We start from the raw sequence: 72,089 nt of genomic DNA, 5'->3' as shown, positions 1-72,089 counted from the left end.
ACATATCGCATGAACGAAACGAATCCGGAAACATACCGATACTTGTTGAAGAAAGAGGGGATGCCTTCCGGGGCATCCCCAAGCTTAGACGCTTGAGTATCCTTGAATATTTACTTGGGGGTGCCTTGGGAATCCGCAAGCTTGAGCTCTTGCCTCTCTTCCATCTTCTCACATCGAGACCTTCTCAATCATCGAACACTTCATCCACACAAAACATCAACAGAAAACTCGGTAAGATCCGTTAGTATAATGAAGCAAATCACTACTCTAAATACTGTTGCAAACCAATTCATATTTTGTTTTTGCATTGTGTCTACTGTAATTTAGCTTTTCCATGGCTTAATCCACTGATACAAATCGATAGTTTCATCAAAACAAGTAAACTATGCATCAAAAACAGAATCTGTGTCATGGATTTGTCACGTCAGATGTCCTCGTGAAAGGACTTAGTTGTGGAGCCATCGCAATGGGTTATCTTAAAGGGGTTAAACCAGACAAGGGGACACGGGAGTTTATACTAGTTTGGCCCCTTCAATGAAGGTAAAAGCCTACGTCTCGTTGTGATTGGTATTGCTAGGGTTTCGAACACCAGGGAGTGAATCCGCTTTGTCTGGCTTTCGAGTTGTTGTTGTCTGTCCCTAAACCACGGCCGGGTCGTCCCTTTATATACATAGGTTGACGCCCGCTGGGCTACAGAGTCCCGAAGCTAGTTTATAAACATATCTGGTTCGGTCTCTCTCTTTCTATCTTACTATACAAGTTACATGATTGGGCCAGTTTACATTTACATATTTTACTCGCCCTTCGTAAAGCGCTAGCATCTTTACATCTTCATGGGCTTCTAGTCTTCAAAGAGTCAACCCGGCTACCCAAGGCCGGTTTACCTCCAGTAGTAATATCCCCAACATTAGGCCCCAGATTGGTTTGAACTTGTTCATGTCAATTTTCCATACTTTAGCAAAAAATCTTCTCTCTTGTCTTTGTTTTTGATCTTGTAAACCGCCGTGACGTCATACTTCAAAATTACGATAAACCGTCCTGACATCATCCATCCGTTGATATCGGAGATTTCTTCATTTAATATATATCCAGCTATCGAAGGGACACCTTTATTAACTTATCCATTTTTTGGACTCCTCGATTCCCGCACTTGCCATTTTTCACTTCGCCTTATAAATAGGACCGAGGGTTCATTTTCACCATTCCCCTCGTGTCTCTTCGCATCGTCTTCCTCGCGCCGCTCAACCTTTGGAACTCCGCCGCTGCCATCGACCATCGTTTCTGCTCCGACCTCGGCCGCTGCATCGCCCTGAACGCACCAGAGAACTGCAATGCCCTTCCGCTTCTTCACTAGCTCCGGTAAGCTCTGCTTTTTTCACCATAGATCTGTTCTAGGGTTTCGATATTCCTTGCAGTTCTTCCGAAGTTGATCAGTGCTGTTCTTCCATGTTCTTCCTTTAATAGATGGACACTTCATGCTTGATACATATCTTATTGTAGCTTACCTACCATAATCATCACAAATCTTTATGCGCAAACAAATGATCTGTCTGTCAAAAATTGCTTCAGTTCTGTACCCCTTCAAGATCCAATTATTTTTGCTTTTCTGTCTTATCTCTAGATCCGAAAGTATTATACATCACTGTGAGATCTGTTTCTCCTCACGCCAATATAAGCGATTTGACATTGGATAAATAGTCTATGCCATTAGCCCTCTGATAAACCGGAAGAGCATGTTACCTTCACAAATATACTCCAGTTTGACAGTGTCGGATCAATCCTGCGCTAGTATTATCTTCTTTCTCATTATACTAGTCTCTGGGTTGTACCATTCATTATATCAGTATGTTTCTTACTCCCTTGTCTCTTGTGTATGATCATGCATAATTTATAAACCGGCCTTTTATTTTCAGTTTGTTCGCTTTGCAAATGGCCAAACAATTCACTGCCTGCAACTGGGCTCGTTCCCGGGTTACTGAAGCTCAACTGGATGAGATGGTTAGCATAGGCTCTTTGCCTAAGAAAACCGAGATCAAATGGCGAGCCCCAGGAACTGAGAATCCTCCAACCCCAAGACAAGGCGAAGTGGTAATCTTTGTTGACCATATAAGCCGTGGTTTCAAAGCGCCAGGGTCGAAATTTTATCGAGATGTGCTTGCCAGCTTCCAACTGCATCCACAAGATATTGGTCCCAATTCTGTCTCCAACTTATGCAATTTCTAAGTCTTCTGTGAAGCCTATTTACAGGAAGAACCAACTGCCGAATTGTTCCGGGATTTCTTTCACTTAAACCGGCGCACAGAGTTTGTGAATGGCCCGAATATAGAGCTTCGTGGTGTTTCGATTCAAAAGAGGAAAGAAGTGGAATTTCCTCATGCCAAACACCATAGCCACCCAAAGGAATGGAACCAAACATGGTTCTATTGCAGAGACACTTCGCCTGAGGATGAGAATCCCCTCCCCGGCTTCCGAGATCATAGATTATCCAATACTCACCCAATGCCACAACGCCTGAGCTCCTCAGAAAGGGCAAAATATGCTCCTCAAATCGCCAAGCTCCGAACCTTTATGGCAAACGGTTTAACAGGTGTGGATTTTGTACGCTGTTGGATATCCTGGAGTATCTTGCCGCTAAGCCGGCGCCCCGGTTTAATGTGCGAATATACCGGTGAGGTTGACGATCCTCAGCGCCACTGCAACATCCAATTATTTGAGTAAGAAGTTACTGAAGGTGTAAAGAAGATTCTGAATGAATCGGAACTGGTCTGTAGTCAAACCGGCCTGAGTCCCTTCTACACCAAGAACAAACCGCCTGCTGTAAGCATCACACTTCCTCTTCATCTCTAATATCTTTGACTTATAAAAGCTGTAATCCTTCTTATTTATATGTATAGGGTGATGACCCCTTCTGGAAACGGAAATCCATAGAGAAAGCGGCAAAGCCAACTGGAGACAAAGTGGCCAAGCCAACCTGCCCGAAGACCAAAGCCGTAAAACGAACATCAAAGTGGAAACTGGCTGACCGGATTAATATGGAGCTTGATGATGATACTGATGACCCAGAAGATGAGGTAGAACTTGACTCACTTGGCTCTCTTTTTATGCATCTTGTTAACAATGATCTTCCTCAAGAGGAGGCCGAAGCTAGTCAGGCTGAGGACGTAGAGGTAATTACCCTTTCCTCCGGTTCAGACTCTATGCCAACACAAAAACCTCGCCAAACAATCCAGAAAGTAAGCTTTTCTCATCCTCTTGCTCACTTGGATCCAACATTTATTTTGAAGACTCAACAGCATGAGGCTCGCCGGACAACTCAGCACAGTGGCCAACCGGTCACCTCTACCGGTATACCTGATACTCCGGTTTGGAAGCATCGATCTGAGGTCTCTCCTACTTCTGACCATTCTTACCCCAAGGCAGGTTATTTCAGACAGCCTCTTAATCCGTCCGATTCAAATTATCAGGTGACACCTCCTTCTTCTTCTGGTGAATCGACATCAACTCAACTCCCCCCTTTGAAAACTGTGGTTGGGTGAGTTACGAAAAACCTTTCCTTTCGATGTGCCCTATATCTTTTGAACAGGATGTTAACCCTTTTTATTCTATTTGTAGGGCCAAAGCTAGACCTATCAAGAAAGCTTGGGTCACCAATCTGCCAGAAGACCCTGTTGCTGAAGTAGAAGAACCAAGAGTTGAACCGGAGCAAACAGGTGAACTGGAAGGCCTCCATCCTGAAACAACTTTTGATGATCTGCCCCTTGAGGGCCAGCATACTGACGAACCCATAGATGTTGAGCCTGCCGCCCCTGATGCTGAACCGGCAGAACCAAACTGGGCTAATCCAATGAATGACACTGAAATTCCATCATCCGCCCAAAATCTTGAAGGCCAAAGCGATGATGTTATTATTACCGGAGCCGGCCACAGTTCTCCTGGTCATCCCGTCATTTTGGCTCAGCATAGTGCCAAAGAAGAGCAAATTGCCAGGGATAAAGGTAAATGGAGTAGCGACTTATCAAACTATGCTCATCTTAACGCTGATGAGCTTCATTCCGGCTTCTTGAACCGTCTGCACTCAAACCGGGATTATGAAGCCGGTTTGGTGAATTTGATAAAGAACGATATGAGGTAAATTCTTCTCCCTTGCACATTGATTTATAGCTGAAATACTATTCCAAGTAGCCCCCAAGAGCTGTTTTCTGATTGTCAATCATAAACCGGGTCTTTATAACTCTTTAAGCATCCGATCATTAATCTTTTCCAAGGCGTGTCTTCAATCATAGATAAAACTCATGTTTGAAAAATGAGATAACATTCTGTAGCATAGCCCCCAAAGGCCGGTTTAACTTGGCAAGTTAATCTGGTTTTTAATCCATATCGCCAGTTAAGAACAAACATACATTAGCCCCCAATAGTCAAGGATGACGCTTGCATTGTTCTGGAGACTTGCATAGAAGGTAGTATTTGAGAGCAAATAAGCATTAGCCCCCAAGTATGAAGTGGATAACTTGTTATATGCTTTATACTTAGTGCATATATATGTTGTGTTGTTGAAGATACCTTCAATGTTGCAGGCTGAACTGAGAAGCAAAGATGCCAAAAACTCTGACTTGCAAGAAAATGTGAAGTCGCAACAAGCCGAAGCTGCAAAAGCCAAAGAGGAGCTGACCGAGGCCCTGGCCGGAATGGAAAAATTGAAAGAATCCTTCAATCAAGAGCGTGCTGCATGGGAAACCGAAAAAGCCGGTTTGACCAAAAGAGCCGTAGATGCCGAGGAAGCCCTGAAACCGGTGGCCGAAGAACTAGCCAGTTTGAAGCGGCAAATCAACGCTATGACCTCTGCTATCTTTGGTAAGTATCTGCTTATGTACGTTGCATCAAGCAATGAATCTTAAAACTGGCCACGATGTTGACAAAATCTTTGACAGGAACTCGGATCACTCATCTTGGTGCAGATATGCGGATGAAGCTCAAAGCGGCATACACATTGGTTGAGCAGCTATACTCTGGATCTCAGCGAGCCATTAGTACAACAGCCTATAACAAACCGGCACCAACGTTGATTAAGGAAACCCTTGAGAAGCTGGGCATGTTACCGGCGCATATTGCCGAGTTGAAGAGAGTCGCTGCAAGAGCCGGAGCATTAACTGCCCTTATTCGAGCCAAGGCCTGGATTCCAAATCTTGAAGCAGAGGATATCATTAAAGGGTATCCAGGCGTTAAGGAGGACGGTTCAAACTTTGACAATGATGATCTTCGGTGGTTGACCAAACAGATGCGGCCAGCGGCCAGCAAATTAGCTGAAGACACCGATTTATCCCATTTTCAACTGTTTTATGATGCAGAAGGGAAAAGACAGCCGGTCGAGATCCATGAAGTCGAAGAACTTGTGCCTCCGATTCGTAAGCACACTTATGCCCCTGATATTAACCCTTCTGATCTTATCCATGAAGAAGCAGTATTCCGAGCTTTAACCGGAATCGGTTGGTCAACGGCTGATTTCTAGCGGCTGGGGAGGGATGAAGAAGTGCGTGCACCAACTGATCCGCAACCGTTAAACCGTCGTGAGGAAAAGTCTTGATCTGCTCACCGGTTTAGATGGCTACTGTGAAAAACAATGGCACTGTTGAGCCGCTTTAATGCTTCATGTAATAAGATAGCTGAAACGTTGTTTATCTGCCATGCCATCGAGCATGCTTCGTAGCCCTTTGTGACAATCTGTGCCGCCCTTCAGGATATACTTTATGCATAATTGATGATGACTTTCCTTCCTGGGTACAAAAAACATAAAAGTGTCTAGCGGTGTACCGCTAAACATGTCATAATATCCAAGAAGTATATAATACTTGAGCTGAATAATCAAGTGTTTGTACAAAAAATAATGTACAGAACATACCTCCTTGAGTGAGAAAACGTGCATACAGCAAAGGTGTTTAACACCAACCCAATACATTTGATAATCTCATCTTTCATAATGCCGGTCTATCTATTAAACCGGACCAGTATACCTACCAGATTTTCGTCATAATACTGGTGATCTAGTCAAACCATACCGGGTCAGTGACCACCGGTTTATAACTGATCATGAGCCGACAACTGGTGGTTGGAAAGCAAGCCGGATCAAGGATGCCGGTTTAACAAAAAATACTTATGATTGTCAACAAACATAATTCAAATAGGAAAATATGCGAGGCTTTTTACGAGCTGCCAGGCTCCAAATCGAGGCTTTTCATGGGCCTCCAGGCCTCTGAGTTAAACCATTTAACAAAGCCTTTTAAGATGGGCCTCCAATTAACCAATCACCATTTTAACTATGACAAGTTCAGGGTCTGTAAAAGATTGACTTGTCAAGCATTCGATGGGTCATGCCAGGATTACCTGGATAGGAGTGGCTTACTTGATGAAGGCAGGTTAACCCGGGGTTTTAGGTGAATACACCAGGCTTCCAAGCCATGGCTTGATAGCCAATTACAAGGGTCCTTTCAAACTATTTGTTGCTTTGCATAAAAGAGCCCCCAAGTAACTTTGTGAGCGATGCTCGGCGTGTGCCTATGTTTGAGTTTGTACAGTGCACAATACTGTCTTTGGCTCCACGAATTTGTCATTGTGTGGCTGAAAAGCCTATCAAGAGGTGTAGCTGTGGTTCAAAAATGACCAAGCCCCCTAGTGATTTTCTTTATCTTTACGCAGTTGCTAAATCCGGTTTAACAAAGACTCCGCTTTGACCGTTAACTTGTAAAAGCACACATATGATATAAGAAAGAATAGATACCCCGCTTATAACGGAGGCTCCGGTTTATTATATGGTATATACACTGTCATAAATATGTACAGGTGAAAAAGCCTATGGCTTCAAGTATAGTAAGGCCGAAGGAGAGCTATGTTCCATGGCCGCTTTGTCTCCTCCTCTGATTGACGTGAGTCTTCACGCTCTCGAACATCAATGAGGTAGTAGGATCCGTTGTGCAGATTTTTGCTGACCACAAAGGGTCCTTACCAAGGGGGGGATAACTTATGCATATCAGTCTGATCCTGGATGAGCCGGAGCACCAAATCACCTTCTTGAAAGGTTCTAGTTTTAACCCGGCGGCTGTGATAACGTCGAAGATCTTGTTGATAAATCGCCGAACGGGCTGCTGCAAGATCCCGCTCTTCATCCAACAGGTCCAGAGAATCCTGACGTGCCTTCTCATTATCAGCTTCAACATAAGCTGCCACACGGGGCGAATCGTGACAGATGTCACTAGGAAGAACTGCCTCTGCTCCATAAACCATGAAGAAAGGCGTGTAACCCGTAGATCTATTGGGTGTGGTGTTGATGCTCCATAACACAGACGGTAGCTCCTCGACCCAACAACCCGGCGTCTGCTTTAAGCGAACCATAAGCCTTGGTTTGATACCCCGCAGAATTTCTTGATTTGCCCTTTCTGCTTGATCATTAGATTGGGGGTGAGCCACTGATGCTAGATCAAGCCGGATGTGCTCACGTTGACAGAATTCTTCCATCTCTCCTTTTGACAAGTTAGTGCCATTATCTGTTATAATGCTATGTGGAAAGCCAAACCGGAATATCACCTTTTTGATGAATTGAACCGCTGTGGCTGCATCACACTTGCTGACTGGCTCTGCCTCTACCCATTTAGTGAATTTATCAATTGCTACTAACAGATGGGTCTTCTTGTCCTTGGAGCGCTTGAAGGGTTCAACCATATCCAACCCCCAAGTGGCAAACGGCCACGTAATTGGAATCATCCGCAACTCTTGAGCCAGAACGTGCGCACGTCGGGCAAACTTTTGACATCCATCACATCTTTTGACTAAATCCTCCGCATCAGCATGGGCCGTCAACCAGTAAAAACCATGGCGAAAAGCTTTAGCAACCAACGACTTTGAACCGGCATGATGACCGCAATCCCCTCCATGAATTTCTCGCAAAATCTCACAACCTTCTTGAGGAGAAACGCATCGTTGAATCGCTCTTGAGACACTGTAATGATGTAACTCCCCATTGAGTCTGGTCATGGACTTGGAACGCCGAATTATCTGTCGAGCCAATGTTTCCTCAGCTGGTAACTCGCCCCGGTTCATGTAATCCAGATATGGGATCGTCCAATCCGGTATGGCATGCAAAGCTACCACCAATTGAGCCTCTGGATCAGGAACAGCCAAATCTTCTTCGGTTGGTATTTTGATTGACGGATTGTGCAACACATCAAGAAAGACATTGGGCGGAACCGGTTTATGTCGGGAACCAAGACGACTTAAAACGTTCGCCGCTTCATTCTTCCGCCGGTCTATATGGTCCACCTGATAACCTTTAAAGTGACCAGCCACTGTGTCCACCTCTCGTCGATATGCAGCTATGAGCGGGTCCTTAGAATCCCAAGTGCCAGACACTTGCTGAGCCACTAGACCTGAATCACCGAAGCACTTAACCCGGCTCAAATTCATCTCTTTAGCCATCCGAAGACTGTGGAGTAAAGCCTCATATTCAGCTGCATTGTTAGTACAAGGGAACATTAAACGGAGGACGTAACAAAACTTATCACCTCGTGGGGAAGTTAATACGACTCCAGCCCCCGAATCCTCTAGCTGTCTGGACCCATCAAAATGAATATTCCAATATGTATTATCTGGTTTCTCCTCAGGTGCCTGTATCTCCGTCCAATCGTTGATGAAATCTACGAGTGCCTGGGACTTGATCGCCGTGCGGGGTATATATCTAAGCCCGTGGGTTCCAAGCTCAATGGCCCACTTGGAAATCCAGCCAGTTGCCTCTCTGTTTTGAATGATGTCCCCCAGAGGAGCTGAACTGACCACTGTGATAGGGTGGCCCTGAAAATAGTGTTTGAGCTTCCGGCTTGCCATAAACACCCCATACACCAGTTTCTGCCAATGCGGATACCTCTGCTTTGACTCAATGAGCACCTCACTGATATAATAAACCGGCCGTTGAACCGGATACTCTTTGTCAGGCTCTTTGCGCTCTACCACAATGGCTACGCTGACAGCCCGAGCATTAGCAGCCACATATAATAATAAGGACTCTTTATCGATCAGTGCTACCAGTACGGGCGGTTCCACGAGCTGTTTCTTCAGATCTTCAAACGCCTTATCAGCTGCTTCACTCCAGACAAAGTTATCCGTTTGCTTGAGCATCTGATATAAGGGAATGGCCTTCTCTCCAAGGTGGCTGATAAACCGGCTCAAGGCTGTAATCCGGTCGGCCAGACGTTGCACATCGTTAATACACGCCGGTTTATCCAAGGACGTAATCGCTGCAATCTTTTTCGGATTAGCCTCAATGCCTTTGTTTGAAACCAGAAAGCCTAAGAGCTTGCCTGTCGGGACACCGAAAACACACTTCTCCAGATTGAGCATCATCTTGTAGACCCGGAGATTATCAAAAGTTTCCCGTAGATCATCTATCAACGTCTCCTCCTTTCTAGATTTGACCACAATATCATATACATATGCATGGACATTGTGCCCAATTTTCTTATGAAGGCAATTCTGAACACATCGCTGGTAAGTTGCCTGGGCACTCTTGAGTCCAAAGGGCATGGAAACATAGCAGAAGGCTCCAAAGGGAGTTATAAAGGCTGTCTTCTCCTGGTCCTTAACTGCCATTTTGATCTGATGATAACCAGAGTAAGCATCCAAAAAACACAAACGGTCACAACCCGCCGTGGCATCAATTATCTGATCAATGCGAGGGAGAGCAAAGGGGTCTGTAGGGCAAGCCTTGTTTAAATCTGTGTAGTCCACACACATGCGCCAAGTGCCGTTTTTATTAAGAACCAGCACCGGATTGGCTAACCACTCTGGATGAAAAACTTCGACAATAAACCCAGCAGCCAACAAACGGGCGACCTCTTCACCTATAGCCTTGCGCCTTTCCTCGTTGAAGCGGCGGAGGAACTGTCAGACTGGTTTGAATTTCGGATCAATGTTGAGAGTGTGCTTGGCGAGTTCTCTAGGTACACCTGGCATGTCAGAAGGTTTCCATGCAAAGATGTCCCGATTCTCACGGATGAACTCGATGAGCGCGCTTTACTATTTGGGATCTAGGTTAGCGCTGACGCTGAACTGTTTGGATAAATCGCCAGGGACAAAGTCAACCATCTTAGTGTCTGTGGCTGATTTGAACTTCAATGCTGGATCATGTTCCGTGGTCGGCTTTTTTAAGGAGGTCATGTCTGCCGGATCAACTTGCTCCTTATAGAATGTTAACCCCTCCATGGCATAAACCGACTCAGCATAAGCCGCATCGCCTTCTTCACACTCCAAAGCAATCTTTCTACTTCTGTGTACTATGATAGTCCCCTTATGACCTGGCATTTTAAGCTGCAGGTAAACATAACATGGCCTTGCCATAAACTTAGCATAAACCGGCCGCCCAAACAGAGCGTGGTACAGACTTTTGATCTTCACCACCTCAAATGTCACTGTTTCTGACCTTGAATCGTAGTCATCTCCAAAAGCTACCTCCAAAGCTATCTTACCAACAAGATATGCAGACTTACCAGGCACCACACCATGAAATACCGTATTCGATGGTTTAAGATTCTTATCTGTCAACCCCATATGGCGGAATGTATCATAATACAAAATATTGATACTACTTCCCCCATCCATGAGCACTTTAGTGAACTTGTATCCCCCAACTTGAGGGGCTACCACCAAGGCCAAATGACCTGGATTATCAACCCGGGGCGGGTGATCCTCTCTGCTCCACAAAATAGGTTGCTCCGACCAGCGCAAATACTGAGGTACTGCCGGCTCAACAGAGTTGACTACTCTTTTGTGAAGCTTCTGATCATGTTTGCACAAACTAGTAGTGAAGACATGATATTGCCCGCTGTTCAGCTGTTTGGGATTGCTCTGATAACCCGACTGCTGCTGCTGCTGACTCCCCTGATGGTTGTAACCTCCCTGGTTGCCTTGGTGTCCTTGATTGACGTGTCCGGTTTGACTACCTGGAAACCCTGAACCGGAACCACCACCTCCGTTACCCGGCCCGTGGAAACCTCCTCCTGAACCGCCGGGCGGGCCGTTGTCATATTGGAACATATTGGAATTCTTGAAATCCCGCATGATATAACAATCTTTCAGAGATGTGATGCCGGTTTCTCCTTTGATCCATGCTTTGGACAGGGCTGATTTAACAAACGCTCCAAATTGTTGCCTGGACCTCCACCCCTCTGGGGCTGCTTGCCTTTACGGCGCTGGCCATTCTCCTGCGTGTTGGTATTTGCGACAAAGTCCAAACCACTATCGGCCTTGCGCTTACCAGCGTTTCCATGGCCTGCCGGATTGTGTTGCTGGCCTTTGGCATTGCTGGTCTTCTTACAATTCTCCGGTTTGTCATCCTCTGAATCTGGATCCTTGGTATTATCTGAATCGGCGTATTTAACCAAAGCAGCCATGAGTGTTGACATGTCGTTACAGTGACGTTTGAGCCTTCCCAACTTCTGTTTCAACGGTTTGAAACCGCAATTACCCTCTAACGTTAACACTGCGGTGTCTGCGTTGATACGATCTGACGAATGCAAAATCGCCGTGACCCGTTTGACCCAATGGGTCGTGGACTCCCCTTCTTCTTGGACACAAGCGGGCAGATCTACAATTGACATCGGCTGCTTACACGTATCCTTGAAGTTCTGGATAAACCGGTGCTTCAATTCGGCCCATGATCCAATAGAGTTGATCGGCAAGCTCTTCAACAAAGTGCGAGCTGTTCCTTCTAACATCATGGTGAAATATTTAGCACACACCGCCTCATCCACATCTAACATCTCCATTGCCATCTCATAGCTTTCCACCCATGCCTCTGGCTGCAAATCAGCGGTATAATTTGGTACCTTACGAGGTCCCTTGAAATCCTTGGGTAGTCGCACATTACGCAAAGCAGGAGATAAACACAGTACCCCTAAGGAACTGAACATCGCCCTGTCTCCACGGAGGCAGTGGGGTGAACCGGAGTATGCTGTCGTGCCTCGTGTCTAGCTGTCAACTCGGCCTCTCGACGTGCGCGGCCATCATCCACAACATCTTGCGCATTAGCACCTCCCCTGGCCGGGTTGTTCCCTCGTGGCGAATTCCGGTGGCGTGCACTATTGGACACGGCTGGTTCGTCTTCCACGTGTCTGCTATAACTCCGGCTTGGGCGGGGAGTGGAGTGAATCCTCCCACGGCTGTGTGAATATGCTTGCTGTTGATTTAGTGCCATTTGAAGGAGATCCCTGGCCCGACATGATTCCACTACAATTGGTGCCTCGCCATCCGTTGGGAGGGCCGCCAGGCATGATGCAGCGGCCACAATGTTGTCCAACGGGTTGGAATAATGCCCGGGTGGTGTTGATGGCACAACGTTGTTCCGGTGAGGCAGGTCCGTCGTGCGCGGCTAAACCGGCGCTCCCGCTCCCGGCGCCCCCGCCTGGTTTAGTGTGGGTTGGTTACCAGCTCCTACACCTGGCGTGTTGAAAAGATTCTGCGGCTCATAAACCGATGGGAGACGTGATCGGGACCTTCTTCTCAGGACTTCCTCTGAAGCATTCTGATCCAGTCTAATCCGGTAAGCCTGCGCTTCCAACTCGGCCCGCTCCGTAGCCATCCTGGCGTTCTCTGCTGCCAGGTCTGCCTTGGCCTGGGCTATCTGATGTTTCACCTTTGCAATCTCTGCATCGTGCTGATCCCTGGCTGCTGCGTCTACCTCCGCGGAAATTAATGTTGCCAGAGCGTCGAACAAATCAGATACGACTTGGGACGGAGGTGGCGCCGAGCTTCCTGCCCCTGCTGGTGTGGCCATTGTTGAACCGGAGAGCATTTTTGCGGCGGTAGATGAATGAGGCGTCGATTGTGTGCCGGCCATGAAGATGGCGGCCCGGTTTGGCAGACCGGGGGAATCCGGAATACTGTTGCCCTCGGATCCTCCGTCAATCCGGCCGTCCTGCAACTGGTAAAGCGATTCAGTTTCTCCAAAAGACTCGTCATCAGAGCAGACTATGGTTTCTCCTTCGGACACCGGTCCATCCTCATGCCCTGACCATGGATGACACCTACGAAAAGATGCCTTGCCTCAGGCTGAACCGGTGAAGATCTTGCACGCCGAGCCGTTTCGATGATGTCGGTGCAGATGTCCGGCTCGGGGGCCGGTTCACCGATCTTGCCGATGAAGACGTGAATCCCACCAAAGGGGACCCGGTACCCGTATTCGATTGAATCAGCCTCGGGACCCCATCATGCGTTGTCGATGTAGAGCTTGCCGCGGCGACTCTTCATCATCCGGCCCACAGCGTATCCCTTAAGTCCCTCGAAGCTGCCCTTCAAGAATCTGTGTCGTGGGTTTGTCACGGCAGATGTCCTCGTGAAAGGACTTAGTTGTGGAGCCATCGCAATGGGTTAGCTTAAAGGGGTTAAACTAGACAAGGCGACACGGGAGTTTATACTAGTTCGGCCCCTTCAATGAAGGTAAAAGCCTACGTCTAGTTGTGATTGGTATTGCTAGGGTTTCGAAGACCAGGGAGCGAATCCGCTTTGTCTGGCTTTCGAGTTGTTGTTGTCTGTCCCTAAACCGCGCCTGGGTTGTCCCTTTATATACATAGGTTGATGCCCGCCGAGCTACAGAGTCCCGAAGACGGTTTATAAACGTATCCGGTTCGGTCTCTCTCTTTATATCTTACTATACAAGTTACATGACTGGGCCGGTTTACATTGAAATATTGTACTCGCCTCTGGGCCCTTTGTAAAGTGCTAGAATCTTTACATCTTCATGGGCTTCTAGTCTTCAAAGAGTCAACCCGGCTACCCAAGGCCGGTTTACCTCCAGTAGTAATATCGCCAACAATCTGTCTAAAACAGAACAGTCTGTAATAATCTGAACATTCACCATACTTCTGTTACTTGAACAATTCTGCCAAAATTAGGAAAAATAAAAAATGTGTATATAAAGACAGTGCAAAAAGAATCAGAACCATTTGAAGTTCCAGCTAAAAATATAAAATCGCGCACTAGAGCCAAAGTTTCTGTCCTGCACCGTACAAACCATCAAGCAAATGTAAACATCTCAAAGGCAAACCTTGGCACATTATTTTTATAATACAATGGAATTGTACAAGGGGATAATTATTTTTATTGAAAAGTTTCTGTAATCAAGATTCACAAAGTTTCCGTGAGCATGAACAAAGTTCAAGGAGCTCCCCCATTTCAACAATGCTTGTCTTTCTCACTTTCACTTTCCTTTTTGAAAAGGTTTTGGGTTCCCCTCTTTATTTTTATTGTTTTTAAACTATATAAAAGCACTCAACATAAATAAATGACTCTATAGAACTTCCGGGTTGTCTCCCTGGTAGCGCTTTCTTTAAAGCCATTAAGCTAGGCATAAAGTGCTCAAGTAATGAATCCACCCGGATCCCAAGGTATATCAAAGCCAATTTTAATTAACAATGATTTGTAATTTAGTAGTGAACACAAAGTAACATATATCATGCAACAATGAAGTCTAAATCTCTTCCTATGCATCGGCATGTCATAAAAGAACAATTCATGCACACATAATAAAGGCCAATGCATAGTATAAACAGTTTCTTGCAATTTTATCGTATTGGAAACATAGAGAGGTGGAGATATAGTTCCTCTCTCATAATAATTGCAAGTAGGAGCAGCAAGCACATGCATATTATATTCATCAAAATCATCATGTGTAATAGTAAGACGCAACCCATCAATATAATCCTTAATAAGTGCAAACTTCTCTGATATAGTGTAGTTGGGAGAATTCAAAAAGATAATAGGACTATCATGCGTGGATGCAATAGCAACAATTTCATGTTTAACATAAGGAACTATAGCAAGTTCATCTCCATAAGCATAATTCATATTGGCATCTTGGCCACAAGCATAGAAAGCATCATCAAAAAGGGATATTTCAAAAGAATCAACGGGATCATAGCAATTACCATAGCATTCATCATTCGGTAAGCACGAAGGGAAATTAAACAATGTATGAGTTGAAGGGTTACTCTCATTAGAAGGTGGGCACGGGTAGCTTATCCGCTCTTCCTCCTTTTGTTCTTCGCTCTCCTCCTCATCTTTTTCATCTAATGAGCTCACAGTTTCATCAACTTCTTCTTCCATAGATTCCTGCAAAATATTAGTATCTTCTTGGATAGCGGAGACTTTCTTAATAAGCACATTAATATAGGAATTATATTCATAATTATCATAGCAATATTTTAAGATAGCTAATCTTTCAGGCCTATAAACATCATCATCAAAATCTTCAAACTCTTTAAACATAGATTCAATTTCATAAGCACCCATAAAAGCAACAAATTCTTCGATTTGTTCCACATCATAGTAATCATATATACCATTAGCATAAGAATCTAAGGTTTTATTATCATTAAATTCGCATAAAAAGGGAAGGTGTGGAGCCTTCATCCTAGAGCAACAAGTATAATCATATCTCAAGCATAGTTGCCTAGCATACCAATTCAATATATGAATTTGATCCCATAATAATTTCCCTTTTTGTGTCAAGCAGTAATCCCTAAAGTATTCACGTTGATCAAACGTTACTCCCATTACATAATTGAATGGGGTTTTCTCAGGATTATTAAAGTAGTACAGAATATCTTTCACATAACCGGCATCGAGGGTTTTAGGAGGTTCCCCATCTCCATGAGTAGCAAGTACACCTAACTTTTTTTGGTATTTCGTGTTCCATATCCATAACTAAAGATAAAGAACAACAAATAAAAATTACTTAGAGATAAAGCAAACAAGCACACACGAGAATATTCACCCCACGCTATTGCTCCCCGGCAACGGCGCCCGAAAAAGGTCTTGATAACCCACAAGTATAGGGGATCGCAAACATTTTTCGATAAGTTAGAGTGTCGAACCCAACGAGGAGCTAAAGGCAGAACAAAATTCCCTCAAGTTCTATCGACCACCGATACAACTCTACGCACACTTGATGTTCGCTTTACCTAGAACAAGTATGAAACTAGAAGTACTTTGTAGGTATTGTTTGATAGGTTTGCAAGATAATAAAGAGCAATTAAATAAAAAGTAGGGGCTGTTGTAAGTAAAGAAGCAATAAAGTAAATATAGCGAGTGTGGAAAAGTGGTGGTAGGAGTTGCGAAATTGCCCCTAAGCAATTGACTAATTTACTAGACCGATAGCAAGTTTTATGTGGGAGAGGCCACTACTAGCATGTTATCCCTGACTTGGAATTCTATGCACTTATGATTGGAAATATTAGCAAGCATCCGCAACTACTAATGTTCATTAAGGTAAAACCCAACCGTAGCATTAAGATATATTGGCCCCCCTTCAATCTCGTATGCATCAATTTCTATGCTAGGTTGAAGTTTCTGTCACTCTTGCCCTCCAATACATTGTCCTATCAACATACAACTAACCCTATGGTGTGATCCACGCGCGCACTCATATGCTGGGCACCAAAGGACAGCAACATAACCACAAGAAAAACAAATCAATCATAGCATTTCGTCAACCACCAATAGGACAACGAAAATCTACTTAGACATCATAGGATGGCAACACATCATTGGATAATAATATGAAGCATAAAGCACCATGTTCAAGTAGAGGATACAGTGGGTTTCGGGAGAGTGGACCGCTATAGATAGAGGGGGGGAAGGTGATGGAGATGTTGGTGAAGATGGCGGAGGTGTTGGTGTAGATCGCGGTGATGATGATGATGGCCACGGCAGCGTTTCGGCGCCACCGGAAGAGAAGGGGAGAGGGGGGGCCTTCGTCTTCTTCTTCCTTGACCTCCTCCCTAGATGGGAGACGGGTTTCCCCTCTGGTCCTTGGCCTCCATGGCATGGGAGGGGCGAGAGCCCCTCCGAGATTGGATCTGTCTCTCTGTCTCTCTCTGTTTCTGCGTTCTGTTCTGCTGCCCTTTCACCGTTTCGTATATATATGGAGATCCGTAACTCCGATTGGCCTGAAACCTTCGCCGTGATTTTTTCCAAAAATTAGCTTTCTTGCAGCTGAAGAAAGGAATCAACCGCCTTACGGGTGGCCCACGAGGGTCAGGGGCGCGCCCCCTACCTCGTGGCTACCTCGGGCACCGTCTCGCGTGGATTTTTTCTTCCGAAATTTTCCAAATATTCCAAAAATAAGCTCCGTCCATTTTTATCCCATTTGGATTCCGTTTGATATGGATATTCTGCGAAACATAAAACATGCAACAAACAGGAACTGGCACTGGGCACTGGATCAATATGTTAGTCCAAAAAATAGTATAAAAAGTTGCCAAAAGTATAAGAAAGTTGTATAATATTGGCATGGAACAATCAAAAATTATAGATACGACGGAGACGTATCAACGGGCCGGAGGTAGGAGGTCACTCGGGGATTTTTGTGCAGACTGACATGTAGGTCCCACAACTTATAACACCCGGTCGAATAGAAGGCGTTGACTTAATGGGCGACATGGGCCCTGTTTGGATACTCTAAGTGAGAGGTTAGATTCTAACCCTGAACTAACTCTAACCAAAGTGGTGTTTTGATGGCAGGGTTAGATTGACAACAAATGTACCCAAACAGGGCCATGGGTTGAAATGTGCCTATAACGGCACTTTGTAGAGTAGTCGTTTCTTGGTAGGCTGGTTGGTAAGAGCATGTACAATGGTTGATAAGGTAGTCTTATCTTAAGTCTGCCACGTATGCAAGTGGTAGTAGTTTCTTGGCATTATTAGTGGTTTATTGCATTATTAGGGTTTTCTTGTAAGGATACTCATAGTGGGGAGTATCATATGCTAGTAACATGCGTATGATACTAGTGTATGATATTACCTCCATAGTGCATAGTATCATAAACTAGTATCATTGATGATCATATTTATTGCCATGCATGACACAAAGTAGCATAGAATTTAACATGATATGGTATCTACCTATGTTACTCTAACACTCTCTCTCTTCTTTAATTATGTGCCACATAAGCATGTTTGCTAGTCCCAAGTGCATGTTACCACTTATGTTACCCCCACTATGGCCAGCCTAAGGAACAATGTACTACTAGCGACAAAAGGTGATTCTAGGTTGAGTTGTACTCCAACGAGTACTACTACTAGTCGTGGGAGTGTATACCTCGTTTTGTGGGTTCGATCCCGGCTGAACGCACGGCGGTCTTTTTTTAAATAGTAAATTCACTATGAGCCAATATTTTACATGGGTAGTTTGAGTTTTGAAGTCAAACGGACGTGCGGCACCACAATCTGGGTGCACTGGATAGCCTAGCCATGTGAACAGGTTTTCCTTCCAAGCATCTCGTGGCTCACGTGCTCGCCCTAGCCGCACCTTGCTTGCAACTTCCTCATCAGCTAGTAGCATATTTAAACCAGCGCCTCCCAATTAAGCCCGAGGAGCCGGAAAAGCCTGGCGGGGCATTGGGAACTATGCAATATGGCTCTGTACGTAAAGTGCTCAACTACTACTCTGTAGCTTGTGGCCTTGCATGCATGGACTTCACTCCATTATCATCTCTACTATAAAAGGAATTCCTCTTGACGTGTTTTTTTAAAACAGAGGCAAAAGCTTTGCTTCATCTCATTCATAAAGAAGGAACTACTAACAAAGTTCAAGGAGATCCATTACACCTCCACAAATGGAAGCGACAAGCCTAGTCTCGCTGTATCAAATAAGTCAAATGTTCTGCCCCCGCAGTAACCGTCGCTGATAAACAGGCTGCTAGTGTGTGCGTGAGAGCAGCGGCTGAGTAGGCCAGCTACATGAGAGGAGAGGCTAAATAGAGCACCGAGAGTACCCACTAGGCCACTACGCAGGTGTACTTTCCCTGCATTGATAGTACAGCGATGGTTCTAGAGAACAGTAGTACCCTCCACTTCCAACTGTAGCTCCTTGGCCCTGAGATTCAAGAGTTCAAAACTGGTGCACTATACTAGAAGTACAGTACATAGCACTAGCAGTACCCTAGCACTACTAGTTGAGAAAGTAGTACTAGTACTGCTACAGTACGAGTACGTACTCCTCCGTCACGTAATGTAAGGCATTTTTTGACACTAGTTGGCGTGTACAAAAAATAGCAAAAACATACCCAAAATTTCTTAATCCACGCCAAAACTACTAGCTTACTACGCTCGACAGTTGGAAGGGACGAGGCCCTATGGTTACTACGCTGTTATCTCCTCCTTGCCAGTTCCCCTCCCCCCCGAAGAGAAGGTAGTTCATCGCTGCTCCCACGGATTCGCCAGGTGGTTCTCCTCCTCGTCGGGGCTGGGAGACCTTGGACGATGATCCTCTGGGAGAAATCGCATGCCGCTCCGACGTCCTCACCGCCGCAAGACTCGATGCTTCCTGCAACAACTATTTCAAGATGGTGCTAAAAATGGCTTGGGAAAAGGCCATGCTTCACTACAAAAAAAAGACACATCCGTGACATTTTGGGCCGAACGAAATTTTTTTCTGTCATACATATGACACTTCTATGACGATAATTGTTACAAAACCCGGTATCATCATAGATGTGGCGAGCTCCTACTTCTATGACAAAAAATCATGACAGGAAATGGGCTTTTCATCCTGGGCGGGCCGGAGACACAGCTGCATGACATTCTTTGGGCCGTCCATGACGGAAAAAACCGTGGTAGAAGCGAGGGGGAGGAAAATTTCGGGGAGTTCCCGGTTACGGTGGGAGGTCGGGGCCGAGCGATGCGCGTTTCTCTCGTACACGTACGCGCGTGTGTGCGAGGCATTGCTCTAACTGAACCCGAGCGAGGCGTTGAGATCTAACTGAACCCGAGTGATTGCACTGCAGGCTACGCGTTACTTAACTCGAGCGATCGATCGATGGACGTTAGCTAAAACCGATCGAGCGATTCCTTCGCTACTGCTGCTAACTGAAGCCGATCGATGATGTCTCTGGGATGAACAGTGAGCGTTGCGGGGGGGGGGGGCGGTTGGATGAACAGGGAGCGGTGGCATTGCCTTTGGATGAATAGGACCCCGTGGTGTGGTGGAGGGCTGGATGAACAGTAGACGGTGGAGGGGTGCCCGTGGAGGGGTGGTTGAACAGGACCTCGTGGTGTGGAGGGCTGGATGAACAGTAGACGGTGGAGGGGTGCCCGTGGAGGGGTGGTTGAACAGTAGCCGGTGGAGTAGCACGTGGCCCGTGGAGGTTGGAGGAGGTCGACGGTAGCCCGTGGAGGCTGGAGGAGGTCAACGGTGGAGATGAACAATATCCCGTGGAGTCCCGTTTTGCGGTACGCCACACCGCTCCCGATGAACAGGACCCCCGTTTCGACCGTAGCGCTCCAACACAAGTCTATTTCGTCTGTTTTGCGGTACGCCACACACCTCGCGATCAATAGGACCCCCGTTTCGACCGTAGGAGGTCCGTTTCATCCGTTTTGCGGTACGCCACACCCCTCCCGATCAACAGGACCCCCGTTTCGACCGGAGGAGGTCTGTTTCCTCCGTTTTGCGGTATGTCAGACCCCTCCCGATCAACAGGACCCCGTTCCGAACGTAGGAGGTCTGCTTCCTCCATTGTGCGGTACGCCAGGCCGCGTTTCCATCGCCTCTTCCGTCCAAGCCCTCCAGATGAACACGACCACGCATTCCGTTCCGACCCAGCCGGTTGGCTCCTACGCGTTCCGTTGCCTCCCGATGAACACGATGCATTCTGTTGCTTCCCCATGAACACGACGCATTCCGTTGCCTCCCCATGAACACGACCACGACGCTGTTTCTCCGTTCCGACCCCTCCTTGTACACGAGCCCTATCCGTACGTATGCGCGAGTATGCGTTCGAGACCCCGCCCGTATGTACACATACGTGGCCGTATTTTCTTTCTTGCACCCTGGCTATTGTACATACGTGTACATGCTACGTGGGCGCCTCTACTACGATACGTACGCGCCTCTACTACGACACGTGCGTGCCTCTACATCCACCAGTATATATGGACGTACACATTCGTGACCAGAATGACAACACTACGTACGCGTCGACCAGGTGGGTCCCGACTGTCCGGCACTTCCTTGCCTGCGAAGATGTAGCTAGTGGGTCCCAGCAGTCAGGGGGCGAATCAATTTTTTTGCCCAGACGCACTTCCTTGCATGCGAAGATGTAGCTGGTGGGTCCCAGCAGTGAGTGGCAAACATTTTTTCGCGAAATACGGTGGCCCATCCGGTGGGTCCCCGCTGTCAGGTGGAGGAATAATTATTTTGCACGTAATAAGGAGGCACTTCCTTGCTGTGGCTGTGGACCCAGCTGTCAGCCTCTCCACGTATAGTCCACGTCTGATGGAAGCCGTTCCTTGACCACGTTGACCACACCGCGCCGAGAGCACCAGGGCGGTGGACGACGGCGAGGACTAGGAAGGGGACGACACGGAGCTGGGGAAGACGCGGCAGTGGATGCCCACGCGTAGAGGAGTACGAGGGTTCACTGATTCACTACGGTGTGAGGATGCCGTCGCCGCAGAATAACAGGGGGTGTGGGTGAGTAGAGGGATGGCCTAGCCAGCGGTGGGAGTAGTAGGGGGCGGTGAGGCCTCCGCCGCATCGTAGCCAGCCACGGGAGGCAGGAGCACGAGGCACGACCGGCGCTGGTTTGGGCGGCTAGAGCAAGAAGACCAGAGGTTCAAGAAGCACTACGGCCGTTGGATGGACATCGTACGGTCACTGGAGCTAGAATCGTGCATATTGACTAAGTTGACAAAGCCCTCTGTCCCCGTCAACTTAGTAGGCCCACAAGTCAGCCTGCCACTATACTGGGTCCCAGCTAACAGGGGGAGTATTCATTTTTTTTCTTGCGTAATAAGGAGGCACTTCCTTGCGTGCGAAGATATAGTTGGTGGGTCCAAGCTGTCAGCGGCGGTAACATTTTTTCGCGAAATACAGAGGCCCTTTCGGTGGGTCCTAGATGTCAGGTGGAGGAATCATTATTTTGCGCATAATAAGGAGGCATTTCCTTGCGTGCGGCCATGGACCCAGCTGTCGGCCTCTCCACGTACAGTCCACTTCAGATGCATGTCGGTCGTTGGCCACGTTGACCAGGCCGCGCCGAGAGCACTAGGGCGGTGGACGACGGCGAGGCCTAGGAAGGGAACGATGCGGAGGCAGGGAAGACTCGGCAGTTGTTTCCCACGTGGAGGGGAGTACGAATTTACGAGGGTTTACTTGTTCGTCTGCCATCGCCGGAGAATAACAGCAGGTGTGGGTGAGTAGAGGGATGCCTAGGCCAGCGATGGGAGTACGGTGGGGCGGTGAGGCCTGCGCGGCAGCACAGCCGGCCGCGGGAAGGAGGGAGCAGGCAGTCCCGCTAGCGCTTGTTTGAGTGGCTGGAGCAGGAGGAGCAGAGATTGAAGAAGCACGACGGCCGTTTGATGGACATCCAACGGTCACTCTTGTGCGTCAACCTTTTTTTTAGGAAAGCCTCAAATCTGTGGAAAACAGCATACAACCCATCTGCCATTATTTCTAATAATTTACAGCCCATTTGCTATTTCTTAAGGTTTCTTTGGAGCCCATATTCTTTTTGTTAGCATTACATCCCATATTGTGGCCACGGTTAAAAAATTATACGAAATTTTGCATATTTTGGTGCGGTCCGAACTGTTTTTAATCCCGAAATTTCGACTCACATTCAAACTGATTTTAAAAATAAATGTACATCAATATAAAATCCAACAAATTCTCCACGCATAAAAATTAATGTAATTTAAAATCTCAAAATGAAAAAAAAGATATTTGAAATTAATTGCCAGTTGGATGTGTTTTAAAAATGTACAACCCATTTCTCATTACTGATAGGACATTTTCTTGGCCAGCCGAATGAAGCTCTCCTCGTCTTGAAAGATTTGCAGCCCAACAGGCCTGACAAGCGACTTACTTGGAAAATCACAAAAAAACTGGGCTGTGGCCATGGACCTAGCTGTCAGCCTCTCCACGTACAATACTCTTCCGATGCAAGTTGGTTGTTGACCACATTGACCACGCCGTGCCGAGAGCACCAAGGCAGTGGACGACGGCATGGCCTGGGAAGGGGACGACGCGAAGCCGAGGAAGACACGGCAGTGGATGCCCATGCGGAGAGGAGTACGAGGGTTCACTGGTTCGGCTGCAGCGTGAGGCTGCCATCGCAACAGAATAACAGGGGGTGTGGGTGAGTAGAGGGATACCCTGGGCCAGCGGTGGGAGTAGTAGGGGGCGGTGAGGCCTCTGCCGTATCACAGCCGGCCACGAGAGGCAGGAGCACGCGGCAGGACCGGCGTTGCTTTGGGCGGCTGGAGCAAGAAGACCAGAGGTTGAAGAAGCACTATGGCCTTTGGATGGATATCGTACAGTCACTGGAGCTAGAATCGTTCATATTGACTAAGTTGACGAAGTCCTCCATCCTGGTCAACTTAGTAGGCCCACAAGTCAGCCACCCACTATGGCGGTTCTTGCAGCGCTGGGGGAAGAAGACGAGAGATTGAAGAAGAATGCCGGCCATTGGACGTATATCCAACGCCATCTTAGCCTTCGACCTACTGGCACACATGTCAGCCAGTCCATTTGTTTTTTAGTCCATTTGGTGGGCTGGGTGAAACAATGATGTAGCATCTATGTAGCCCGTTTAAATCCCATTTGCATTTTTCTCGAAATCCGCGGACTTGCTAGGCTGGGTGAAAATATCATGTTAGGCTAGACGGAGAAATGTTATAAAAACATAAACACATGATTGCACGTCAGTAAAATCTTTGCAAGCTTATGTACGCAATCACTAGGAGTTAACTTGCCAAGTTATATATAAACAATTATTATTATTATTTTGTAAGAACTTTCAACTTATGAAATAAAATATCATTTTAATTTGATGAGTTAATAGTAAGTGGGGTATTATTATTTTTAGGCTAGACGTGGGACAGTTGAGTTGGTTCTAGGGGAAAGTACTAGGAGATAACTCAGTTTACATCAAAAAAGAAAGTGGGAGAAAATTCAAAGACCCGCTGGGTCCACCTGAGGAGGGAAATATGTTGGGAGGAAGGAGATTCAAAGCACGGCAGCCGAGTGAACTAGTTTTTTTACGGACAAGTGAACTAGTTTACATACATAAGCAAATAGCCACTAAAAAAGCAATCAGGTTAATGGGTTCTTAAAAGAAATATTTTGGACAAAACAGATATTTACGACACATAGGCTAATGCATGAAAGACTCAGATGATAAAGGTGCTTATAAATAGATAAAGTACAACATCTAGACCTTCCTGGCACGCTTGATCATGACGCTGTGGCTGTCCGTGTACTTGTCGGTTACGGGAAGCAGACACGCCCTCATGTCCAAGATCTGCCTGTACATGTCGTAGCATGCGTATGTGTCCTTGGCCGCGTAGGTTATGTAAGGTAGATTCAGAGGTACCTCCCACCTATTCAGGTCATCTTCTTTCATGTTGGCGTATCAGGGGTCGATGATGGTCTGAGCGAGGTCAACCACGGAGACCTTCTCCTGCCTGTTGTTGACGATCTTGTATTGCTTCTGGATGTCGACAAGCTTGTTGCACCAGATGGCCGAATCGTCGCATTCTTCCTTCTCTCCACCGTAGCGAAGGTGCAGTCGGCGCTGCCGATGAAACGGCGAATGCTCCAGAACCTGGTGCAGCCATAGGACTGAGGCGAGCCAGAGCTTCACCGAGTCCGTATCGTTGGTGTACATCACATTCAACTTGCACTACAGGGAAAACGGTCTATTGCAATGAATTTTTCAGTTGCAATAAGTAAAAAACGGTTGCAATATGTATCTATTGCAACAAAGTAGAATTTGTTGCCAAGCGTCGCAATAAACTCCGTGGCAATAGGATGATGCAACATTTTTTGGTATCATGGCAACATGGAATGGTATCGCAATGATTTTTCTCATGGCATTTGAATTATATTGCCACGAGCCCTGCCATTGCGACACACACATATGGCCACAAAATACTCTTTGTGGCAATAACCTAGTGCAACCAATGAGATTTTGTGGCAAGACCCTCTCGCAACGACATAATTTTGTGGCAACACACTTGTTGCAACGATGAAGGATTTGTAGCAAAAACTTATTGCAACATGCAAATTTTGTGGTGATACATTATCGCAACAGGCAGGTTTCGTGGCAATATTTTTTTGCGACATGTGTAATTTCATGGTGATAACCTATTGCGTGTAGTATATATTACACTAATAATGCATTATCCAAGCACCATTTACAAGTATAGAACAATGCTCACATGTTGATAATGGTAGAAGAAAATCATGAGTACATGTCCAAAGCATTCATTCATTCATTAACAAGTTCAAGAATAAAACATCCAAGTCGGATACATGTTCTACAAAGTCTGAAAGGAAATCTAAATGTTCAAACAAACAAGATACATATGACTTCATCTAGTCAACAAGCATTCTTCAATACATCACTTTTCTTCACTTAACGTAGAAAAACCGTCCTACAAGGCGCCTCCTAAACTGGTAATAAATCTTGTTGGGATCTTTCTTCTTCATTTAGAGAAAACCATCCTACAAGGCAAAAACAAAAATTGAAGTCTATAGTTAGTTAAGACAGTAAAGACAATACACAATAAATATGATTATAAATAAGGGTTGATGATTCTACATGGGACGGATTCCATATTTATAATCCATATCAAGAATGTACTGTAATATTTATTCATTAGCACTTCTGACATATTACTATGGCTACTTCTGTACAGTCATTTAGCAAGAAAAGATAGGTGTTGTTTACACAGATACAAGGTTTATAAATATATGATTAGCGAGCAGCGAATACAAAAGTTTCTATTCTAACATGAATGACTGAATTTCAATGAAATACATCAGGTTTCCTCGTTGAGGGCATTCATTAAAGAAGATATTTGCCTCTTTTTATTTGTGGCACATAAACATTAATATCTCAAAGTAGGCAGAGAACTAAAGGGTTGATCATGCTACATGAGAAAGTAATCATGCCTTTTTTCTATGTAAACATACTAATTAAAAGCAGAAAGGGTAATTCGTACACCAATGCATGGATAACATGAGTTCCACCAGTTTATACTTGGCATGTAATCTGCTGGCTATTCCACGTATAGGCTATTGCACGTATAGAAGAAAAGGTTGGCATGCTTATTATTGTTTCTCAACTTAGTATTTCACTTAATAATTAGCATTTGTGGTAGAAACACATGCAAACCAAGGCACAAGTTTTTCTTTGTTTTACTTGCATTTTCCCGAATCAACTATTTTCTTCTCCTCTTCATGACTGATCATGTAGTAAAAGTCTAAAAATTATCCTATCAGTGATGTATCACTTGATATGAGTTTACCCAGAAATGTAGCATGTTGCTGAAATCTATTTTCTCCAGCCTACTATAAGTTTAGAAGTTGTTTACTGGGGCTGCACGAGTGTGGTGGTTGCCTTCGACGTACAGATTCTTTTTTGCCTTGTCTTTTGTGTTGTGTTCAGTTTCAGATGGTATAGGTCGGCATGTACGTGCTTCAATGGAAACTAGATCTCATAATTTTGTCAAATACCTTTTCACTTGGAGGACGACGATGGTGTTTAGGTGCTTTCATAAGCTGGTGTTGAGTAATCATGCTCGAATTTTTAAACAGAGAACTTGACCGATTTCCAGTTCCGTTTCTTGGAGCGTCACTTGCTTGGGAAAACTGCATTGAATGGATAACTCACAAGATTAGTTTTTCTCCATAGAACATAATTGTACTAAATTGAAAGCATTTGTATTACCTGATGTGCGTCTTCCCGTCGAGTTCCCAATATCTGCTCAACATCCGACCTCATTGATTGCCTAACCTCATTCATAATATCATGCATCATTGCTTGCTTAGCCTCCTCAAGTTCTCTCTGCCTTGCTACACGTTCCTCCTCAAGCTGTTTTTCCCTAGCAACTCGCTCTTGTTCTCGTTCTCTTTGCCTCTCTGCCTGTTGTTCAACAATTTGCCTCCTTAAGTCATGAACCTCGAGGGTTAGCTCAGCATTTTGCCTCTGGATTTCAGAATGTAGTCTTTCAGAACTGCTAGGCAGCTTAGGTATTATGGAAAATATTTTTTTGCTCTTCACTTGAAATTGGACCACCAATCTCTCCTTCTTTCTCCCTAATCTAGCTGTGTGCTTTGTCCTACACCACATAAAGATAGCATACTTAAGTTGTTAAGGATGTTAATATGATATTGCACAACATAAGTAATGTAACAAGATAGATTTATTTGTTTGAAAATGTTTCTCACATAAACAGTCTGTGATTCTTCATTAGACCATGATCCATTTCGTGTATGAGTGATCTGCCAAAGTTGTAGAATAGTTGGTTCCTTCCCAGTCTCCTCGTCCCTCTACAAGTATAGAGATATGTCAAATAGAGAACCTTGAAATTTGACCGTACAAAGGTGCATTACATCTACTCTTTTGAGTACCTTCTCATAGCTAATCTACGAGTACGATTTTGAACCAACTATATGACTCGCCTTTTGCTTCTGGCGATTTTCCATATTTTTGCGGCTAAGCTCCTGCCACACACAATATAATGAGAGGCATGTTGTAAATAATACAATTTACTTACTACACCTAAGAGGCATGTTGTAACTAGTACAATTTACTTACTACACCTAGTAATGTACACAGAAGTAACCTGATATTTTAAATCCGTGCCAAAATAATTGATCATATAATCCCACTCCTCTGGAGTTACATCCTCGGGTTTATTGGCCCTTCTTTGAGCATCAGTACTGTATGCTTTGTATGTTGAATGCAAAGTTGACCGCCATCCTCTATAGCACTCTCTAGAAATTGTTAGTATTTTTCCCTTCGTAGAATATGTGTCCTCCAAATCCCACTTAGCCTAAAAAGGAATGATGATAGGAGTCTGCTATTTATAAATAGATATTGGAGAGGCTATGAAAAATGCTTATGTACAAACTTATACTTACAATGACATCAGCAACGATTGAATCCTTCATAGAAGAATCAATGGCAGACCACTTGTTTACACCAATGAGTGGTGCCTTCCTTTTCATGTAAACCACCACGTCATCCACAAACAAATGATAGTTCTCTCCGATAGAACCTCCCAATGTTTTGGAAAATTCAATGTGAAGCTTTGAGGAACCATTGGCAAATCGCTTCTTGGCGACCTTGATTCCTTTGAGGACACCTCGCCCCTTCTTCTTTTGACCATTACTTTCTGTCGATTAAAATCCCAGAAAAGAAACTCTGTTTTTAAATTGCCATGCAGTCATAAGGAGCCAAGTCAACAGTAATGCTAGAAATTGTACCTATATAACACCAAGCATCAGGGACAAATCTGTTTCTCTCTATATTATAGAAAACTTAATCCTAATGTTCTACACAAAAAACTCATCATCATCAGATTCGACGAGTACTAAATGAGGAACATGGCCATCATTTATATATGTCTCATCATCATCACACCTATCGCTATCAGATTCAATCTCATCATCTGCGGGATCAACTTCGGGTATCTTCGGAATATATGAAGCATCACCACTCGCACCTTCCAAGCCAGATCTAGACCAACTTTCGACATCCCCATCTATGCCTGGCACATTTGTATCTCCAACTACAATATCAAATAAGTCAGCATGAGCTTCGGTTCCATCGTCATCATTTCCTACGGATGGCATGGCATATAGGTCTCGCGGCTTCAATCTAACAATAGAAGCCCAATTTATCTTCTTGACATCTCTCACATAGAACACTTGTTCTGCTTGAATGCCTAGTATGTGGGATCATCCCTATATCAAAGTCGGGTAGTATCTACATCGATATGGCCATAATCATCCTTCTTGTAGCCCGTGCTTTGATTTTTATTGGCAGAGGGCACGTCAAACCAGACACATTGAAAAAGCACTACCTCCTTTTCCAAGGGAAAATCGACACAAATAATTTTCTTGATCACACCAAACCAATCAAGGTTGCTAGATCGAGCATCACCCCTAACAACAACACCACTTTTTCGGTATTCAAATCTCTTTCTACACTATAATTTCTAAAGAAAAACCCATTGATGAAGGTGCGGTTATAAACACGAGCTCGAGGGTCAGGTCCTCTAGATAGGGCATACAAAAGACCATTGACTTTCCCTTCTTTGTGAAGTGGCTGGATCTGTATTAACACGTGCAAATTATTAGAAAAATCCACAACTATTTTTATTAACACGAGCATAAGTAATTACTATGTATTATGTTCTTACACGCCTCTCAAACCAATCTACAAACTCGTCTCTATGCCGTTTCTGGACACCACGAGCACCAGCCCTTGTAAGCTCATCCAGATGATCAATATAACAAAAGTGTTGAGTAGGTTCAGAATAGTGCATATGTACCATGAAGAAAAAAATTAAAAATAAAAACATCCTTACTCTGTCCATGAGTTGGATTCCTCGCAGTTTGTTATTATGTAGTGCCTAATTTGCTTCATCTCTGCCTTAGAAAGTGTTTCAAATGTGAAACCTTTCTTTGAGTGATCAATTGTGCCCAATACACTAAGTCCAGCTGGTCCTTCATCTCTAGCTGCAGCTTCATGACGCTCTGACCAGTTAAGCTTGGTATCAATGTTACCAAAAAAACGGCTACAAAATGTTAGACACTCTTCAGCTATGTAACCCTCGGCAATTGAACCTTCTGGGTGAGCTTTGTTCCGCACATATCCTTTGAGTGTGCGCAAATATCTTTCCACGGGATACATGCATCGGTAAGCAACAGGTCCACCTAATCGAGCTTCTTTAGCAAGGTGAATAGGAAGGTGCATCATGATATAAAAAACTGGGGTGGAAGGATCATCTCAAGTAGACAGAGTGTTTCTGGAATTGTATGACTCAACTTTGCTAGATCTTTAGGATTTAATTCCTTGGAATAAATCGCAGCAAAGAATAGGCTTGGCTCGAGGAATGGGACAAAAAATTTCTTGGGTAGTATATTGCGTACCCAAATGGGAAGAAGTTTCTGAAAGAGGACATGGCAGTCATGAGTTTTGAGCCCAGACACCTTACAACCTTCGAGGTCCACACATGTTTTTAGGTTTGATGCATAACCATCGGGCATCCTTACACCATGCAAAAACTTGCATAGCATTTTCTTCTCATCCTTTGTCACATTATAGCAAGCTAGATTTAAAGTATACTTTCCATTACTGACATTTGGATGCAGATCCTTCCTTATGTTTAAGTCCTGCAAATCAAGACGGGCCTTCAGAGTATCCTTTGATTTACCATCCATATCTAGCAATGTCCCTAAAAAGATGTCACAGATGTTCTTCTCAATGTGCATTACATCCAAATTATGCCTAACAAGCAAGTTCTTACAATAAGGGAGATCAAAAAATATACTCTTCTTCCTCCAATTATGCCACTTATTATCATCATCACGCTTCCTCTTTCTAGTTTTCCCAAAGGTTTCCTGCTCAAAACTTGCATGTTGTTGTACCACGTCATTGCCCGAGAGTGGCACCGGAGCATCTCTATTTTCTGTCTCGTTATTGAAGCAACTCTTGTTTCTACGCCACTTGTGGTCACGACTTAGAAAACGGCGATGACCCATGTAACAGTACTTGCGTCCATATTTCAACCATAAATGGTCTGTGTGCATGTGGCAGTATGGGCATGCTAGTTTTCCTTTTATGCTCCAACCAGATAGCATTGCATAAGCTGGGAAATCATTAATTGTCCACATGAGGGCTGCATGCATCTGAAATTTCTTCTTCGTTGTGGCATCATATGTGTCGGCACAAACATACCATAGATCTTTGAGTTCATCTATCAAAGGCTGTAGATATACATCGATGTTATTTCCTGGTGACTTTTTTCCAGGAATTATCATCGACATTAACCAATATGGTTGTTTCAAACACAACCAAGGAGGCAAGTTATATGGAATTAGAATCACTGGCCAACAAGAGTATGACACATTCATTATCCCATATGGGTTGAACCCATCAGATGCAAGCCCAAGCCTTACATTCCGTGCATCTGAAGAGAATCCTTTAGAATAAATGTTATCAAAATGCTTCCATGCCAAAGAATCTGCAGGATGCCGCATTATACCATCATCCACACGGTCGTCCTTATGCCATCTCATATATGATGATGTAGCCTCGGTCATAAATAGATGTTGTAGCCGTGGAGTGAGTGGGAAATATCTTAGAACATTATGGGCCACTTGCTTCTTCCCTTTATGGTTTATCCTCTCGACATCTGATTCATCAGCGGCAGCAGATTTCCATCTACATTCCTTACAGGTCAGACAGTAATCCATGTCAGCATACTCTTTCCGGAATAGCACACAATCATTAATGCAAGCATGTATCTTTTGGTAGTCAAGCCCAAGATCCCGGATTATCTTCTGAACTATCTCGAGAGAATTTGGAATACAATGACCTTTTGGAAGCGCTTATGTGAACAATTGAAGTACTGCCTCACATGCCCTGTTGCTCAACCCAAACAAGCACTTTATTTGGTAGATTCTCACAATGAAAGAAAGCTTTGTGAGCTCCTTGCAACCAGGGTACAACTCCTTTTCAGCATCCTTCAACAAAGCAAAGAAAGCCTTGGCACATCCACCTACCTCTTCGTTACTTCTACCTTCGGAAGACCCTTCTGGGATATTACCATCATCATGCAACATCTCTTCACTATTATCTTCACCTATGGGTTTGCTAGTTTCTGGCTTGGTGCTACGTATGAGAGTGTTGAGCAAATCACGAACTGCAAAGTCATCACCTCTCACCCCTTCACCTTCAGATCCTTCAGCCGTACTTTCTTTATCTGAGTCCTCTCCATGGTATTTCTAGCAAGTATAACTGGGATCCATCCCATTCATGAGCAGGTCAAGCTGTACTTCGTCCCTTTCCTTGTAAATAGAATTGAGACATCTTCTACATGGGCATAAAGCGGTTGATCTTCCAGGACTACCATCAAAAGCCAAATCTAAAAATTCCTTAATGCCACTCTGCCACTCCGCGGAATCCCTATTCATATCCATCCAACTCCTATCTCGAGCCATCTAGCTAATTTTAAACTAGAAAATTAGATAAAGGATTTACACACTTGTCAGGAAAGTGAATCTGAAATATGGAAATACTATGTATAATAGAACAGAATAGTAGTCCATTTAGGACATGACCTATTTTTCTCAAAATAATACAGATAACTTTTGGGCCTCATAGATACTCATACTACACTAAATTTGGCATATTAGTTATATTTATTTATAGAATAGGATAACAACATATGCATATTAGGTATTAGCAAAACAAGAGAACACAGTACTGAATGTAACTTATTTCATCCAGACTGAGAAAAAGATGAAAATTTGAGAATGTTGACATAACCGAAACGAACCTTATCAAATTTAACATTAAACGCTATGCATATAGGTATTATAAAAATGAGAAAATATGTGTACTAAAAGTAACTTATTTCATTTAGACTAAAAAAATGAAAATTTGGGAATGTTGACATAACAGAAACAAACCTTCTCATAGGTCGTCCTTGACGCAACAAGGAACTGGCTTCTTCCTTATCCTGACTTCGACCTTTCCTGCATACAATTTTTCTAAGGATGAGTAAAAGGTGCACCATAATACAAAGTAATACCATTTGCTGCATACAAGAATTATGTATCAGCTTTTAGGTGAGCCCAAATATGACGAGATAACTCAATAAATTTTGGTATGGGAAGCATGTTATGAAATCCAAAGCAAGGCTGGGTATGCAAAGATCATAATGGAATGAAGCCTCATAACTAAAAACTAGACAAAAAAGACTAAATGCATAGGCACATGGCATCAAACAATTGTTTGATAACTACATTTACTATAACTGAAAGAGAAAATTTAACTGGGAAGCATAGGTGAAGGTCTCAATCGGAATTAGATCATATCCAGTGCCACTTCCTGATTAAAGCTTTGAAGACTATTTTTGGGGGTTAAATCCATATTCCTGTTTACCTTCCACTCTAGCAGGCTATCAACCATTTTACCTGAAGCCTGTGGCTGCCCACCGGAGGAGCAAAACTGTGTATCGCTAGCGGCAGGTGTGAGTGCGTTTGCCTCTGTCAGGGATGAGGGGACGAGAGAGAGAAGAGGCAGTTAAACAAAAAGGGCGGAGCTTTTGCTGAAGCTCCGGTTTGAGGGAACAAGAAGCCAGATGAAGATGGCCAACTGGCTATTCTTGCTGTAGGCCACAAGGCACTATATGATGACATGGTCCCTGCATTTGATATACTTGGGAAAAAGTGTTGAAAGGCAAAGCTGATTCAGGCTAAAGCGGGATTGACGGCTGAATGTTTAAAACTGCATGCCATGGGCATGCATATATTCTTGTAGTTCGTCCAACCATGTGGCTTATCATCATACAATTGATATGTGCATTCAAAGGTTGATGCCTGATTGTGATGTACGATGTAGCTGCTAGTTTCGAGTAAAATAAAAAATTACCTGACGGAACAGAGGAATACAATAGAAGAAAGGAAAAGAGAGCAGATGAGACCGGAATATTTGTAGATCTGGAAAGCACGCCACGGGCTGTCCACGGGAGCGGCGGCAATCCCGCCCTTCCGACAGGTCGCGGCCATCCGGCGACGCGACATGGCAAGCCCCAGTGCGTTGGTGACCGCCGGCCCTGAAGTTGATCTGGTCGGTGCCGTGCGGCAATCCCCGGTCCGGAGGCGACCTCTAGCGTGCCGTCGACCATCGGCCCTGAAGCTGCTCCTGTCGGAGCCGCACGGCAAGCCCCAGCACCGAGACAACCATTTTCCCTGAGCTGCTGCTCCCGCCGGCACAGCTAGCTATGGTGGAGCGGCCATCAACCTATTCCCTCCGACGTGCGCAAGAGGCAGCAGCGCTACTCACAGTCCCTACGGCGCGCGGCCCCCCTCCCCATCTTAATTGGAAGAAGTGAAAATTCCCCTTTGTGCAGGTGAGAGGGTCATGGCCCCTAGGTAGATGGGATGGAGATTAGGCAATGACGGCGACTAGCAGATAGAAGGAAGTGGGGCACCCCATCACGGGAACAAGAGAGAGCTAGAGAGAGGAATTACCGATGTACGTACAAGAATCTTCTCGTCGAACAATGCCGCGAACTCGCCGATCTCGTCTACCAACGCCGTGAAGCTGCCATGACGGAGGAAGAAGTAAACCTGATTTCCTAATAGGGTGAAATCAGATTATAGTCCTGTTTAATCCAGATTGAAAGCAGTTATAAGGAGTTCGTGCAGCACCTCACCGTATCCGTGTGGGAAAAGTAATTTTTGCCGGGAACGAGAAGGTCTCTGTGTGGGAAATAAAGGAACCGGCTAAAATTTTTTGGTGGGAAACGAGAAGTCTCTTTACCGCCAAAGTCCAAAGGCAATCGGTGTGGAGTGGGGGAAGTAAAAATATTGCCACGATATATAAATTGTGGTAATAGCAATACTGAATGCAACATTATTTTTTTTGTTGCCATAAGCCTAGATTTTTGCAACGATTTTTTGTTCGTCCAGATAAGGGTAGCCTTTTTGCAATGATCATGGCACTTATTGCAACAATAAAATAATGTTGCATTATGACGTGCTAGTCGCCACAAAAATGAAAATGTGGTGATAGAATGAGATTTTTGCAACAAAAATTATTTTGTGGCAATATTTCCGTTGCAATAGACCGATTTTCTTGTAGTGTTGGTGCAGCCATAGGACTGGACGGCGAACTCAAAAGGGAACTCCTTGTTGAAGTCCATATCCAGCAGGCTCACCCCTCGGATCACCATTGGAGTCTCTTCAAGTGAACGAATGTGTAGGCGGCGGCAGTAGTTCGATTTTCAGCTCTTGGGGAACTTGATTCAACACTAAGCTGAGTGTGTACAGGCGACAACAGTTACTACCCCTCCCTCGTCCGCTGTACGCCCGGCAGAAGATGCACCCTCGGCCACACAGCGATTCACGGGCGGGTCTGTATTGGTACTGTAATAATAGGAGTTAGTGGTCACTTTACTTAAATTTAATTAGCTTTAATAGAAATTTATACTTAAAATAAGCAATGCATTCACTTGTTATATCAGTGCCATAGGATCAACATGCACAACAATTAGAATTATTATTCTCAGGACGCACACGATCAGCACATTTGTCGCACTTTCGCAAAGATAATACTACCAAGTTTGAACTGTTTGTTATGGTTGTTGTCCTCTGCATCATCATGCCGTGTTTCCCAGCTTGCAAGATTCAAAACCAACAAATAAGATCCAAATAATAAGTATAACAAAGATGCCTACACATCTCATTGATTCCCAGCTTGCAAGATTCAGAACCAATAAATAAGATCCAAATAATAAGTACAACAAAGATGCCTACACATCTCATTGATTCCCAGCTTGCAAGATTCAGAACCAACAAATAAGATTCAAATAATAAGTACAACAAAGATGCCTACACATCTCACTGATTTCCCAGCTTACAAGATTCAGAACCAACCCATTAGAGCCTTTTGATAAAGTGAATATCGGGATTAAATCCATCTTGGCTAGCCATGTCATACAATCGAAGAACTTGGCAAATGCTCTTGACCGTCACAACATCTGTAGTTGAGTATTCCTGTTTGCACAACACAAACAAGGAGACAGGAGAGCATGATTTCTCTTTAATAGTGGCCTCCTTGAACTCAACCTCCAGCTCTACTTGGATGAGGTCTGCCTGGAGTTCAATGATTCAATTCATGCGCCTTTTTCTGCAGTTCACCTGAAATGAAGCAAAGATTGCATCATTCAGCTAGCAAGAAGTACTTGCTCTTGTGAGCTGGCAGGTTCTTCTTTAGTAGTTGCACTAAAATTGAGGAACGTTAAGGTTGGCTGTCCGGCTCATGTAAGGTGCAACTATAATTTTCTTATCCTTTTGTGCAGTTCCACTAAAATAAAGTGCCATTGTGGTGACAATGACGGCTCCATCTTGCAAAGGCTAATAAAATGTTGCACGAGATTACTAGCAGAACTTGACGGAGATTTTGGAAACTCCAATCACCATTTTGTGCAGTTCCACCAAAATTGAGAGATGTTGCCCATGTGACATTTTAGTTGAACTGCACAAGACACTCATTCCAAAAAAAGTGTTTTGTGCAGTTCACCAAAAGGTCACAATACCAACAAGGTGAAATGGATATCCCTATCTACACAAAAAGATAGAAAGTAAACAGTTGCTGGGCAGCAAACCTAATCCTGGAGACCTTGTACTATGTGAGGGCAGCAAATCTAATCCTGGAGACCTTTTACTATGTGAGGGCAGAAAATCTAATCCTGGAGACCTTTTACTATGTGAGGGCAGCAAATCTAATCCTGGAGACAATTTACTATGTGAGGGCAGCAAATCTAATCCTGAGACCTTTTACTATGTGAGGGCAGCAAATCTAATCCTGAGACCTTTTACTATGTGAGGGCTGCAAATCTAATCCTGGAGACCTTTTACTATGTGATGGCAGCAAATCTAATCCTGGACATACTCTGTTGACTTGTCCACCAGCCGCCACTTTCTATCCTTTTTTCAACCAATAATAGATATGTTCCTTATCCAGTTTGTACTGCGTTTTCCCATTATTTCCCTTTTCAACCAAGAGACCGGTTGGGTATCCGGTCTCTACTACTTTCCCCATATTATTTCCTCTTTGAATCAAGTCCTAGATTCATGCTACAACTTTCCCTCTTTTTTCGTTGTTTGAACAAAGCCCTAGATTCGAATGCATGAAGTAGCTTTACCTCTAATAATACAAAAAATATAGGTGGTTTTGGAAGAGCTGATGGGAGTAGAAAAAGATGCACATGCAGACATGTGGGGAGCTGGGGCAGTAGAGCAAGGCCGCTTTTGAAGAACTTATACCTGAGGGTCACCGGGATGTCGGCGGCGGTAGGTCGGATCTGCGGACAATACGGCAGGGAGGAAGAAGGGTCGGAGGACCTCCCGAGCCGGCGCTGTGTCGGAGAGAACGGCACGGGCAGAGGATCAGGCCCCTCCGGTAGCTGTGGGTTTCCTCCCTCGGTGGTGATGACCGCATGAACGATGCACCTTTTAGTCCTCTACACACCACACCGCCCAAAGGGATCCGGCCGGATCTGTGATCAGCGGTGAGGAGAGAGAAAATGTCACTACCGATGTCTTATGTATATCTGGAGAGGATGAGAGAATGAAGAGAGCAACCCTAGTAAAGAAAGTGCTCAGGCCCCTGCATCCATATATAGTGGAGTGATTTTTTTCTCTCCACAACAAGCATTTCAATTTGTGTATGTGGCATTAAATAAAAGAAACTCTCTATTTAATGTGACTACTTTACAACTCCTACTTACCACTAGTAGTACTACAGTATTGTTCACTTGTGCTCGCCGCCCCTCCATTCATTGAACAACCCCACGGGTGAATAAACATACAATAAGTATTGTATTTATATAGAACGAACAAGCTCAAACTATTTTCGCATAGTTAAAAGTTGAGGGTGGGGCTTTTCCCGGGCAGTACGCGCGGCAGTTTTCGAGTAGGGCCAGAAGAATATTTTAATTTTTTTTAAAACTTCGAGACAGCCACATAGCATGGAGCCGACCCCAATAATTTTAAGCTTACAGGCACGGTACACGCTATCCTAGACTACTCTACACATGAAACTGCCACACGAGCGTCCGGGCTGTGCTTGGCTCTTTGTCTCTTCGGGAAGTCAAACAATGATGGAATACTACTGCACTTGAACTGCTGCATGTCCACCACGTGCGGGAGGGAGAGAGCAAAAGCTTCTCCTAGTCTTGCCAGCCACCACGCTCATGGGCGAGGGAGGGATGCTCCTGCCTTTGCGTGTATGATAGGTGGGCCCGACAGGTGTGTGGCCAACCTGTCATACAGCCAAAGGCAGGTGCAGTTAAGTCCGCGAGGGAGAGGATAATCAAACTTCTCATTGATGTACGAGTTGACGCGACACATCAAAGCACTGCGCTCGATATATTTCAATAATTTGCATGTGTGACTCCCAGATGTAGAGGCTGGGGGTCATCATCCTCCTTTTTGAGAAAAAACAGACGCGTGTGTGAGAGGACGAGTGCATGCATGCACCTCTTCTCTTCCTGTATAACGTACTACTAAACTCAGAGTACGAGTTTTTGTGGGTGGCACAATGGTGCGTGCGAGAAGTCCCGAGAGATAGGTTTAATGCGTCTGAAAAAAAGACTAGCCTAGAGCTCGCCACGCGGCTATTTCCATCGAATGCCCCATTAACCATAAGATATGCAATGATTTAATGCACCTTGGAATCTGAACATGTGTTGGGGAACAACCAAATTGAGCCTTATAAAATGGAAAAACTAAAATTTTGAGATAAACCTTATAAAACCGGAAAGGAGGGAGTAGAAAAAGAAGTCCTCCATCCAGGAATAGTGCCGCACTTCGAAACTAGAACCGTCAATAAATTTTGAGCTTGCGTCTCATCACATTCCAAATTACTCCATGCTATATTGAATTGCAAACCTGTTCACACCGATCACAACCTAAACGGTTTCCAACTTAGGAGCGTATTATTACTCGGTTATAAATACTAGTATGCCAAGATGACTGCACATTCCTCCTCAACTCCTCATCCACAAAAACAAACAAGTCATTCAGCATCCTTCCCTTGCGTCTGCCATGGCCAGCTTGAGTTCTGGGTCGAGAGATTGCCACCAGGGAGAGGCGAGCATGGAAGCGGAAGCACGAGAGATGTCCCGCCTAACTGTGAGAGCAGCCGACATGTCTCGCCGCGCGGAAGTAGCAACACAGAGGTCTCGCCGCGCCGCTGAAGCAGCACGGGGGTCCCGCCGCACCGTCGATGCAGCAGACTACTCCGGCCGCGCCGCGGAAGCAGCAGAGATGTCCCGCCACACCACGAATGCAGCAAAGATGTCGCGCCGCGCTGCGGCGGCCTAGGAAAATTTCTCGCGGGCAGGCGACGACCGTTACAGGCGCATGCATGCGATCGTCCATAGCCAGATGGATCAGATGTCCGGTTCGGCGAGGTTGCAGGACGACATGATAGCCTCGTTTGAACAGGCTACCGGCATCATCTGACAACTAAGGGAGGGCAATGAGAGGCTCCGGGCCGAGTGCGACCTGGTGAGGGAGAAGATCGTCCGAAGTGCAGACCAGCAGGAGGAGACCAGTGCCTTGTTGAAGAGGACCGGCGTCATCATCAAGAAACTTATGGACGAGAATGACATGCTCCACAACGAGCACCAAAGGCTGGTGGAGGAATCCGTGGATGTTCTCAAGCAGCGTCTTGAGGACACGAAAGACCTCATCGCTGCTCACCGCGGAGACTAGTTTCCTACTTTCTTTTGATGTAATAATCGGTTTAGGATGTGAATTGTGTCGTCGGTTGTGAAATGTTGGGTTCTAGCACGGATGTTTGGCCTTTGTTGGCCTCTTGGGATGTTGCGATTTCAATATGGTAGCTTTTAGTCCTTAATGTTAGGCTGGAGTTGTGCTGAACTTCTTGTGAATTGTGGTGGTTTTCTGTAATGAAAATCGGAAGGGGAAAGCCCTTCTTTGATCAAAAAAAAATTAATCGTCCTTATATATTCATCAGTCTTGCTATAAGTCGCAGTAGATGCTATATAGGTCCGTCGGATCTTACATCAAGATCCATGCTTTCAGATTTTCTTTTCTCTCTATTAAATCTCAGTCAAGTGAGACATAGCCACGCCATTAAACATAGGCTCAGGCGCCATTAATGGAGACCTTGGGAGAGAGGTGGATGGCAGATGGAGGTCAAATGGCTCTCCTCCCGATAAGCACACGCAGGGGTCTGATCGCACGCCTCTCGTACTCAAATAGCTACCCTGCACGACGCCTCCTAGCTAATAAAAAATGGGGACGCGTGGCGGCACGTAAATGGTACTAGTAAGGAGAACGCCCACGGTTTCAATAATAATTGTGTTTCCGATTGTAACTGACAGCACTTGTTCCAAAATGACTTTGTTGATTGTTAATGTGTGCGCCTTCGCAAATCGTACTGCAAATTTACCACAACATGTTGGTGCCATGTCATGGCACCAAGCCAAGTTTCATTATTTTCATGCGTGTTTTGGATTTACAGGAATTAAAAAACTAAGTTTCTCAATGTTTCCAACCCAGCCATGATGCCTAGAATTTTGAATTTCATTCCTATTTCTTGCATGTAACCTAGAAATTTACCCGAGGACACACATGTGATTTTTCAACCAACTTTGGTGCAATGGAACATGTGCTTGTATTTCAAATTTGAATTATGCACACAAAGGTGACACGTTCCCTCCTAGAACCACGAGCCTTCTTGAGAGAAGCTCCGATTTGCAAGAAGCTTATACCAAAATTTGTTCCTATTCGGCCAATTTTTTTACCACGGCATGGTACTACCATGACATGAAACCATGCCAAGTTTCATGATTTTAAAACCAAGTTTCTCAATGTTCTCGACCGAGCCACGATGCCCAGATGTTTGAATTTTATTCTCATTTTTTGCATGGGACCTACTCCCTCCTTCCATCTATATAGGGCCTAATGTGTTTTTCAAGACAGCCTTTGACTATTGACAAGATTAATAGCACATGAGATGTATACTATGAAAATTATATTATTGGATGCTCCTTTGACATACAAAATTGAAGGTATGCTTTGTGTAAGTTGCATGTCATATATTATTGCTCTAACATTTGGTCAAAGTTAGCCTCGGAAAACACATTAGGACCTATATAGATGGAAGGAGGGAGTAGAAATTCACCCGAGGACACAAATGTGATTTTTCAACCAACTTTGGTGCATGGGAGCATGTGCTTGTAGTTCAAGTTTGAATTATGCACATTAAATGACCAAAAACTCAATTAATGTATAAATAAGGCCAAATGAAGCCGGAATAATTCCAAAATTTAACATGGCACTCATGTAGTTCTATGTTGCCTTTGTAAATAAACTCAAGGGGGACAACGTATATCGTTTCGCACTCAAAGGTGGCACGTTCCCTCTCAGAACCACGAGCCTTCTTGAGCGAAGCTTCGGTTTGTAAGAAGCTTATACCAAAATCTGTTCCTATTCGGCCAATTTTTTTACCCCAACATGGTAGTACCATGACATGACATCCATGCCAAGTTTCATGATTTTCAGACGTGTTTTGGATTTACAAGAATTTTAAAACCAAGTTTCTCAATGTTCTCGGCCGAGCCACGATGCCCGGATGTTTTAATTTTATTCTCATTTCTGGCATGGGACCTGGAAATTCACCTGAGGACACAAATGTGATTTTTCAACCAACTTTGGTGCATGAGAGCATGGGCTTGTAGTTCAAATTTGACTTATGCACATTAAATGACCAGAAACTCAATTAATGTATAAAAAACGACAAACGAACCCGGTATAATTCCAAAATTTAACAGGGCACTAATGTAGTTCTATGTTGCCTTTGTTAAGAAACTCAAGGGGGGGGCAGCGTATATCGTTTCACACTCAAAGGTGGCACGTTCCCTCTTAGAACCATGAGCTTCCAAATCGGCCCAATTTTTGACCACAACATGTTAGTGCCATGACATGACACCATGCCAAGTTTCATGATTTCCAGACGAGTTTTGGATTTACATGAATTTAAAATCAAAGTTTCTCGTTGTTCTTGACCGAGTCATGACGACCAGATGTTTGAATTTCATTCTCATTTCTTCCATGGGAACTAGAAATTCCAACAAGGATACACATGTGATTTTTCAACCCACTTTGGTGCACCAGAGCATGTGCATGCAATTCATATTTAGATTATGCACATTAAAAGTCCAGAAACTCAATTAATGTATAAAGAGGCCAAATGAACCCGAAATAATTCCAAAATTTAACAGGGCACTCATATAGTTCTATGTTGCCTCTGTAAATAAAATCAGGGGGGAGGCAGCGTATATCGTTTCACACACAAAGGTGACACGTTCCCTCTCGGAACCACGAGGCTTGTTGAGAGAATCTCCGGTTTTGCAAGAGGCTTATACCAAAACTTGTCCCAATTCAGCCAAAAATTATACGTATGAAAACAAGGTTTAGATTATCCCAAACATCTCGCTACCTAGACCAATAATGTACTATGATTTGAATTCAACATAAAATGGATACAAATATTTGAATTGGAGAGCGTATGGTACATGTAGTTCATAGTGAAATATGATTACTCCTATATGTATGGTTTTTGTTATCAAGATAATATTTAAATTATTGTATAACTTGACAACAATCGTATTCAAATAAGGAAAATTGATTCAAATTTAGTCCATATGGTAGACAGCAATATATATGTTCACATGGTGGAGTAAAATGTGCAGATATAATGGAAGATCAAAATGTACGACTACATCAATTATAAACCGCAAGGTCACCTAACGATATATTCGAATTCAACATAACGTGGATTCAAAAATTGAAATTCGAGATCATGGCATCTGTAATCATATAAAAAGGGACATTACTCTTTCTTTGGTGGGAATTGATTTGTTTTTTGTTGTTGTTGAGGGAAGTGCGAATCGATTTGGTACTGTGCAGGGTAATCTTGTTCTCCCGATTTTTTTTACATTTTTCTTGTAGTTTTTTCAATGGCATCTATAACAATATAGTAAAAGGGGACATGACTCTCTTGTGTCTTGTATGAATTTTTTTTACACGTTAAGTTTGTTCTGCCAAACAAGGAATCTGCACCTTGTTATCCCGAAATTTTCAAGCTCGAGTATCTTTTGTCTCACCTGCTTTGAAACTCCCGCTTCTTCAACCCGCACCGTGCCTTGTTATCCCGAAATGTGGACGCACGCGAGAACTCCCTCCTCATTCGAAATTGCTCCCGCAGCCCAGACACGCGAAATCCCCCTTCTACCCCTCAGCCGGAAATGAAGCTCCACGTCGCGGTGTCAAAACCGGTGGGGGTACGCTGGTAACTTACCCTACATTTTGGACAAGCGTGTCCCTAAGCTTGGCTCCCCCCTCCCCCTTCGCCCCCCATTCGTACACCGAGGCCGCCAAAACCCGTGAAACCCCACGCTCCTCCATTGGCCTCCCGACCGCCGCCCAGCCAGAGACTCTTCCCCGACTACGTCGTCCACCGCAACAATTCGCCGTCCCTCATCCACCGCACCGGATGATGATCCGTTGTCGATCTCGTCCTCCCGCCGAATCAGCCGCCCCGTCCTCCACCTCCAAGGAGCTGCCTCGACGTTCACCTCGTCTATCACGCCACCTCAATCCCCATAGCGTCGTCTTGACCTGCCCCACCAAAACCGCAACACCCTCACCAATTCCTCCGATGAAGCCGAGGCCAACTCGACGCCACCAATGAGGTTCTGCACTCACCGCTGCATTTTATCTTTTATTCGATCTCACGGGGCTGCCGGTGCTCGATACCGAGCAGACATGGCGTGTCTCCATCGACGGCGCCGTCGCCGGCCACATCATCCACAACGTCTCTGCCCCATGTCATTGCTTCCTCGGCGGTGACTTCCACAACGACACTAGCTGCAGCTGCTCTGGCTCTCACTCGCACTCCGGCTCTGTTCTTGCTGTCGGTTGCGCTGCTGCACTGCTCCTGCTTTCGTTTGTGCTGCTGCTCTGCTCTTGCTCTTGCTCTTGCTTGCGCTGCTGCATGACCTCCGGCAGCTACAGGAGTTGCTGCTTTAGCACTCGCTCGCGGTGCTACTGCACAACTTGCTCTCTACTAGTGTGTTCCTTGCTCGAGTGTCTGCTGATTTAGATCACTGCTTCTCTGCTACTAGTGCTCGAATGCCCTAAACATCTATTGCAATGCTCTATTACTAGTTCAATTAGTTTCGACAGTAAAATTCAGTTTCAACTGTGAAGTTCATTTTCTTCAGTTAAGTTCAGAGTGAACAGTACTTACAGCATCTGTCGGAGCGGCTGTGGCGCGGCTGATGCGTTTTACATCTATCACTTTTTGGTGATGTATTTTACATCATCTATTGCAGATGATATTAGGGTCCCACTTCAGATGAACGTTGTCTGTCTTGTCATGCTTCAGCCTCGTCGCCGTAGACCTTAGCGGAGCTGCTCCAACGACGGAACCATCCATCACAGCGGAGCAGTACCCTCGGCGCCGTTTCCAGAGGCCTCGGATCTTCTTCCCCGCCTCCGACAGTCACACCAGCATCATCACCATCCTCCATGTCCAACCCAATGATGATGAGGTCCACAAGGCTATGCCAAAGAGGTTGTACACTCGTCGCATCACTTTGTTTCTCCATTCCTCTATTCTTCCAATTCATCTGAGCCAAGCACCCAGGTTGACTGAAATCCTATGTTTCCAAATGCTCTATTTTGCACGTGCATTCCTATCCTATTCCTGTGTTTTTCCTATCCATGCGTTTATAGAATCTTCCAATTCTAAGGAGCCCTTACAGATTTACTTTATTTTCAGATAGGCATCAAAGAAAACTCTGTGTGTTATGTCCTGCTCCTGCCGTGCCGTCATCCACCCCACCTGAGGTGCACCATCGACAGAAGCGTTCACTGCAGCAGAGATCCCCCCTGGAGACTTCCTTTCGCCACCTCAGATCATCTTCCCCATTGCCGGCAGCCACGCCAACTGCATTACCATCATCGACTTAGCAGATGAACCTGAGGACTACACAGTTCCGGAAGAGAGGTCGCAGTCTTTCGTGTTTGCTTACGTTATACATCGGTTATTATTACCTTCTACTTTATCGTTCAATCTTGAGTTTTGAATTGCCCATGGGTCTCATATCGAGCCAGCAACAAATAGTATCTGTCTACTATCTGGTTCATCTGGGGTCTTCTATGTGGTTCATGTTGGGTGGGAAACAAACAATAGATGATCCATTTTCTATCTTTTTAAACTGAAGCTATAATCTACCTGCTATCATTAGTTTTGGATCCATACACTCGTTCGCTACCATCAGTCTTGATTTTTGCATGCACCCCTTAGGCCTTACAAAATCTAACTATTTTTTTATTATGCATGTCAGGTATTGTACACAATCGCACTGAACATGTAGAGAAAAAGAGAAGACTGTTGTGTGCGAATATAATGTCATGCAGACGCCGATCCATGGTGGGCGAAGTGCCCCCCCCTCCTGCATTTCCAGATTGTATTCCATAGGATGATAACTGTTCAGATGGAGATTCAGAAGGAGCCGACCACGCCTGTTTACCACCTGAGGTGTTTGCTCTAACCTGGCATGCTGATGTTGGTCATATCATGCATATGGCGCCTTGCATTGCTTACATTGTACATCTTATATGTCATCAGCTTAGTTTAGATTTGCTTTATGTGAATGCCACCTGTTTAGTTTCTATATCATACTCCCACCATTCCTAAATATTTATCTTTTTAGAGATTTCATCAAGTGACTACATACGGAACAAAATGAGTGAATCTACACTCTAAAATATGTCTATATACATCCCTATGTGGTAGTCCATTTGAAATCTCTAAAAAGACAAATATTTATGAACGGAAGGAGTATATGGGAATTATGCAATGACATCTTCTTTAGCCAGGCATCATATACGTGAATCATGCAATGCCATCCTGTTTAGCCAGTCATCGTATATGTGAATTGTATCGTGCCATTTTTTCCATAATGTATTCCATTTGTCAACAATGTTTATACATTCATCTACTCTTCCTGTGCATCAGCCATTTGAGTCGGTCATGGGAAAATCTAGAGTGAAAACAAGGTCTTCTGAGCAGTCAGTGCTACCTGTCATATTCCGCCTCAGGGCAGCCATTTGATGCAGATTTCTTGCTGGTTACAGATAGCTCCTCAGAGGAGGATTCAGAGAGAGATGACCTGTTGTATCCCCCCCCCCCCGAGGTGCATGCTCTAACTTGGCTGGGTTATATTGCTCATATCATGCATATGGTGTCTTGCATTGCCATGCCATCTGCTTAGATTAGACATGCTTTGTGTGAATGCCTCTTGTTTGCTTTCTATATCAGATATGTGAATTATGCAATGTCATGTTTCAGCCAGTTATCATATACGTGAATTATGCACCGCCATGGAGCCAGGCATCATATATGTGAATTATCTCATGCCATCTTTTTTTTCATTACGTATTCCATTTGTCGACAATCTGTGTATATTGAACTACTCTTCATGTGTATCAGCCATTTGAGCCGGTTATGGAAAAATCTGGAGTGAAAACAAGGTCTTCAGAGCAGGCAATGGTACCTGTTGAAGCATATATCTCGATGGTTACAGGGAGCTCCTTAGAGGAGGATTCAGAGATAGATGACCAGTCCTATATCCCACCTAAGGTGTATGCTCTAAGTTGCAATGTTTATATTTCTCATATGATGCATATGGTGTCTTGCATTGCTTAGTTTAGACATCATATGCACAATATTGAATTCTATCTGCTTAGTTTAGAGATCATACATGGGAGTGCCAGCTGCTTAGTATATGAATCAATTATTTCAATTATATCATGTCATCCTGTATACTTAGATAACATGTATGTGAATTATTTCATCCCAACCTATTTTAGAAAGACATCATATAGTTTTGTCATGTCATCCTGTTTAGGTACTCATCATATGTTGAATTATGCCATTATATCCTGTTAAGTTATCCATCATATATCTGAAACTATGTCATGCTATCCTGTTTAGTTAGGCATCATATATGTGAAATTGTGTCATGCTGTCCTGTTTGGTTAGACAACATATATGTGAATTACCACATCTGTCTATCATACAATGTCTGTACGTTCAATTTTTTTCTTGTTTATCAGCCATTTGAATTGGAGGGGGTGATGGCAGTATCTAAGGGAGCAAAAACCCGTTATTCACAAAAGACAGTGCTACCTGTCGATGCAGATAGAACCATGGCTGTACTGGCCCACAAACTAGCCCCACCACACATAATCGAGACTCTTCCAGATTGCACACTTACACCGTTGGGCAGAGAACCATCTACAACCCATCTAACCGCAACTCCAGCGGATAGTAACCCACTTATAGTTGACAAAGCACCATGTCCACCACATAGTACCCCCACACGAGCAGCTTGTAAAGCTACTGCAGTGCCCAAAGCACGAAGACCACCACAGCTAACCCAAACTCCACGTTTCAAGCAGAAGAGCAACTGTTCCCAGGTCAGATTCCATAGCTATGGTCCATACTCCTTTGCTGTTGCATCACTGTATTTACTCATACCAACTACTTTCGAATTTGAAGGATCCAATTGGAACTCCAATGGCACAACATGTATGTTTTAAACCTATTTCTTTAACTAGATTGCTGCTCCAACTTCTTGCTCTATGTTGATTTCAGTTTAAGTTGTATAAACAATTATGTTCTCATGTGATGCACATTACAAGTGCTGCCAATGCTGTGTAGTTTCTCACACTTATATTCTGTCTATGCTGCTGTGTCTTAAAAATATATGAGTTGAACTGTGTCTCTATCTTGATTAGGGAACATAAACTAGAATGATATGGACAATACAGTGACCATAGTACATAGATATATGTTTGTTTCATGATGTTATCCTGTCCACCTTACTACTGAACCAGTTTACCAAAATGAGTTTCGTATACTACAAGCTAAACATGTGATGTGTTTGCTTGTTTCTCTTGTAGTATGCAAACATAATATTGGAGAAGAGCACCCCACTATGGAATGGTAGAGAAAGTAATGCAGATAAGGTTCAAGATAGTGAGACAACCCTGTTGGTCTCCAAGAAAGGTGATAAAAACGATCTTGTAGACAGTGAGAAAACCCCACAGTCCTGCATTGATGTAGTTTTCGAGTTACTGGCCAGTACCGCTGGCACAAGCTCTTCGAACTCGCTGCCTGAATCACTTCGGCTTGTTCAGTCTCAGCTACAAGCTGAAAGGCATCAGTCAGCTGGAAGTCCCTGCAGAATTCAGATGCGTACTTTCTTATGCAACAACAAGCGCTAGAGGATTTAAGCACCAAACAAGAGAAAGTTAATAAGCTTGCTAAGCATCTTGCCAACATTATGGGTACCCAGGATATTGTTTCTTGAACTCTTCTGAAGTGGTTTCAGTTTTGGACATGTTTTGCTGCGGCGTTTATATGCTGCTTTGTTCCCTATATTTGCACTGGTGGCGAACTTTGATGCCCAGTGGATGTAATATGTGTAATAGCCGTGATAGCCTAGCATAAGTTGCTTGCTTATTTATTTCCTTGTTGTCTTGTTTATTTGTTTGCTTGTAGTCAGTGCAGTTCTTTTTCCGCGGTTTGCTAGTGGCTGCAATAACCTATTTTTTAAAACTAGGCCACAATAACCATGGGCTAATATTTACTGTAGTGACACTGGGCCTCCTACGGGCCATAGAAACAGTGGGCCTTCTACGGGCCGTAGAAACAATGGGCCTTCTACGAGTCGTATCATCAATGGGCCTTATACGGGCCGTATGATCGATTGGCCAGACATGGGCCAATAACAGGCCGCATTATGGCCGTAAACGGGCTGGAGTTGGAATCGCCCCTTCATGGGCTGACCATAACGGGCCATCGTTAATAGGTCATATTTGATGACGCTATGAAAACGACCCAACGTATTAACGGACCACAAATGGGCCGTCTGTAACCACGGGCTGAATTTGGCCCACAAGCGGAAAATGACAGTAACGGGCCGTACATAAACGAATGCTGGAAATGAGCCCAATAATAAATGGGCTCTGAGAAGGCCAAAAGATAACATGGGCTGGAAACGGCCCAACGGAATAACGGGCCGTTAATGGGTATAAAGTGATACACTATTCATTACAGGCTAGTTTCACCACGTGCCGTTAATGGGTGTAAAGTGATACATTGTTCATTACGGGCCAGTTTCACCACGGGCCGTTAATAGGCCAAGAGTTACATAGGGCCTCATATGGGCCGAAAGACGTCATGGGCCATACATGGGCCAGAAGTGAAAATGGGCTGGAATCATATTGGATGGCCCGGATGACGCTACTGGGCCTAATTCGGATAGGGCGTAACGGGCCTTGGGTTAGCGGGCTGTAAATGGGCTATATGCGAACAGGCCGTTAACAGGCTTTCCATGGGCCGGCCCGCCACCTTTTGACCAAGTCAAACGGGTCGGCCTTTTCACAGGAATGGGCCTCTGTTGGGTCGTGCCACGTGTCGACGTATCATAGGCGTCTTCTGTCCAATGAGTGGATGACATCTGTCCCAACGATGAGCCGATGCGTGTTTCCTCCAGCCAATGATGATTTTACACGTGGAAAACCCCCATTGGTCGGGGCTGTTAACGGGTTATTGGATCCAAAACCCGACCCGATAGTTTAACGGTGTTCCGTTATGGTGGATGCCACGTGTCGGTCACCCTTGACGAAAGCACTTCTGTGACATGCGATTTATCGTCATGGAAGTGCACACTTCCGTGATGATAATTTTGGTAATGTCATGGAACACTTCTACGACAGCACAGGTATGACTATCTTGATTCTGTCATAAAATCATCATGGATGTACATGCATGACAAAAAACACGACCTACTGTGACAAACACGTATCATCACGGAAGTGTATTTTTTTGTAGTGCTTGTTGGTCTTCCATGCGTCCTCGAGGAGAAGGTTCTTCTATGAGCCAATCCTTCGAATAGTCCACTACTCCCTTGCCATGGTTGCACATTGACTCCGCTAGAGTTGCCGACGTTGAGAGGTAGTCGGATTTTGTCCGATGAGCAGGTCAGTAATGGAGTTTGATCATGTAGTACTTAGTTATTCCATTTCCATCTCGTAATTTCTCCGCTGCCCACCGTCTTATATATAGGTCTGGTCGGTGCCAACGAAGATTGGCTTGCATACATCCGGCCAGATACCACCATCATTTTGCACAACATCGACAGCAGTGCGGCCGTTCCGGTAGATCCCTTCTCCACCATTGGGATCAGCCTTCCGGACTGGCTGGGCTTGAATTCGTATGATGATGCCTACATGAGATTGAAGAAGATAGCAATTGCGGACCCGCCGACAAAGCGACGCGGCTACGACGATTACTATCTCATCGTGGTGTTCGACATAAGGATTGCCATCAATGCAAGAGGCAGTAATGGCAGAGGCTAGCGCATGTTGGCGGCGGCAGATTTGTACCCCTACATGTTTGAAGACATCGTGCGCCATCTAGGCCGCATCTTCGTGATGACAAGCCAGGGGACTTGTTTCATCTGGTTGACATCCTACAGTACGGGAGATTAGAAACTGAATGCACAAACCATCATTTGCATCCCTAACGGTACTCCATTATTTTGCAGGGACCAGTCATCCCGTGATCAAAATAAGATCACCGATCCTGGATGTGCATTTGCATCCGCGATTCGGTCTAACCTGGAACCTTGTAGCCGACTTTGGCATATTGGGATCAACTATCTCAGCAGTCGTTACCCATGGTACCACTGATGTGCAACATGGTCACACAATCTACCACGATCGGACCGTCACCATCTACCCAGGTATTCCATTTTTTAACCCTCTCGCCTTCTCTTTCATTGTTGTACTAGTACTCTACTTACGTACTAGTAGGAGTACTTTTTACCTTGGAGGACACGTATAGCTAGTTAGGCCCTTGAAGACTTGAACCCACTAGCTGCCACCATTTTTGTTTTTCCTTGTCTTGCTATCTCATCCATGTAGCCAACAGTGGCTATATATAATAAGCCGGTTATTTTACTTCCTCTATACCGGAGTAGTACTATTTGCTGCACAGTATTACTGACCGCCATATTTGAGCACAGCATTATTATGCATGGACCTTGACTATGTACGTCACCGTGTGTCCAAATCTGAGATGCCGCGTGTACCATATGAACGGCGCCGAGTTCGACCCCTGTGATGCTACGTGGGTGCCGAGGAACACTCTTGGAGAGTACTCGCTTTTCATTGGGGACAACTACCCCATTATGAAGCGGATGCCACCTTCCATGCACGACACGGAAGGCCTACCGTTCATGAAGCATGGTTGTGTCTTTAGTGCACACCGCCAGATGAACGACATGCTGGGACACGCTATCCCTGGTTTATGCCGCTTCAGCTTGGATGAGTCTCCATCTTGTGGAACCGGACTAGAAAGCTGCGACAATGATTCCCATTACCCACCGCTATGGATCGTGCCATCCATGAAGAACACTTGGGACTAGAACCTGGAGGAGGACATGTAGCCCATCTATAACGTGTAAGTGGAGTACGGTAAATTGTGAATGGTAGCGCTGTGCATATATGTAGACTAGTCGTGCACAAATTTATCACATGAATTGGAGATGAACTTGTGTGGCATACTGGCATTTGTACTTTAGAATTTATTACTAGTAAATGTGTTATGTGTACGTGCAACTTGTGTGGTTGTTGCACGGGCTCCAACATGCTCTTTGAGAAAAAAAGGTGGCACAACTTTGGATATACGTGACATGGCAGCATCATACAGTAGCATTGTTCGCTATAGTTGTAGTACGCTCCTACTAGGAGGACAACTCCTATAAAACCTTGCGCTTGGCTCTTTGCCTCTTCAGGAGGTTCAACAGTTCGTACTCGTGTGAACCTTGCACTTGGCTCTTCGCCTCTTCAGAAGGTCCAACAATGATGATACTACAGTACACATTATGCTTCTGGCAATCTGACACTGATTGAACTGCTGCACGTCCACCACGAGGGCGAGGGCGAGGAAGAGGGCACTGTAATTAAAACCCTCTCCTCGTCTTGCGAACCACCACGCGCGTGGGCGAGGGAGAGGCTTAGTAAGCAAGCTTGTCCTCGTTCGACGAGTTGACGGGACACATCAAAGCAGTACTAGTACTAGTCCATACTGCGTCCTTTCCGGTTAATATGGCTTGATTTGAAATGAGAAAAATACACTGGCGGTCAACGTATGTAACAATATGCTCTTTACGGTCACTATATATAGTTTTGCGGTGATTATACGATCACTAGCTCATCGTAGAGCACCGTATTGCACCCTACTGACCGGCCACATAGTCGACATGGCACTTTGTTGACTGGTTAAATTGTCACCTGGTTTCTGGGTCCCACCTGTCAGTTGGCAGAGCAAAGAAATCAGCTAAAAAAGAAAGAGTGTAGTACATCTACACTTCCAATGCATTTAGCCTTTAATCTAAATCGATATTGATTGACTAATGCACCAACTTGTGCTCTAGGTATAGGCTACATGTCTATCCTTAATTACATCATGCAACGACCTTCATTTAATCTTCTTCTCTCAATGGTCGCATGCACACATAAGTCTGCTACTTTTGGGCGTTAATTATGCCCTGGTCAATGTGTAAATCTCTAAATATACAGTCTTTCACGGACGTAGGGAGTAGGTTGAGCACTTGAGCGTGAGCGTGTGTGTTGTGTCATGTGTTGTGTGCCGCATGGGTGCGTGAGTGTTGCGTGCGTCCATCCGTACGTGTGAGTGTTGCATGTTGCATGGATGCATGCATGCATGGGGCTTACTCCCTCCCATTGACATGTTCATATTTCAAGCTTCCTCTGTTCCCTCCATATGGTGATACTCCCTCTGTTCCCAAATACGGAGTAAAATCCTCCCTCTGTTCCCATATACGGAGTATTTGTCTTTCTAGAGATTTCAACAAGTGACTACGTACGTAGCAAAATGAGTGATGTGAGCGTAGAGGCATAGGGATAATGTAGAAATGAAGTCTTCGTGATCCATTATTCCCCATCTCGGTCAGAGAGAACTATTCAATTAGTCTTCGTAGTGAAGTGACAATACACACTGCAGCAGATGGGACACTTAATTAATAAGCTGAACCAGCATGTTGGTGTTACTAAATCAGCCTTACCAAGTACTGCCATCATGTTTGCCAGTAGAGCACGCTTCTATCCTCCATTAACTGACATATGGTCCCCCTTGTGGTAGAACCACATGTCATCGGTGTAACTATTTACACTCCGAAGGACGATATATCCTAGTAGTAGTCGTAGAATTGAGATTTAATGCACTTTCTTCCCCGGCTTCCACTCTTCTTCCTCCTCTCTTCTTTGTCCTTCTCTGTTCCCCATCGTCGACCGCACACCATTTCCCCCCGCTCACTACTCGCCCGCCCGCGCTATCTTCCTTGGTAGCTCGCGCGTACCATATCCCCCCGCTCACTACTCGGCCATGCGAGGAGAAGCTTCTTCGCTCGCCCGCCCGAATCCACTTCCCCGCCGGCTCGCAGGCACCGAAAACCCCAATGGCAGAACCGACTGACACGCAGAGCCGCGATTGGAATTCCCTCCCCGATGTTCTCTTGGAGAAGATCTGTAATCGTATGGACCTACTCAGCACCATCCGTCTGGCCACATGCTCGGTGTCTTTGTACCGTCTACTCGTCTGCAACCGGCCGACTCTTTTCAAGACACCCTGCTTGCTGATGCCCGATCCTCGCAGGTGGCCTCGACACCGAATTGACGATCCTACGGAAGTTGTCGTGGTGCCCCTCGACATGCTACCACTACCCGTCCACCTGTCCTTCATGCGCGGCCACTACTGGGCGGGCATGAAGGCCAACTGGATCGTCCTCATCCACCAATCCGGTAGTCCGTGGCGTCTCGTGGATATCTACACCCAGCGAGAGATCACCCTTCCCTCTTTGGATACCAGCACCATCGAGCCTCGCGGCCCGCCGGACACTCTTGCCTACTACGCACAAGACACGTCGAGCTTTTGGCTCGACCTCTATCTGCTGAAGGTTGTAATCTGCAAAGTGCCCACACCATCAGAAGATTACATGGATTACAAGCTCATTGCCGTGTTCAACATGGGATTAGTCTATCTAGAATCTGGTCGCCATACATGGTTATGGCTCATCGTTGATCCTGTTTATCCAACACTTCTGTCTGATGCTATAGTGCACAATGTCATCGTTTATGCGGTCGACTCACAGATTGGCTTCCTATACTGGTGGAATCTATCGCCGTGTAATTGTTCTATCTCATCTCATCTTTACCTTAAGAATACGACTGCCTGTTCATTGTTACAAATTTAGAATATATAGTATGTCTATAACCACATCATTGCTATATGTTCCTCTCATTTCCTAGATTTTTATGACCACACATGTTATTGTTAAAGTTGATATGAGAACAATTGGTATCTAATGATTGTTAGAATAGATATTATGAGTATAACCTCATGATTGCTATATGTTACTCTCATTTCCAGGATTTTTATAACAACGCATGTTATTGCTTAGAGTTGATATGATAACTGTAGTAAGTGCTATGGTAGAATATGAGTAGGCCCTGTAATATCTGATTTCCTCTCATTGTTACATGATGTTTGAACCATGATATATTTCTAGAATATGAAAGCCATTAATCCTCCTTTTTTAATAAAATAAAATAAAATAAAATAATAATAAAAAAGAATATGAAAGCCATTGGCTTATTTTTTTAAACTTGGGGTATGATTATGACCACGGCATTGCAATTCTCTGTCTATGATATGTGTCACTGTTATAATAACCTTAATTCCACACACACTCTAAACATGATTGTTTATTTTTGTCCTTTTGGTCTCCAATTTGAATTGTTGCAGCAGAAGCAAATGCGCTGGCCTTCATGATTCCAGGACCTGGAATCATACCAGCCGATGGGTGGTGGTTTATCGCTTGTTCAGCCGACGGTGGTCATTTGATGCTCATTTGCACGTACCAAATTGACCAAACCATTTCATTAAACCACATGCAGTAAAATGCCTGGGGCGTTCGTGACATTGATGGCTATGGCTGCTTCATGTTCGAGAAAGATCTCAGCTCCGTTGGGCCAGGCATATTCAACTCGAGGCGGGTTTACAACCTCGGCAACCACTCCATGTTCCTCGTGCTCAATTATCCGATCATCCAACCAATCATCAATCATATCACCGGTGATGATTACCGTGTTATGCAACTTCCATTCACCAGGAGGGACTGTGTTTACACATCATACCATGGGTTTCATGAATCACCATATCCTGAGATTCGTCGACACAGCTTGTTGCCAGATAATCTTCAGTGTGTGAAAGGAATCAAGCTTCCATGCGATGGATGGCTTTTGCAAACCCGACATGCGGCGATGTGGTTCATGCCAACAGCAAATATGCACAACTTGATTCGTACTGATATGTAGACTGAGCCATGTATTCTGTTGCTGTAGCACGACCCTCTTTTGTTGGATATTATGTATTGTTTTTAGTTTGAAGCACTCCTATGGTTTGAAGGATAGATACCTTTCTGGGATCAAGTGCATCCTAACTCACCTGCGCAGGATGTATTGATAATGATGATGGAGATGCTGTGAAGTATATATATCACACAGGCTTCAAGTGCGTACTTGTTAGTTAAACCTATGGTACTCCAAATCTGAAGTCCAGAATACCCGAACACGCCGCTGGGATTCTTGTGAAAGATTTGGACATATATATCGCACAGCATCTATGACGAAAGATTTCGACAGATAAGTGGTACTCCAAATCTGAAGTCCAGAATACCCGAACACGCCGCCAGGATTCTTGTGTCACCTCACGTGCAGCGTGTTGTCACGTCAATTCAATGTGTGGACATGATGAATAATTTGACCGACGTATACTAGTACTGCTACTGTACAGCTTCAAGTGCGTACTTGTTAGTTAAACCTATGGCTAAAATGTGACACTAAATACAACTAGTAAGTAGTACAGTAGCAGTACTAGTATACGTCGGTCAAATTATTCATCATGTCCACACATTGAATTGACGTGACAACACGCTGCACGTGAGGTGACACAAGAATCCCGGCGGCGTGTTCGGGTATTCTGGACTTCAGATTTGGAGTACCACTTATCTGTCGAAATCTTTCGTCATTCACTTAAAACAGCCATTTGATCATACATTGAGTACCATATAACTGGAAATAATCCATGCAAGTCGAAGAAGGATTGGCCGGCGCTGCCAGCTGCAGTCAAGTTCGATCCCATGGATCAGGAGCTGATCGAGCACCTTGAGGCCTAAGCAAGCATTTCTTCGAGCGCAATTCCAGGGCATTCAAAAGGGGCATGTGGACGCATCGCAAGCTACAGTCGGAGTGCGGCATGCACGCGATGTGGAACAACACCGGCAATACCTTGCCGGTGATGGTCAACGGCCGGCAAACGAGCAGCAAAAAGTTTCTGGTGCTGCACACCAACAAGAACTTCGACCAGCAGAGGACCAACTGGGTGATGCACCAGTACCACCTCAGGGACCTGGAGCAAGAGAAGGAGCGGGAACTGGTCCTCCGCAATATTTTCTACCAGACGAACACTAGGGCGAGGACTAAAAAGATTATAAATTAGTTTGGTATTGGTACTTGTACTACCTTGTCGTCCGCAAGTTGGTATTGTTGTTAATGATCTTTTGGTATGAACTTGGCATTTGCTTCCAACCATCATGCGGAGGGTCAATGTGGATATAAAGCTAAATCATTTGTTTCGAAACGAATTTTCAGGCACCTGATTTTTATTTGATGGGTAGCATAAGCACCTGCCGTTCGAATTCCCAGTTCTCCAATTTTTTCGAAACAAGTGCATGCTCTTATTATCACGATGAAAAAACAATATCCATGTTGCATCCCAGTTATCAGTCTGTACTTGCAGAATTCTCTCGTTTATTGAGCACGTATATTGTTTTTTCAGGTCGAGCAAGTTTCAACTAGGATGTAGACTGCCCATGCTTGGTTTTGTTTTTAACAGGCCCAGCCCATCGCGACAACGGGGCACAAAGATCCAGCAGGTATCTACTGGCCTCTGGCCCGCCAGCGTTAGTTATATTTGTCTTACAACATCCGCATGCACTTTTTTTACTGAATCAAACACGCAGCCCAGTTCTATTTCCCTCTTGAAACGCATGTCCTACATCCGTTTTCTAATCTCTACCTATAGTTTTACTAGTTCATATACACGTATCATTATATTGAAAATACATAAAATTCACTTTTCATATTTACATCCTTATTTTTGTTGTTGTTTTCCCTACCAGCGGTAATTTTTTTACCACTGGTTTTCCCTTAAACAAACTCAATTGTCCCACGTCTTATTTGCTTACAAAAAGAAAACGATTTTTTTTGGAAAATCAATAAGTTCTTAAAAAATGTTTATCATTTCGAGATTACAAAAGTTCGGACTCCACCAAAATATGCAAAATAAGGTTGAACTTTTTAACCATGGTCCTGGGCAGAAAATGGGCTATAATAAATTACTTAAGAATTAGCAAATGGGCTGCAAATTATTAAAAAAAATAGCAAATGGGCTCTATGTTGTCTGCCACAGATTTGGAGGCTGACTTGTGGGCCTACTAAGTTCATGCATATACTTGTGGGCCTACAAGGTTTATCAAAAAAGAAACTTAGTCAACAATCAACTCTACCAGCGTCAGACCGTTAGATGTCAATCTAACGGCAATCGTGCTTCTTCAGTCTGTGATCTTCCTGCCCCAGCCACCCAAACCAGCGCCGTAGGAACCGCTTGCTCCCGCCTTACGTGGCCGGCTTTGCTGCCGGGCAGGCCTCACGGCCCCATCATATACTCGCATCCCTGGCCTGTCTATCCCTCTACTCACCCACACCTCCTGTTATTTTCCGACGACGATAGCCGAACCAGTCAACCCTCGTACTCTCCACCGCATGGGCAGCCACTACCGTGTCTTCCCCGGCTCTGTGTCGTTCCCTTCGTAGGCCTCGCCGTCGTCCACCGCCCTAGTGCTCTCGACACGGCGTGGTCAACGTGGTCAAAGAATGACATCCATCGGAAGTGGACTGTACATGGAGAGGCTGACAGCTGGGTCCACGGCCGCAGACAAGGAAATGCTTCCTTATTACGGCAAAATAATGATTCCTCCACCTGACATCTGGGACTTGCCGGAAGGGCCTCTATATTTCGCGAAAAAAACGTTCCCTCCGCTGACAGGTCGGACCCACCAACTATATCTTCGCACGCAAAGAAGTGCCTCCTTATTGCACAAAGAAAAAGGAATACCCCCTGCCAGTTGGGACCCACCACAGTGGGAGGCTGACTTGTGGGCCTACTAAGTTGACAGGGAAGGAGGGCTTTGTCAAGTTAGTCAATATGAACGATTCTAGCTCCAATGACCGTACGGTGTCCATCCAACGGCCTTAGTGCTTCTTCAACCTCTGGTCTTCTTGCTCCAGCCGCCCAAAGCAGCGCCTGATGAAGCTATGTTCCTAGGGTAAGGTCATAGGCCTGACCTAGACACCCTCCCCTAGGACATCACCCTAAAGCCAGAATCATTCAAAGGGTACCATCATCCACTCTACCAGAGATGTTCCACTCGGAAGAATCAATGGCACTCGACCATCGCAGAAGCCACTCGACGAGCAGAAGATCTAAAGCCACTCTACACGAACAACGGTCGAGCATTTACTTATAGGCTTAATTGTCATTTATAGCACTTAATTACTAGTGTTACCAGTAACGCCCCCCCTCTTAATGTACCTTAAACCCCTTGTAACGTGGACTGGCTGGGGTCCTGGCGCACTCTATATAAGCCACCCCCCTCTACTGGCACAAGGGTTCGCATCTTTTGTAAACTCACACACACATACAATCCAGTCGACCGCCTCAGGGCACCGAGACGTAGGGTTGTTACTTCTTCCGAGAAGGGCCTGAACTCGTAAAACTCGTGTGTACAACTACTCCATAGCTAGGATCTTGCCTCATCCTACCTACCCCCATTCTACTGTCAGTCTTAGATCTATGACAGTTGTCGCCCACCGTGGGGCAGGTGTCTTAGCAGATTATTGGATAAGTTGTGATTCTTTCGATTCCCATCATCATGGTTTCCGGCGGAGGATTGGCTGATGGCCGCGAGATTCGTCTCGGCGCGCTCGTCTTCATCACCAACGACTCCGCTTGGCTCCATAAGGCTCCACTCGACATCAAGGCGCTCCCCGCCCACGGGGTGATGCACTTCCGCGCATGCGTTGGCGGCGTCCTTCTTCGGCAACCATCGACTCCGTATCAGTTGGCTCCTACGGCAACCTCCCTCTTCGTTGTTCGCCGGCGCCAACGATCCGGTCGGTCGCGGCTTTAGCGGTGGGTGAGGCACACGGTGGCCCGCCAATCGGCCACCCCACAAATCGCGGCAATCGAGCCTGATGAAACTCTCAACAGCCTATTCGATCTGTCGACTGGCTCCGTCGAGACTGCGTCCGAATGCGATAGCAGCGACCCCGCGACAGAAGTCTTGATGGTCAATGGACCACGCAGTCCTCCTGGCTTCACCCGCGAAGGCGGGGACGATGGCGGTGGTGATCCGTCACGTGTTCACGAAGAGTACCTCCCCGAACCTCTCTCTTCGCAGCGGAGAGAAGATCTTCGCCGCCGTAATATGGATGCGCTTCACACTCCTATCGTTGTAGAAACCCCTAAGGCCCAGGCCTTGGAGGAGGCGCGCGTGGCCAACTTCGCTGAGCGCACTTGACTGGAGAACCTCCAGCGTGCACTCGACGAGCGTGCTCGGTAGCGGATTCCCGAGTCCAGTCAATGACAACTTTTTCCGCCTCCGACTCAGGTATATCGAACTCTGATCCAGAATCTCACAGCTGCAGCTCGAATAGCAGAGTCAATTCAACCTTCCCAGTCAGAAGCTGGTCAAGGTTTGATGTAGATCCGGGCTTTACTCCGGGCAGCGGGAGAGCAGAATACTGCAGTATCTCAGTCGCGGAATAGGATTCATAGCAGGTCTGTGGTGGCGGATACTGTCCAGTCTGCCCATAGCCCGAGATCGCCTCCATGGTGTGAGGGACGTGGATACCAGCAAGATCAGTACAAGAATCATGAGTAGTATGATCATCGACTCGACCATGGTGACCGTCGTCGAGTGCCCACGCCTCCTCCGAGGAGTGGGTCATACGTGCCTCGACGGCAAGATGATAGGCGCCCCCACAACGGCGAACGAAGAATTCCAGTCGACCCCAGAGAGCCAGGTTTTGATGCAAGGTCTATCCTCGTTCAAGGTCTGGTTGATAGGAAAAGAGCTCACAGAGAAGGCCATGATAGAGATCATCCGACTGGAAGCAGGGTGCATGTTTCAGGACCCGAGTGTTTCAGCAGAGCCATCAGAGCAGCAGTGATTCCTCCCAACTTCAGGTTGGCGACTGGAGTCAGCAAGTTCACCGGTGAATCCAAGCCATACACTTGGCTTGAGGATTACCAAGTGGTTGTGCAGATTGGTGGTGGCAATGATGATGTAGCCATGAAGCATCTCCCCCTGGTGTTGGAGGGCTCTGCTAGAGCGTGGTTGAATCAGTTGGCTCCTGGCAGCATATACAGTTGGGAGGAACTTGCTCGAGTGTTTGTTAGGACCTTCGAAGGCACTTGCAAAAGGCCGGCAGGGTTGACAGAATTGCGGTGTTGTGTCCAGAAACTGAATGAAACTTTGAGGGATTATATCCAGAGATGGATTACGTTGCACCATATAGTGGAGAATGTGTCAGATCACCAATCAATTTGTGCCTTCAAGGAAGGCGTTAAGTATCGGAAGTTGAACCTGAAATTCAGTCGGACAGGAGATATGACCCTGACTCGGATGATGGAGATTGCCACCAAATTTGCCAATGGTGAAGAGGAAGACCAACTCCGGAGTGGCAAACACAAAACAGTCGCCCAAGAAACCGGAGGAGGGAATTCCAGTTGGAAACAGAAGCGAAAGGACGAACTAGCTGCTCCTGGTGAAGCTTTAGCTATTACCCAAGGAAAGTTCAAAGGAAAGCCCAAAGGGCCCTGGGCTCCCAAAAAAGTTAAGGATAAAGATGGGAATGATGTGTTGGATTTACCGTGCCATATTCATACCAAGAAAGATGAAGAGGGGAACATCATTTACCCTAAACACACCACTCGACAGTGTCGTTTCCTGATCCAGGAGTTCCGAGAGAAACAACCCAAGGAAAAGGAAAAGGAGTGGGACGGAGGTGAGGATAGGGATGAAGATGATGATGGTTTTCCCAATATCAATTCCACACTGATGATTTTTGCTGATGTTGAAAGCAAAAGTCGACTGAAGGTTATTAACAGGGAGGTGAACATGGTTGCTTTGGCAACACCTAGTTATCTAAAGTGGTCCCAGACTGCCATCACATCTGGCAAGCACTGGTGGTTGACCCAGTAGTTGAAGGCACTCGACTGACTAAAATGCTGATGGATGGCGGCAATGGCTTGAATATCCTTTATGCTGAAACCTTGAAGGGAATGGGCATTCCGATGTCCAAGCTTAGTGAAAGCAACATGAGTTTCCACGACGTTATACCTGGCAAGAAAGCTCAGTGACTAGGCCAGATCGTACTTGATGTGGTTTTCGGTGATTCCAAGAATTACCGCAAGGAAAAGTTGATGTTTGAGGTAGTGGATTTCAAGAGTGCTTACCATGCCATTCTGGGGAGACCCGCTTATGCATGTTTTATGGCTCGGCCATGTTATGTGTATCTCAAATTGAAGATGTCTGGCCCCAAAGGAGTAATCACTGTCACTGGCAATCGGCAGAAGGCAGAAGAGTGCTTCCAGAAAGGCTCAGAAATTGCCGATGCACAGATGGCAGTAGTGGAACTGCAAGAGTACCAGAAAAATGCAGATCTGAGTGATTTGCTACGAGCCAAGAAGCCCGCCACAGGGTCCGCATTTCAGTCATCAGGGGAAACGAAGCCGGTTCATATCCACCCGACCGATCGCAATGCTGCTCTGACCCACATCTCGTCAACACTCGACAGCAAATAGGAAGAAGCGCTCATCCAGTTCCTCCGTGAGAACTGGGACATCTTTGCATGGAAACCTTCTGACATGCCTGGTGTTCCCAGGGGACTGGTTGAGCATCGTTTGCGCGTCGACCCGAAAGTAAAACCAGTCAAGAAACATCTCCGATGGTCCGCCGTCCAGAAGAGAAAAGAAATTGGCGAGGAAGTGGCTCGGCTCCTGGCAGCTGAGTTCATCCGAGAGATTTACCACTCCGAGTGGCTGCCCAATGTTGTCATGGTCCCCAAGAAAGATGATTCACTTTGCATGTGCATTGACTTCAAGCATATCAATCGGGCCTGCCCGAAAGATCATTTTCCTCTTCCCCGCATCAACCAAATCGTCGACTCAACTGCGGGGTGTGAGCGTTTGTCCTTTTTGGACGCGTATTCCGGGTACCATCAGATCCGACTGTATGGACCCGATGAGATAAAAACGGCTTTCATCACTCCATTTGGATGTTTCTGTTATGTCACTGTGCCATTCGGCTTGAAGAACACCGAGCCACATTCATGAGGATGATCCAGAAGTGTCTTCTCACTCAAATCAGTCGGAATGTGGAAGCATACATGGATGACATTGTAGTCAAGTCACGTAAAGGTTCCGACCTGCTGGCTGACCTTGCCAAAACCTTTGCCAACCTCAGAAGATATGATATCAAGCTTAATCCATCAAAGTGCACATTTGGAGCTCCTGGTGGAAAGTTACTCGGTTTCCTCGTTTCCGAACGAGGGATCGATGCTAACCCAGAGAAAGTTGGTGCCATTCTCCGGATGAAATGCCCTGTGCATGTGCACGACATCCAAAAGCTTACTGGTTGCTTGGCCTTGAGTCGATTCATTTCTCGTCTCGGAGAAAAGGCACTGCCTCTTTACCGACTGATGAAGAAGTCTGGTAAATTCGAGTGGACTCTCGAAGCTGATGCAGCGTTTGTAGAGCTCAAAACCCTGCTTTCCACCCAGCCGGTGCTTGCTGCACCAATCAGCAAAGAGCCTTTACTGCTTTACATTGCAGCCACTGGACAAGTTGTCAGTACAGTACTCACGGTCGAGCGGGAAGAGGAAGGAAAAACTTATAAAGTTCAGTGCCCAGAGTATTACGTTTCAGAAGTTCTGACTCCATCAAAGCAAAGATATCCCCATTATCAGAAGCTTGTTTATGGAATTTACATGACCACAAAGAAGGTTGCACAATATTTCTCTGATCATTCCATTACAGTCGTCAGCGACGCTCCATTATCGGAGATTTTGAACAACAGAGATGCAACTGGTCGAGTGGCAAAATGGGCGATTGAACTCCTTCCCCTGGATATCAAGTTTAAAGCAAAGAAGGCTATTAAGTCCCAAGCAATAGCTGATTTCCTCGCCGAGTGGATCGAACAGCAACTTGAAGGCTATTAAGTCCCAAGCAATAGCTGATTTCCTCGCCGAGTGGATCGAACAGCAACTTCCGGCCCAAATTCACTCGGAGCATTGGACCATGTTCTATGATGGATCCAAGATGCTGAATAGTTCCGGTGCTGGAGTGGTGTTGGTCTCCCCCCGTGGTGACAAACTCAGTTATGTTCTCCAGATTCACTTTGACTCCTCCAACAATGAGGCCGAATATGAAGCACTTTCGTATGGGGATATAATGGCCATTTCACTCGACGTCCGTCGCCTCATGGTCTATGATGACTCGGATTTAGTGGTCAATCAGGTGATGAAGGAGTGGGATGTCAGAAGCCCAGCCATGACTGGTTATTGCAATGCAGTAAGAAAGTTAGAAAAGTGGTTTGAGGGGTTAGAGCTCCATCACATCCCTCGACTGAAAAATCAAGCAGCCGATGATCTGGCAAAGATAGGCTCCAAGAGAGAAGCCATTCCCAGTATTGTGTTCCTCGAGCATATTCATACACCTTCAGTTCAAGAAGATCCCTTCACTGAAGAGTCCCCGCAGCCAAAGAGTGCCACTGATCCGACTGAAATCGAGATTTCAGCCGTGGGCGACTTGATCATGGAAGTTTTGGTCATCACCCCTGATTGGACAGTACCATATATCGCATACATCCTTAGAAGAGAACTCCCAAAAGATGAAGAAGAGGCTCGACAGATCGTCCGTCGATCTAAGGCCTTCACTGTGATAAGGGGCCATTTGTTCAGAGAAAGTGTGACTGGAGTTTTCCAGAAATGCATAACCCCTGAAGAAGGTCGAGTGAACCTCAATGATATCCACTCGGGGACCTGTGGTCACCATGCGTCCTCTTGGACCATTGTGGCCAAAGCATACTGAGCGGGATTTTACTAGCCTCGGGCAAACGAGATGGCACAAGAAATAGTCGACAAATGTGAAGGTTGTTAGTTTTACTCCAACATGTCTCACAAGCCTGTGTCAGCCCAGAAGACCATTCCACTCGTCAGGCCTTTTGCTGTTTGGGTATTGGATATGGTCGGACCTTTGAAGACTGGCAGAAGTGGATTCACTCATGTACTTGTAGCAGTCGACAAGTTCACCAAGTGGATTGAAGCCAAGCCTATCGAGAACCTTGATGCCAGTACTGCTGTCAGTTTCATCAGAGAGATAACATTCAGATATGGTGTTCCACACGGCATCATCACTGACAACGGATCAAACTTTGATTCTGATGAGTTCAGGACTTTTTGTGCTTCACAAGGTACTCGAGTCGACTATTCCTCGGTCGCCCACCCCCAGTCGAATGGACAAGCTGAAAGAGCAAATGTATTGATTCTCAAAGGACTGAAACCCCGACTGATGCGTGACCTCAAACATGCAGCAGGAGCCTGGTCCGATGAACTTCCGTTAGTATTATTGGGATTGAGGACAACTCCCAATCGGTCGACTAGCAGAACCCCGTTTTTCTTAGTTTATGGAGTCGAAGCTGTACTTTCGAGTGACTTGCTCCACAATGCACCCCGAGTCAAGCTTTTCACAGAGGAAGAAGCAGAACAAGCACGACAGGATGCAGTTGACCTCCTTCAAGAAGAAAGAGAGATGGCCTTGATCCGATCAACCATCTATCAACAAGACCTGCGTCGATTCCGTGCCAGAAACGTGAGAGGTCAAGAATTTCAGGAGGGAGACTTAGTTCTCCAATTGGATCAGCAGAAACCACATAAGCTTGCCCCCTCTTGGGAAGGTCTCTTCATGGTCACCAGAGTGCTCCACAATGGAGCGTACCACCTTTACGACATCGAACACAAGAAAGACGAGCCGCGCGCCTAGAATGCGGAGCTGCTCCGCCCCTTTTATATTTAAACACTCAATCTGCTGAGATGTAATAAAAAAGCACATTTGTATTTTGTTTATCAAAGACAAGAGTTTTATAGTCTTCTAAAAAGATTGTCGATTGTTTACATCTGTTTCTGAAATCCCCCCAGTGGGTGGCTCAACTGCGAATCCGTTTCACCTAAGTCGAAAAAATCCTATCGAGTGATGAGCAAGCCTCTCACTCGAGGGCTTAGCTGCAGTCCAGTACTCGCCTAAGTTTGTAAAATCCTACCGAGTGATGACCAAGCCTCTCACTCGGAGTCTTAGCTGCAGTCCAGTACTCGCCCAAGTTTCTAAAAATCCTACCGAGTGATGAGCAAGCCTCTCACTCGGAGGCTTAGCTGCAGTCCAGTACTCACCTAAGTTTCTAAAATCCAACCGAGTGATGAGCAAGCCTCTCACTCCGAGGCTTAGCTACAGTCCAGTACTCGCCTAAGTTCCAAAAATCCTACTGAGTGATGAGCAAGCCTCTCACTCGGGGGCTTAGTTGCAGTCCAGTACTCGCCTAAGTTTCAAAAATCCTACCAAGTGATGAGCAAACCTCACACTCGGGGGCTTAGTTGAAGTCCAGTACTCACCTAAGTTTCTAAAAATCCTACCAAGTGATGAGAAAACCTCACACTCGGGGGCTTAGCTGCAGTCCAGTACTCGCCTAAGTTTCTAAAATCCTACTGAGTGATGAGCAAACCTCACACTCGGCGGCTTAGCTGCAGTCCAATACTCGCCTAAGTCGAAAAACCACCCTTATCCATAAGGATGATGAGGTCCAGGTCAACAACAATCCTCTCACAGAGCCGCGCTACAAGTACAACGTCCGCTCCATCCCTATCCGCAAGGATGACGAGGTGCAGGTCGACTGCAATCCTCTCATGGGGCCGCGCCACAAATATGATTTCTGCTCCATCCCTATCCGCAAGGATGACGAGGTGCAGGTCGACTGCAATCCTCTCACGGAGCCACGCCACAAGTATAACGTCCGCTCCATCACTATCTGCAAGGATGATGAGGTGCAGGTTGACCACAATCCTCTCACGGAGCCGCGCTACAAGTACAACGTCCGCTACATCCCTATCTGCAAGGATGACGAGGTGCAGGTCGACTACAATCCTCTCACGGAGCCGCGCCACAAATACAATGCGAGCTCCTTCCGTATCCGCAAAGATGGCGAGGTGCAGGTCGACTGGGATATCTCATTCAAAGCTGATTCTCGAAGAATATTCCGAGTGAAGAACAAATTCTACTCGAAGACGAACGCAAGAATATGCGGAAGATAAACCAAGATCGGATAAGATCTCAAGAGTTTCAGAATGAAGATAGAAGTACTCGGGCATCAGGCCCGAAGGAGTTTAATGGTTATAGAAACCACTCGGCATTCCAAGGCAAATTTAAGGCAAGTTTAAATATCAAGTTTGTTCATTCGGCGAGAGGGGGGCTTGCAGGCTCGACGAATTCATCCAAGTCAATTCCATCAGCGATCCGAGTGGCAGCAGCGATGAAAGTCTCCATGAAGGACTGGAAGTCATGCCTTTTGGTGTTGGCGACCTTGATCGCCGCCAGCTTATCTTCACGGGCTTCTTTGCAGTGGACTCTTACCAGCGACAGAGCCACATCAGCACTGCATCGTGCAAAAGACTTCTTCCATTCCTGCACTCGACCGGGGACCTCGTTGAGTCGAGCCATCAGAGACTCGAGATCATTTTGAAGTGTTGCCCTTGGCCAGAGCGATGAGTCGATGCGTGAAACTGCCACCTTCAGACGAGCAAGATAACTTGTAACACTGGCGACGCGGGATTCCAGTCGAAGCACATTCATGGCAGCCTCGTCACCGACTGGAGAAACGATAGGGTCCAAACCCGTCTCGATCTATCCAGTCTCCTCTTCAAAGTTCTGGCAAAATTCTGCAGTCATGGAGTTAGTGAGTCGACTGGGCAGGACTAACTTGTAAACAGTAACGCAGTCAGATTAAAAGGGGTACCTTCGAGCATAAGAATAAACTTCTTGGCGAGAGTTCTCAAATAAGCTTCCAAGTCATTTCTCTTGCGAGCCATGGCTTCCAGCTTCTCGTTCAGAGCCACCTTATCCTTCTTCAGACGAGTTGCCTCTCGGTTGGATTAAGTCAGAGGGGACTTCAGCTTGCTTACTTCCTCTTCCAGCGCTCTGACTGAAGCCAGCTTCTTGTCAGCAAGGGTAGTCTTCTCTTGAGCCTCCTTTTGCGTAGCTGCAAGGTCCAAGTCCTTCTTCTCCAGAGCCAACCTCATTTTCTCTACAAAGTAAGCATTTAGATCAAACAAAAGATCGACGGGAGTAAAAGACGTGAGCAGTCGACAGGCAGTTACCTTCCATACCGGCAACTTCATCTTGAGCCTTCTTCAAGTTTTGTTGGGCCAATTCCAGGCCAAGGTTGATTTGCCTCTGCTTCTCCTCAAATTCGGCGAACTTGGAAATGAGAGTACAAGATTTCTGCATAGAGTAAAAGACATATCAATCGACAAGATCAAAGATTATTTACTTCTCAGTGAATAAAACTTCAAGGTTTACTCAGACCCCAATCGACTGTCAGCAGTCGACTGCGGTCTCGGGGACTACACCCAGTGGGTGCACTTGGCATTCCCCCACTGGTTCAGATTCCACTTGGCCGGACCCCGGCCGACTGCCAGCAGCCAACCGCGGTCTTGGGGATTACACCCAATGGGTGCACTTGGCGTGCCTCCACTGGTTCAGATCCCACTCGGCATGTTCCGCCAGGTCAAGTGGAAGAAAGGAAAGAGAAAGAAGTGCTCAGACCCCAGCCGACTGCCTGCAGTCGACTGTGGTCTCGGGGACTACACCCAGTGGGTGCACTTAGCGTGCCCCCACTAGTTCAGAGCCCATTCGACCAGACCGAGTGGAAGAGTGCAAATACTAACGACAACAAAACACCCACTGGGTGTACATATTTGAAGCAGACAATAATAGATTGTACGAAGGAAAATATTCAGGTAGCATATCCTAATAGAACAAGTTCAGTCGGAGGTCAACTTACCTGGACATTGGCTCGGAGAGCCGCGCTGGCATCATAAGCAGCCTGGCTATTGTCGTGCACCGCCTTCATCCGCTCCATCATTACGCCGGACTAACGGATAGCCTCTGCAGCGGCGTCCGACTGGCTTTCCGGAACATGATAGGTGGTGAAGAAGGGGACAGACAGTCCAGATGCAGCAGCTTGGAGCTCCGAGGCTTGAGGTTGGACGACTGAAGAAAACACTGGTACAGTCGATGCTGTGGGGCGTTCACTCGACACTCGGACAAAAAAAGTTACAGAGGCTCTACCTGCATCTTCAGGCTGTTGGACTGTTGCTTCTGTCACCAGTTCCGACTGGGATATCTTGCCAGCTGCTTCTGGGCCTCGGTATCACGTCTTCATCGTAATCCGGAAGCTCGATAACATTGAGTGGGGCTGCAAAGAAATCAGTTGACCCCAAGTGAATCGCCCGAATTTAATCGACCAAATAATCAAGAACAAGATCACGAGAATTGTACCTGGGTTGGAGGTAACAGCATCTTCCATCTCCACGTCTCGGTACTGGTGGGTGGAAGTTCGAGAAGTGGCAGCACTGCAAATATCAACATTCAGGCGGTTACGTTCTGTTACCCAAATCAATCAAAGGATCAGGCCAGATTGTTACCCAGAGACAGTGGGAATGACCACTTTGATTTTGGGCAAAGCCTTCGGGGGTTTGGAAGATGTGGCCTTCGGTGGGTTCGGCACTGGAGGCGGCGCAGTCTTGGGCTGCTTCGATGAGGCATCTACCATATTTAGGAATTTCTTTCTTTTTATTAATTATCAAACTTTTAGTCACAAGATCGAAAAATTCATTTGTAACAAATGGTTCCTTAATGATAGCAAAAAGATTGGGATGAACACTTATAGATTTGAGATCCGCATTTTCCTTACTAGATGATTCACCCTTATTTTTAGGAACGTACATAAGCTTGGCAACTTTAGTGGAAGGACTTGGGGTATTCTTTACGGAAGAAAAAGCGGTTCCCAAGTTGGTAATAATATTCTCAAGTTTATCGATCCTAACGGAATCGTGTTTTATTTTCTCATTAACTATGGGTTCCTTTTCTTTATTATCTTTCAAAGTAACTCCTACTTTAGATCCATATTGAGAGATTCGGCTGTGGATCTTTTTATCCAAATTTTCAATAAATTCTACTGTAGAGACCTTATTTTCAATAATTTCAAGCCTTTGCATTACATGCTCCAAAGTTAATATAGTTCCGTTAGCCAAGAGAGGGGGTGAGCCAAATAAATCTAACATAGCATTATAAGAATCAAAAGTATGGCTACCCAAAAAGTTCCCTCCGGTAATAGTATCAAGAACATAACGGTGCCAAGGAGTAATGCCTACATAAAAATTGCGAAGGAGAATGGTAGTAGATTGCTTCCTAGTAGATTTATTTTGAGCATTGCAAATTCTATACCAAGCATCTTTTAGATTTTCACCCTCCCTTTGCTTAAAGTTTAGAATTTCATTCTCGAGAGACAACGTAGAAGATAAGGGACTAGCCATAACGACAAGCAAACAGACTAACACAGAAGCAAACAAAAAGCAAGCGAACAAAAAGAGGCAAATAGAGAGGGAGGATAGAGAGAGATGGCGAATAAAACGGCAAGGGTGAAGTGGGGGAGAGGAAAATGAGAGGCAAATGGAAAATAATTTAATGCGGGAGATAAGGGTATGTGATGGGTACTTGGGATGTTGACTTTTGCGTAGACCTCCCCGGCAACGGCGCCAGAAATCCTTCTTGCTACCTTTGAGCACTGCGTTGGTTTTCCCCGAACAGGAAGGGATGATGCAGCAAAGTAGCGTAAGTATTTCCCTCACTTTTTGAGAACCAAGGTATCAATCCAGTAGGAGGCTACGCACGAGTCCCTCGCACCTGCACAAAACAAATAAATCCTCGCAACCAACGCAAATAGTGGTTGTCAATCCCTATAGGGCCACTACGAGAGTGAGATCAGATAGATATGATAAGATAATATTTTTGGTATTTTTATGATAAAAATGCAAAGTAAAATAAAGGCAAAGTAAATAGCAAAGGAAATAACTAAGTAGTGGGAGATCAATATGATAAAGATAGACTCGGGGGCCATAGGTTTCACTAGCGGCTTCTCTCAAGAGCATAAGTATTCTACGATGGGTGAAAATTACTGTTGAGCAATTGACAGAATTGAGCATAGTTATGAGAATATCTAGGTATGATCATGTATATAGGCATCACGTCCGAGACAAGTAGACCGACTCATGCCTGCATCTACTACTGTTACTCCACTCGTCGACCATTATCCAACATGCATCTAGAGTATTAAGTTAAAAACAGAGTAATGCCTTAAGCAAGATGACATGATGTAGAGGGATAGACTCATGCAATATGAAGAAAACCCCATCTTGTTATCCTCAATGGCAACAATACAATGCGTGCCTTGCTGCCCTTACTGTCATCGGGAAAGGACACCGCAAGATTGAACCCAAAGCTAAGCACTTCTCCCATTGCAAGAAATATCAACCTAGTAGGCCAAACCAAACTGATAATTCGAAGAGACTTGCAATGATAACCAATCATACATAAAAGAATTCAGAGAAGATTCAAATATTATTCATAGATAGACTTGATCATAAACCCACAATTCATCGATCTCAACAAACACACCGCAAAAAGAAGATTACATCGAATAGATCTCCACAAGAGAGGGGAGAACATTGTATTTAGATCCAAAAAGAGAGAAGAAGCCATCTAGATACTAACTATGGACCCGTAGGTCTGAGGTGAACTACTCACACTTCATCAGAGGGGCTATGGTGTTGATGTAGAAGCCCTCCGTGATCGATGCCCCCTCCGACGGAGCTCCGGAACAGGCCCCATGATGGGATCTCGTGGATATAGAAAGTTGCGGCGGTGGAATTAGGGTTTTTGCTCCGTATCTGATCGTTTGGGTGTACGTGGATATATATATTAGGAAGTAGTACGTCGGTGGAGCAACAGGGGGGCCACGAGGGTGGATGGTGCGCCTGGTGGGGGTGGGCGCGCCCCCTACCTCGTGGCCTCCTGTTTCCTTTCTTGACGTAGGGTCCAAGTCTCTTTGGTCTTATTCGTTGAGAAAATCACGTTCCCTAAGGTTTCATTCCGTTTGATATTCCTTTTCTATGCGACCCTAAAATAGGCAAAAAACAACAATTCTGGGTCGGGCCTCCGGTTAATAGGTTAGTCCCAAAAATAATATAAAAGTGGATAATAAAGCCCAATAATGTCCAAAACAATAGATAATATAGCATGGAGCAATCAAAAATTATAGATACGTTGGAGACGTATTAGTCCATACCGGTCACTCTGTCGCGGACGAGTTGGACAACCCGCTCGACCAACACCTTCACTTGCACCTTCTCCTCTGGGATCACTCTCAAGGTGGAGGGCTTCTCCACTCGAGCCATGGAAAAGGGGGAAGTCCAGTCGACTGACCCAGAGTCGGCTAGTCCTTGCAGTAGAACCAGGTCGACTGCCAACCCCGGACCGAATCGGGAAGGATCATGGTTGGGAAAGTGTTTTCGTTCCTCATCTGAATTCCAAGACCCCCGCACATCTGTATCAGGTGCGTCCTCTCGTCACTCGGGTTGGCCTTCTTGACCGTCTGAGAATGACACGTGAATATGCGCTTAAAGAGACCCAGTGTGGTCGACAACCCAAGAAGTTCTCGCACATGGACACGAAAGCGGCAAGGTACACGATGGTGTTTGGAGAAAAGTGGTGGAGTTGAGCTCCAAAGAAGTTCAAGAAACCGCGAAAGATAGGATGGGGAGGCAAAGAGAACCCGCGGTCGATGTGAGTGGCAAGAAGAATGCACTCACCCGCCTGCGGCTGTGGCTCGGTCTCATTCCCCGGGAGCCGCGCCGATCCATGGGGGATCAGTCCCCCCTCAACCAAGTCATCGATATCATCTTGACTGATTGTCGAATGGATCCAGTCGCCCTGGATCCAGCTAGGAAGCAGGCTGGACCTCGACAAAGA

The 72,089-nt window shown here is 45.4% G+C and overlaps 1 protein-coding gene and 2 pseudogenes across 1 annotated transcript; all 3 read right to left on the bottom strand.

Moving 5' to 3' along the window:
• Nucleotides 1–25,293: 25,293 nt before the first annotated feature.
• LOC147974964 (uncharacterized) lies at nucleotides 25,294–34,010 on the bottom strand. The gene is made up of 9 exons (XM_087517901.1): nucleotides 33,544–34,010; nucleotides 32,528–32,593; nucleotides 27,968–28,221; nucleotides 27,670–27,879; nucleotides 27,455–27,547; nucleotides 27,272–27,373; nucleotides 26,772–27,162; nucleotides 26,558–26,692; nucleotides 25,294–25,543 (listed from the first exon to the last, which is right to left on the bottom strand). Exons 5-9 carry the CDS (start codon nucleotides 27,460–27,462, stop codon nucleotides 25,529–25,531), a joined length of 651 nt encoding a protein of 216 aa, XP_087374027.1. The 5' UTR covers nucleotides 27,463–27,547; nucleotides 27,670–27,879; nucleotides 27,968–28,221; nucleotides 32,528–32,593; nucleotides 33,544–34,010; the 3' UTR covers nucleotides 25,294–25,528.
• Nucleotides 28,312–32,506, bottom strand: LOC147974965 (uncharacterized; annotated as a pseudogene).
• LOC147974966 (uncharacterized) lies at nucleotides 28,382–29,222 on the bottom strand (annotated as a pseudogene).
• Nucleotides 34,011–72,089: the final 38,079 nt, after the last annotated feature.

The sequence above is a fragment of the Triticum urartu genome, chromosome 4A (genome assembly GCF_056163025.1).
Source record: "Triticum urartu cultivar PI428250 chromosome 4A, HENAU_Tu73, whole genome shotgun sequence".
NCBI classification, from domain to species: Eukaryota; Viridiplantae; Streptophyta; class Magnoliopsida; order Poales; family Poaceae; genus Triticum; species Triticum urartu.
The sequence above is the reverse complement of the archived record's forward strand: the minus strand, read 5'-3'. Positions and strand labels throughout refer to the sequence as shown.

What these genes read in the sequence shown, in the direction of transcription:
- LOC147974964 (XM_087517901.1), bottom strand. An exon ending in AAGAATCACAGACTGTTTAT is followed by an intron (nt 27,163 to 27,271) that starts GTGAGAAACATT and finishes TATGTGGTGTAG; the next exon opens with GACAAAGCACACAGCTAGAT. An exon ending in GACGGGAAGACGCACATCAG is followed by an intron (nt 26,693 to 26,771) that starts GTAATACAAATG and finishes CATTCAATGCAG; the next exon opens with TTTTCCCAAGCAAGTGACGC.